Below are 72,089 nucleotides of genomic sequence, written 5' to 3' on the forward strand. Positions count from 1 at the left end.
CTCCTTACCTCCTCAGCCCCTGCTGCTGTGGCTTCTACGTCCCCTTCGCCAGATCCCCTGGATCCCGCTCCCGATTCTCCAACGGCCGCTGCCATTGTTCCTCCTGAAGAGCATATGGCGGGGGTGCCACAGGCGGGGGTAAGTTCTCTAACACTTCCCACTTACTCTCATTCAGTGGGGTTAAAGGATATAAGGGTACTGGGGTTGGAGCAGTTGCTGTCAGGTTCCCTACCCAACATGCAGCATACTCGCTCTCCTTTAAACCTGGATACTGTTTATTCTTTACATAATCATTTAAAATTTGACAAACCCAATCCTCGTCCGATCCAAATTTTGGCCAGATCACTGATGGCGGACGGGATGGGTTCTTTTACCCAAACAAAACAACAGTATTTTATCATTTCCTAAGCCCCGACTTTCGTAGGGACTCCAATTCCCCAATTTTCGTCCCAGCGGACTATTAAGGGGAATCTGTGGGGTTTCGTTTTCCCGTTCCTTTTTAGACCTGGAACCTCGGCCACCCATGGTTGGTCTTCAGGCTAACCTACACTCTGGTTACTCAATTAACCCCGGTTACCTGTCACAACCACCGAGTCGACAAGGCAGTGTACCCTTCCCTACTGTGAAAGCCCCAAAATACCAGAGAAGGTTCTTACCTTGATCCTGTGCACGGAGTTGTCCGACTCAAAGTAAAAAAATCACCTTTTTACTTTTCAAAGCTTCAACCTTTTTACTTTATTGCGAGCGCCACCTATTCGCATCGTTTGCTCAAACATCTGTGTGTGTCACAGTGTCCCAGAATCATTCAGAGCCTCCCGTGGGAGTTCTGTTTAGGATCCCGGACACGAGCCCCCAAATTTGTTATGAGTGAATTTCTGTCTAGGCTTTCTGAATCTCCGGAGAATAGTTCCTGACACTTGGCTAACTATTCTAATTCTCGGGATCTGATTCAGAACAACCGGGTCCTGCCTCCGAACTCTGCCAACCGCGGACTGTCCTTTAACCCTTGTATCAAGGGAGACTGTCCGCAAGGTTAAGTTCAAAAAGGCGAACTCCAAGTTGACTGCTATCAGCCCTTATCCCCACCGGCTATCACTTTTCCCGTGGCAAATCGAAATACTGCGAGACACACACAAACGGAGCAACAGATGTTTATTCAATCTTCGAAGATTGGGCGAGTTCCAAAAGGGACTTCGGAAGTCGCAACGGGAGATTTTACAGCACTAATACTTATACATTATTTTTCCATTCAAATACATTGGTGATAATTTCATTGGTTTAAACATCTCACGCTATGGATTTTTCTTACATTAAAAATCATTAATGACAATTCCATTGGTTAAAGCATTTCACGCTTTTCTCTGCCAATTTCTCTAATTAAAATGTTATATTATTTTATCTTCATGTTCTATTAGTTATAACATTTGTTGATTTTTGTGTATGTCATGAAAAGAGCTTTCATTGTATTTTGCCCTCTGTGTCTAATCGAAGCATTCCTTGGTTTCTTGCCCAAGGTTACCAAGATCCTGGCTTTACAGAGGTAATTTCTAGTTCATGCTTCATTATGGCCTAGTCAATCATTAGTTTCATAATTTAGATTCTATTCATTAAACCTCAGTTTTAGTACAGTGAGTGTGTGTGTAGGTGTGTGTAAGTGTGTGAGTGAGTGTGTGTGTTTATGTATGTGTGTGAAAGTGTGAGAGTGTGTGTGTGTAGGTGTGTGTGTAAGTGTGTGTGTGAGTGAGTGTATGTGTATGTGTGTAGGTGTGTGTATGTGTGTGAGTGAGTGTGTGTGTAGGTGTGTGTATGTGTGTGGGTTATGTGTGAGGTGTGTGTGTGTTGTGTGTGTGTGTGTGTGTGTGTGTGTGTGTGTGTGTGTAGGTGTGTGTGTGTGAATGCATGAAACTGCAGAAATTACATTAACCATATCATGGAGAAACTTGTCAAACGTCCTTACTGAAATTCGTACACACCACACCAATTGTTTTTACCATCAGCAAACGGTTTGGTCAAGTTCTCAAAGAACTCGAGAAGATTTTTGAGGCACGACTGAAAGGATAAAGACCTGTGTTGGCTATCTCGAAACAACTCATTCCTCTGTTGATTACTATAAGTTCTATCGCTTTTAACAATCTCCAAAACTTCACCTGCAAGCGATGTAATGCTCACTGGACTATAATTATCAGGGCGGTCTGTAATCTCATTCCTGAACAAATGAACAACATTAGCTATTCTCCATTCGTCTGGCACTACTTCTGGACACAATTATGACATAAGGATCAAAGGCAAAGGCTCCATAATCTTTGCGCTGTCTTCCCAAACCAACCCAGGGTTAATTCAGTTCGGCCGAGACTTATTTATTTTTTCACGTACCAGAATCGCTAACACTTCCACATTGTGAACCTCAATCCCATCCAGTCCAGTAGCCTGCTTTTCAGTATTCTCCTTGAAAGCACTGTCTTTTTCTAATGTCAATACTCATGAAAACTATTCATTTAGCACCCGCCTATCTCCTAGGACTCTATGCACAACTTCCCACTGCAATCTTTGAGTAGACCTACTCTTTCTCCATTCACATTTTTTTTCCTGATATACCTATTAGATGCTTTTGCGTTTTCCTTGACTCTATCTCACAACGACTTATCATGTCCCCTGCCGGCTCTGCTTAGTTCTTTCTTTTAGTCTTTCCTCGCTATCGTCTAACTCTCAAGCGCCCTAACTCAGTCTTCATGTCTCATCCGAACATAAACCCACTTCTTCCTTGAAACAAGTGATTCAACTTCTTTATAAAACCACGGCTACCTCGCTCGACCACTTCCTTCCTTCCACAAGAAGATCATACATATCAAGGACTCGCAGTAGCTGTTCCTTGAATTAGCTGCACGTTTCAATTGTGCCTTGTCTCCGCAGTGTCCTTCGCACACTCCATAAATCCTAAATCTTTCTCAGAGTATCATACTAGCCTCTCACCCAGCAACATTTCTTGTGCTGCGGTATATACTTGTAGATTTCCATCGCTAATGTTAACATAGCCGAATTGTTGTCACTATCACCAAAGTGCTCACCTATCTCCAAATCTAATACCTGGCCAGAATTAATACCCAGTACTAAATTCAATGTTACCTCGCCCCTCGTTCGCATATCTATATATTGCATCAGGAAACTAATCTGTGAGAAACAAAGTTCACGCACTGAAATAATTTCAGTCCGAGACAAGATCTGAATCAGTAGTGCTCTTTATTTCACACTTGCAAGTGGGTGCGATGTCCACAAGGCAGGGACAAAACACACTGAATTCAGCAAATACTCGATATTTATATAATTTGGTTCCTATATGTTTATTTTTCTTATTTCATTGTTTCCCCTCCGTTTTCATCCTCCACTTCCCTAAGACCGGTACCCATTACTCCTGTTTATCTTGTGTCTTATCTGGTCTTGTCTGTGAAAAAAATGCTCATTCCTGTTCTCCAGGCCATTTGACCTCATCCTGCCGTGGGCACATCCTTGCCTTTTCACAGCATCTTGTCACTAAGCCCTTTTAATTGTGGTTTGTTCCTGTGTTTCTGTAAAAGTGGGAAACTGATGTTTAGACCTACAGATTATACAGGCATATTGAATTTAACTGTCTGTCTTACAGTCCCATTTCTTTCTTGCATATGCTTTTAGCTAATAAGTGAGAATTGCAGAAGTAACATTAATTTACCATATACTACCATTTCCCCCTTTTTCTTCAATTACCATTTGTTATCTTCTGCATTTTTCTTTTAAGTATCGCCCCCGAAATTCGCAACCATCATTCCGGAAATTTCATCCACCTTGGTCTCACTCATCTCCTCAATATTTAGTTGATAAAGTTCTTCTGTCTGAGTTCCTTTTAAGGGCATCTGTTTCATTAAGGCTGTCTCAATCAGTCTTTGGGTGAGCCCACGTATACAGGGTATGATACAACAGCCAATGGCCACCAATACCCCAACTACTACTATCAGGGAAGTAAGAATGGAAACTACCACCCCCTTCCATCTTCCAAACCAGGATTCAAGCCATCCTGTGAGAGATGTGTCTACTCCTGAATTCTCAGCCAGTTTCTCTGCTAAGGTAGTCAATCCCCTTAAGGCCCGAGTAATTGAACCATCAGGTGCAGTGTTATCAGGAATCAAGGTACAAATGCTTCCTCCTAACATCACACACCCACCCTTTTCCTGCTAAAGTCATATCAAGGGCCATTCTGTTTTCCCATGCCATTCTATTTGTCGCATCAAGCTGTTCTGATATTACTTTAACCGCATCCCTTTTATAATTTATAAATCGCTGTTGATTATAGAAAATGTAATTTATCCAATCTACATTTTTATTAATTGTTACCCACCAAAAGAGAGCTGAATCATAGCCTGCTGCAATCTGGTTCCGAGCCTTGAACTCATCAGGTACCCGCCTAGGGACTCCTAACAAATCGAGGTAAATCCTGTCATCGAAAGAAGTGTCTAACAGTGCTGAGTAGTTCCCTTCTTTCTCCGTTTCGTTCACAGTTTTAATCTCTGTACACAATTTCAGCTCCCCCAAATCTCTAGCCCGACTTGTACCTCGTATACGCACACACAACGTCTGATTTCCAACTGCGGCAGAAAATGTGGGGGGAGCTTGTACATCTTTCTTCTCCAAGGGAGGGAACATCAGAGATAGGGAGGTACAATTCCTATCATTCCATGCAGTCTCATCCTGATACAGGGCTATCATACATTTCATATCCTGCCTGTCTCGCTTCCACCCGAGCGGAAAGGGAACCACCTGGGCCACTGACCTACCGGAGGCACATGCATAGCAATTGCTTTTGTTCAGACTTTTTACAGTATACTTTGCCCATTCAACGCAGGCATTTGCATGCCCGTGCCCAGTTTCTTTTTCGATAGTCTGTTTCAAGTCCTTTACCTCTATAATTTTTACTACGTTAGGATCAGTGGGAGGGGTGAAAGGTTGTGTCCCGTTATCCAGTAATTTTGCCCGTTTTCCCTGTCCTACGCTAATTCGAAAATAACAGTCCACGAAATTCTTCCAAAGTGCTTTCATTTCTATCCCAAATGTTTCATTTAATTGTATCTCATAGGTGCCCCCTCCCAAAATTGCTTCGTGCCATGTGGTTTTCTTTATTGTCAGGTATATTGGGTTACACTGTTTATCGGGACAATCGCGAGCTGGTCGGAAGGGGGTCCGGTGTACTGTGACGTGACTATCATACCAAGTACCATCCCCAAGGTCATCCCCACAGGACTTAAGATGTATCTCTGAACTGCGGTACTGTCTCTGATTATCTGCATCCCCACAATTCACTAAGCTGCATGCATCAGCGTCTATTACGTGTGGATTATCAGACTCAGGAACCATTAATAATACATATGAAAAGGATATTTGACAAAATCCCAATACTAAAAAGGCTAAGATCATATCTCTAAACATTCCCAGTACTTTAAACATCATACTGAAGCACAAAATGACTCAATATACAATCCTCCAGTAATAATCCCGCGCTCGCGTCGCCACTATAAAATCAGTTACTCAAAGTCTCTTTAGTCTGAGTTTCAGCGGGTCTTGCGTTGATTCGGCTGTCCAGACTTCGTATTCAACTGGAGATTCCACGGGCCCTTTTATCCGAGTGTAGTGAGCCCAGCCTTTCTCCACCATCCTTACTGCTGTTTCCGTAGTTAAAAGAGCCAGGTACGGCCCATCCCAGTCCGGCTGCAATTTAGTCTCTGTTCATGATTTTACTCAGACCCAATCTCCAGGCTGGATGGGATGAAAGGTGAATTCTAGGGGTGGAGTCTGTGCCAATATACCCTGTTTCCTGAGGAAAGACAAAGAGGAGGACAAGCCCAGTATATACTTCTTTAAGAACAAATCTTTAGTTTCGGGAATTGGCAATTCTCCATGCAATCCCAGATAAGGTAATCCAAATAAGATGCCATGGGAGTTAGTCCCAAATCTTTCCTAGGGGCTGTTCGTACTCGCAAAAGAGCTATAGGTGAACATTTGGTTAAAGTCTGGTTGAAGATTTGTAGCTCGGGTGTCCGTTGTTGTGGTTCTGTTCGCCGAGCTGGAAGCTTTTGCTGCAAACGTTTCGTTGCCTGGCTAGGGAACATCATCAGTGTTACTGGAGCCTCCTGTGAAGCGCTGCTTTGATGTTTCTTCCGGTATTTACGAAACGGAATTCAGATATACGAACAAATCAACGGAACACCCATGGGATCACCAATCTCGGGACTCATCGCAGAGGCAGTTATGCAAAGGTTAGAACATACAGCCCTACCACAAATCCAACCCAAACTCTGGATCAGATACGTCGATGAAACCTTTGTAATCATCAAAAACACAGAAATAGAAAAAACACACCGAATCATCAACGCCACACTCACAGGAATACGATTCACGAAAGAAGAGGAAAAGGATAGCCAACTCCCATTCCTAGACGTGTTAGTAGAGAGAACACCCAACGGAGAATTCACCACAAGGGTACACAGGAAATCAACACACACAGACCAAGTCCTAAACTATGAAAGTAACCACCCCAACACACACAAACGAAGCTGCATCAGGACACTATTCAAAAGAGCCACAACACACTGCAGTATACCAGAACTGCGGAAAGAGGAAGAGGAACACCTATACAAGGTATTCGCCAAAAACGGATACCCACGCAACTTTATCACCAGATGCCTAAGAGATAGACCAGGGAACGAGGACATGCCACAACCAAAAGGACTAGCCACACTACCATACATCAGGAGCGTCTCAGAACTGACAGCCAGACTACTGCGACCCTTAGGACTCATAACAGCACACAAGCCAACTTCCACACTCAGACAACAACTCACTAGAACAAAGGACCCAATAGCCAGCACGAGCCAAACTAACGTAGCCATACACTCAGACAACCAGGAACATGAATTTGACTGGGAAAACACTACCATCATAGGACAAGCCAGACAGAGAACAGCCAGGGAATTCCTAGAGGCATGGAATTCATCCAAAAACTCCATTAACAGACACATGGACCTGGACCCCATATACAAACCACTACAGCTGAAACTGACACCCGGAAGCGGCAAGAACATCGATCAACAGACACATCGACCTGGACCCCACATACAAACTACTACAGCTGAAACTGACACCCGGAAGCGGCAAGAACAAACCACTATAAATACCGAAAGAAATATCAAAGCAGCGCTTCACAGGAGGCTCCAATAGCACTGATGATGTTCCCTAGCCAGGGAACGAAACGTTTGCAGCAAAAACTTCCAGCTCGGCGAACAGAACATTTGGTACAAGGGGGTCTGGTTTCTATTATCAATTTACAGAGCTGTCGTTTGAGTGTTTCTAATATTGTTTTAGACACCCCACGTGCAGTGGCAGTGGCAAAGGGGTAAGCCTCAACCCAACCAGATAAATGATCTACTATGACCAATATATATTTTCGTCTCCCTACCCTGGGTAAATCAGTATAATCTACTTGTATACTCTGGAAGGGTCTCAATCCTGGGTCTCTTCCTTTTGGGGTCTGTTTTCTCAAGACTTTTTGATTTAACATTCTGCAGATTATACATCCCTCACATATTTGTTAAGCAATTATATATATTCCTTTACATCCATATTCCCTAAGAACTAAATCATACATTGCTTGTACTCCCCAATGACTGCCTTGGTGTAGGACAGCCATAATCTCTCGCATCATCATTTCGTTCAATATCTGTTCAAATAAATTCGGGGATTCTGTAAACCCCTGGGGGAGCACAGTCCACCAGTATTGCTGTTTCCGTCCTGTCTTGGGGTCATCCCATTCAAAGGCGAACAAATTCCTACTTTCCTCCGCCAAGGGACAAGCCCAAATGGCATCCTTTAAATCTATCACACTAAACCATTTGTGGTCATGAGGAATCTTACTCAATAACGTATAGGGGTTTGGCACCACTGAATGTCTGATCTGTACTATTCGATTTAATGTTCTCAAATCCTGCACCAATCGATAAGTTCCATCAGATTTTCGCACAGGTAGAATTGGGGTATTATAAGGAGACATACATGGCTCCAACAAGCCATCTCTAATCAATCCCTCAATTACTGGCTGCAGTCCTCGTTTACCCTCTATGGGAATGGGATATTGTCGCTCACAGACAACGTCCCCTTTCATTTTTAAATTTACTTCAAGGGGAGGGATCTGTAGTCCTACACGATTCTCTTCCCTAGCCCATACAATAGGGTCTATCTCCCTCTCCATATCCTCTGTCAACATTGCCATTTGTACAATTAATTCTTTTTCCTGAATTCCAATCTCCAGTCCTAAGAGGATAATTAAGTCTCTCACTAACAAGTTACTTCCTATATCGGGGATATACTTCCTTTGTGATCCTGTCCTTAGGACATTCTATCCTCATAGATTCAAATACTGGGACAGAAAATCCCCCACCCCCATCCCTTTCACCCCAGAAACAGTAATTGACCCTGTCGACATGTCTACTTTCTTTGGTTTAAAATTCAGCGATGACGGTGCTGCCCCCGTATCTACAAGGAAGACAACCTCTTCCCTGCAGCGTCCCTCCTTCAAGTTTATCAAGGCTTCGTAGTTGGTCCCCGAGGGCAGGAACCCCGACACCTGTATTCTTCATCAAAATTCATAAGCGGAATTGCCCGTTCCTCCCTTTGTAGATCAGGACACTCACGCCTAAAATGCCCTATCTTTCTACAATAATAGCATCCTTCCTGTGGAGACCTCCATCTCTGCCCCTGTCGCTCAAATTCTCTATCAAATGCTTTCCCTTGTCCTCTCCCTCTCCCCTTTCCTCTCTGCCCTACATGATGTCAACCGCTGCTCCAGATGCTCGCTATTGGTTCCATTCTGTTCTTAACTGCCACATCAACCATAGCTAAAATCATTTTCGCCTTCTGTTTCTGTCTCTCATCTTCTCTCTTTACAAACACTTTATGTGCTTCTCTTAACAATTCATCTAATGGTCTTTCGCTCCACCCTTCTACATTCTGTATCTTTCTCTGTATATCTGGCCATGACTTTGTCTCAAAATGTACTTTCAAAAGACCCTGTGCCACTGAGTCCTCAGGGTTCATTTCAGAATATTTCCGCATTGAGTCTCTCAATCTCTGCAAGAAAGTTGAAGGAGTCTCATCTTTTTCCTGTCTAATTTCAAAGGCTTTAGTCAGATTCTGCGACTTTGGAACTGTCTCTCTTATTCCTTTTCGAATCAGTTCTTTCAATTCCCTAATTTGTTCTCTATGCTCCGGTTTTTGATTTTCCCACTGGGGGTCTCTGAGGGGAAAATTCATCTCTCCCTGTCCAGCATCCCCATCTCCAATCGGGTGTGCCCTGTCCCATATTTTAATGGCTGCTCCCCGTATAAGTCCCCTTTCTTCCCCAGTAAATAGTATATTCAAAATAGACATTAACTCAGCTCACGTATACAGACTGGGCCCCAAAAATTGATCAACTTGTTCAGACAATCCTACCGGATCCTCAACCAGGACCATCATTTCTATTTTAAATGTTCTGACCTCCCCACCGGTGAGGATGGCACACATAAACCCAAACTCTTTATATCCAATTGGTACCTCCCGAAGGGGACAAGTCATTGCGTTCTTCCCCTTTTTCTTTTTTTAAAGAAATATTGCAATATTTCTAGCTCCCCATAATTTCAAACACCCATTCATCAATTCATGCTTGACTAACTTTAAAGCCTGTTCCTAACTTGGAAGCATATTTATATATTTACGTTCATTTATTCAGTATTTCATATTTAAAATGTAAAATACATAAAGTTCCCAAGTTTGAAATCCACTGTAATCACCCAGTTTTAGTCCCCTAATTTAAATCCAAACTTAGTTTTAAATAATCCTGACCAATCATTGCTCAATTACAATACTATAGGTCGTGAAATAATCAGAGCTACCTTAAAAGAATTTGTCTATTCAAGTTAAAAAAAAGCTTCTAATGCATGAACAATGGCCGAATCCAAGGTCACAGATATTAACCATAGAAGTTTTCGTTTTTACTACTATCTAATGTTGAACTGAAACTTCAACTGTCCACCATATATCGCTTTTATGTAAGGATAAAAGAGATTAGTTAGAAACTGACAGTAAGGCAGTCATGACCTGTAAAAAGAACAGGAGTTATCATTTATTTTCATAATCTTTATAGAATCCTTAACCATAAAATAAATAATATTAAGTTTCAATAATAAAAGAAATCAGATTCAAAACAGTCCTGAAACTCAAGCTCCAGGGAATAAAACTCAAACATTCAATCACCAACAAACAAATGTGCATTCAAACCAAATCACAAAGGGTTAAACTTTCTATCAGATGTAAAGCTCTTTTCATTCTCTCTCTCTCTAACACATTGACATTTAAGTTCAGATATTTACCAATCCAGTCTTCATCCGACCCGTATTTTGGCCAGAAGACGGCGGGACGAAGAATTGATCCCATACAAAGCAACAATACTTAATCATTTTCTTTCCGTGTACGAAAATGATTTTTCCAATTCCACAACATCCTGGCCAACGGACTTTCTGGAGGTATGTTGTAAGAGGCCCGGCCTCCATTTCCATTGCTTTGTTCTTCGTCTGTTTCCCTGGAGGCTTTTCCCTTAACCACGGCACAACTCATATTGAGTTCCTTCATTAGTCCCTTATTAACTACTAAAACTAAATCCCGGCCACCAAAGCAATATTTAAAAGTCAATTTTCTTTCCTTGGCCTGTGCACAGAGTTGCCTGGCCCCTTTCTGCCATACGTTCTTTCGACCGCGTGTCAATGCCTGATTCAGATTTCACTCTTGTGGGATTCGTACCCGTCGCCTAAGGGAGCGAACCAAACCGGGACACGAGACCGCTCCTCAATGGGGAACAGGACGTGTCTTCCCAGTGTCCAGGGCCAGACAATCCCCCCGACGATGGAAGAACATCCCGGACAGCCCCACGTTGGGCGCCAATTGTGAGAAACAAAGCACACTCACTGCAATAATTTCAGTCCGAGACAAGATCCGAATCAGTAGTGCTCTTTATTTCACACTTGCAAGTGGGTGTGATGTCCACAAGGCAGGGACAAACACACTGAATTCAACAAATAATCGATATTTATATAATTTGGTACCTACATGTTTTTGTCTTATGTCATTGTTTCCCCGCGCCCCCGCCCCCCCCCCCCCCAGTTTACATCCTCCACTTCCCTAAGACCGGTACCCATTACTTCTGTTTATCTTGTGTCTTATCCGGTCTTGTCTGTGAAAAAAAATGCTCATTCCTGTTCTCCAGGCCATTTGACCTCATCCTGCTATGGGCACATCCTTGCCTTTTCACAGCATCTTATCACTAAGCCCTTTCAATTGGGATTTGTTCCTGTGTTTCTGTAAAAGTGGGAAACAGATGCTTATTCCTATTGTTTATACAGGCATATTGAGTTTAACTGTTTGTCTTCGCAGCATCTTACCACGAAGCCTGTATTTCTACCATTGTCTTACAGTCCCATTTCTTTCTTGCTTACATTTTTAGCTAATACAAAAGAACAATTACGAATTTCCTCCACACTGATATGAGTTCATTCACCTTGGATCAGAAATTATAAGTGAGAATTGCAGAAGTAACATTAATTTACCATTTCCAACAGTCAGGATGTCAGGGTGACAACGAATGTGTGATAGTGAGAGGGTCTGTATAACAGTGACTATGAGGGTGTCAGTGTGACAAAGGTGGAGTAAGTGCAATGGTTTCAAGGCAAAGACGGTTGTGTGAGTGTGAGCATGTTAAAGGATGATAGTGTGTATCATGCTTTCCGGGTGATATTCAGAGAGTGACTGTGAGGATTTCAATATGACAGTGATTGGGTGAGTGTGTGTGAGCCAGGTTGACTGTTATAGAGCATATGGGAGGGGGGTCAGGTGACGTTGAAAGAGTGTGTGTGGAGGTGAGTGTGACCGAGGTGGAGTGACTGCGGGAGTCAGGGTGAAGGAGACAGATTGAGTGGGAGTTGTTCAGGGTGACAGTGACTGAGTGGCTATGAGGGGTGAGCGTGACAATGGGGGAGTGATTGTGGTGTCAGGGCAATGGAAATGTAGTGTGTGGGGGGGGTCAGGGTGTTAGGGACTGACAGACTCTGAGTGGGACAGGAAGATGGGAAGGGGTCAGGAGATGGGAGTGTGAGGGGAAAATTATGACAAAGAGAGAGAGTAAGTGTGAGAAGAGCAGTGTGACAGTGACAGAATGAGTTTGCAGGGAACAGAATGAGAATACGGAGTGAGTCTGAAGTCTCAGGCTGGCAGTGATACATTGAGTGTGAGGGAGTCCGGCCAATGGGGATGATTTGGATGTGACTGGAGTCAGCGAGACGATGATTGTGTAAGTGTGATCGGTGTTAGAGGGTGACAAAGATGGACATGTGTACGAGGAGGTCAAGTTGGCAGTGATCGAGTTAGTGTGGGGGCAGATGGACAGTGACAGAATGAGTGTGAGGGGCAGGGTGTCAGTGATGGAGTGAATGCTATGGGGTAGGGTGTCTGAGCATGTGTGAGTGCGTCAGTTTTATAGTGATGGAGTTAGAGTTAGGGGTTCAAAGTGGCAGCTGGCGAGTGAGTGCGCGTGGATCTAGATGAAAGCAACGGGGTAAGTGTCAGGGAATCTTCGCGACATTGAGGGAGTGAGTGTGACCCGGTCAGTGTGATGTTAATAGAGTATGGTCGAGGGGGTAAAGTTGACAATGATAAGGTGAGTGTCTAAGGTCAGTGTGACGGTGACGGAGTCAGCACAAGAGATATAGTTCTCTCCCCACCCACTTCAGCGTTCTGAAAGGACCCTTGCCTCCACAACTACCTCGTCAGGTCCACACCCCCACGAGCCAACACCCCACACCTGGTACCTTTCCCTGTCACCGCAGCAAATGCAAAACCAGCGCCGACACTACTCCACTCACCCCCGTCTAAGGCTCCAAGGGATACTTTTCTCATTCCTAGAAATGTACCTATACCTCAGCAATGTCACCTACAGCGTCCATTGCACCCATTTTGTTCTCCTCTACTTTGCAGAGACAGATCATTTCAAATAATGTCTGTGAGACACCTGCGCACACCAACCCCACTGCCCCGAGGCTGACACCTTCAACTCCCCCTCCCACTCCATCAAGGACATGCAGGTCCTGGTCTCCTCTGTTGCCAAACCGTTACCATGCGATGCTTGGAGGAGGAATGCCTCATATTCCGCCTTGGGACCCTTCAACCACACGGAATAAATGTGTATTCCACTATTTTCCAAATTTCCCCTTCCCTCACATTATCCCAGTCTGAAGCTTCCAAGCTGGCACCTCCCTCTGGACTCGTACACTCTCTGACATATCACTTCTCCCTCACGTTTATGCACTAATTGCTTTCTCAGCTGTATTTTCCCACACACCAGCCCCTCCTATTTATCTCTCAGACCTGACCCAGGAGCCTCATTCCTGATGAAGTATGTCGTCCTGAAATGTCGATTCTCCTGCTCCTGGTTGCTGCCTGAACTGCTGTGCTTCCCAACAACACACTCTCAGCTCATTTCTTCACTGTCTCATCGACCTCCTCGCATTTCATCTGTCAGTCAACCTGTCTCGCTGGGACTCACTCTGTCACTGTCATCCTGATGGCCATTGCATTTATACTGTCACCATCAATCTTTGTGTCTAATATTCACCCTGCCACCGGAGACAGTCACGCTCTCATTGTCACCCTCAGCCCATCTCACCAAGTTTCTGACCACCACCTTGACACCCCTCGCTCTCATTCCATTTCAGTCGCACTGTCCCCTCACACTCACGCCCTCACTGCTACCCTGACTCCGTCATACTTACTCTCTCACTCACATGCTGACCCCCTCACACTTACTCCGTCAGCCTCACCCTCTGCCAGTTACATTAAATCTATCACCGAAAATCTAATCGATCCACATGCACTCCATCACTGTCACTATGAACCCTTGCACCCTTTTAACATTATCCCCCTGACTCCCTCACACTCAGCCTGTCATCCTCACCCTGACCCACTCACACTCACTTCGTTATCGTCACACTGAACCCTTCACAATTTCTCTTTCATCGTCACCCTTTACCTCTCCCACGCCTCTTTCACTGCAGCACCGTCACCCTGACACACTTACACACACTCCGTCAGTTACACCCTGTTCCACTCACACTCAGTCTGTCACTCTCACCCTGACCCATTCGCACTCACTTCAAGATTGTTACCCTGACTTCATCACACTCATGCTGTTGCCGTCACCACGTACCTCTTGGACCCCTCTGTCACGATCACCTTGACACCTCTTATTAACGTCCATCTTTCGCCAGACCGACCCCACTCCCCCAAACTCGCTCCACTTCTCTCACTGTGTCCCACTCATGCTCACTCCGTCAGGCTCACATAAAAGCCCTCACACTCACTTCTTCACCAACAGCCTGACGCCCTCACAATCATTTCCTAACTGTCACCTTGAAATCTCACACTTACTCTCTCACCGTCAACCTGATCCGCCCATACTCACTCAGGCACAGTCATTCTGACACCTTCAGACTCACCCCATCACTGTCACCATTGCTGGTAACACTCTTTTCATCGCTACCACGCTGACCACATTACACACACACAATCACTGTCATCCGGAGCCCATAAAACTCACTCTATGTAGTCAAACTGCCCCCTCACAGTAACACCATTACTGTTGCCTTGAACCATTCACACGCACTTCGTCACCGATACTCAGATTCTCCAACACTCACTCAACCTTTTTCACCTTTACAAGCTCAGGTTCCTGAGGATGGGTTTTGCTGGAAACGTCGATTTTTCTGCTCCTTGGAAGCTGTCTGACCTGCCGTGCTTTTTCAGCACCACTCTAATCCGAGCTCAGCTTCACTCCATAACCATCACACTCATACAATCACATTCTGTCACCACCTCCCAGCCTGACCCTCTCCCACTCACTCGTTCAACATCACCCTGCCCCGCGCACACTAACTGCATCACAGCCACCATGGCCACCTTATAGAACTCTGTCACTGTCACCGAAACATGCTCACACTCACTCTGCCATTTTCACCATGGCACCCACGCACTCATTCCATCACCCTGAACTCCCACTCTCACTCTGTCATTGTGAACTCGACACGCTCAAATCTCTTCTTGTCACCTTTACACAGTCCACGACTCATTCGTAATCCCTCACCATAACACTGACCTCTCACTCTCACTTGTTCACCGTCCCACTGACCCCTTCACTCGCACTCGGTCACCATCATCCTGACCACCTCACACGCAATTCCATGGTTGTGACGTGACAGCCTCACACTCCCTCCATCACAGTCACACAGGCCCCACCTGTTAAGTCCTCATGATCACCATAACGCTCACAGCATGACTGTCAACTGATTCCCTCAAACTCAGTTCATGACCACCAGCCTGACCCCTGACAATCTCCCCATCACTGTCACACTAACCCTCCTTAAATGCAATCTGTTTCTATCTCACTGACCACTATTAAACTGACAGCGACCGATCAGACTATCCCCTCACATACACACACCATTCCTGGCTCTCTGAACCAACGTCGTATTTCCTCTACCAACATCTCGCTGGTCCCTTCACACTCACTCCATTACTGTCGCCATCACTGTGCCCCCACACGCTCAATTATCACTGGCTCCCTGAAGTCACTTTTTACTTTCTCCTTTACCGTTATGCTGCAACTTCATATTTAGTCAATCACGGTCAACATCTGCCTGACCGCTTCACACTCACCCTGGCATTGTCACACTAACCCCTCACACTCACTGCGTTAATATCACCCTTGATCACTGAACCTCGTGCCCCCACTATCACCCGGATATGCCCATACTCACTCTCATACGTTCAAAATGTTACCGTCGCCATGAAACTACTCACACTCTCCAAGTTACCGTCACCCTGACCCTCTTCATTCTCACCATATTATTGCCACCCTGACACATTTACACTCATTTCTCCTCCGTTACCGAGGGCACTTCAAATACAATCTCTCACTGTGACCCCGAGCCCCTCACACTCACTAGCCCTGTTCCTCTGACACCCACCAGAGTCATTCCATCATCGCCACCCTGACCCCACTCAGACTCATTCCATCAATATCAACCTGACCACTTCACACTCACTTTATCACCAATTACATGATTCCTTAAACTGGCTCACTCTTCATAATCAAGAACCCTTCGCACTCTCGCCCTCACCATCACCATGACACCCCCACACTTACTCTGACGCCGTCACCTTGCCGGCCGTCACACTCACTCCCCCACCATTACCCTGACCCCCTCACATGCATATCGTCATGGTGACCCTAACAGCCTCACATTCACTTCCTCAATGTAACCCTAAACGCGGACAGCCAGTGCCATTGTCACTCTGCACCCCTCACATTGATACCCATTCAGTCAAAAAAACACGATCACGTTCAATCTGTCACAGTGATCTAATCCCATCACTCATTCTCTCACCGTTCCCTTTACCATTCACACTCACTCCATCACCGTCAGCCTGTGCCTTCACATCCACTCCAACACGAGTAGTCTTAACCCCTCGCAATTACTCCCTCACTGTCTCTCCGACCGCCTCACACTCACTCCATCACCGAAACCATGAATGCCTGCCACTCACGCCAACACTGCTTTCCTGACCCCCTCAAACGCATGCGTTTCCTGTCATCTGACTCCTGTCACACTCAACGTCACCATTACACTGACATCCTCACGCTCAATCCCCCTGTAACCCACACCTCCTGAAACACACTCTCTCACTGTCATCCATGACCCGTTAGATGCCATCAGTCTGCATCACCCTGAACTAGTTAAAACAGTGACTGCAGATGCTGGAAACCAGATTCTGGATTCGTGGTGCTGGAAGAACACAGCAGTTCAAGCAGCATCTGAGTAGCATTAAAATCGACGTATCGGCCAATCGCCCTTCATCAGGAATACTTGGAAGAGAGCCTGAAGAGTGGAGAGATAAGGCTTATCTCTCCACCCTTCAGGCTCTCTGCTTGTATTCCTGATGAACGGCTTTTGCCGGAAACGTCGATTTCACTGCTCCTCGGATGCTGCCTCACCCAGAACTACACAAATTCAGTCTCGGCCGTATGTTTGAACTCCTCACTGTCACTCTGTCAGCGCCACACTGACCTTCTTTGTTATCTGTTCTGTCACCATCATTTTGGAACCCTCACAATCACTCCGTGAACATCACTCTGAGCCACTCACACTCACTCCTCCTCTGTCACCTTAAGTACCTCACATGAACTCTGTCACCATCACCTTCTGCGCCTCATACTCATCCCGGCTCTGTCAGTCTAATCTCACTGGATTCATCCCGTCACTGTCACCCTGACACCCCTCAGACTCACTCTGTTACCGACACCCTGATCCCCTCACACACACTCCCTCACTGCTACCCTGAACCTCTTCCTACTCTTTCCCTCACCATTTCCCTGAATACCTGACCCTAACTCTATCACTGTCGCCCTGAATCGTCTCAAACCTACGCCTTTACTGTCACTCTTGCTCCGTCACACTCGCCTACAACGATTGCACTGTCAACTTCACACTCACTCCTGTTATGTCAACAACTGTCCTCATACTCTCTCTGTCTCTGTCACCTATCTCTGCTTCGACTCGCTCTGTGACCATTAACCTGAAACACACAAATGCATGCACTTGCTGTCAACCTGATCCTCTCACATTCATTGTGTCAGAGTCACAATGACCCGACTTCTGATCTCCTCCATCATCGTCACCCTAATCCCCTTAAACTCGCTCCTCCCCATCACTCTGACGTTCTCCCAGTATCAATGGCTCATAAACTCCCTTCTTCGAGTGGCCCCTGCTGCTCTCTCATTCATTAGCTTTCTCCTTCCCACCATCCCAGTATCAAAGGCGCTCTAGCAACCTCCCCGCTGGACTCCATGCCAGTCTCCATTGCTCCATTCCTCCAGGTCTGTCTCGGGCGCTCCTTCCCGCACACCGGGACGCACGCGTTCCCTCCCTGCCAGCTTCACTCTGTTCATCACTCTCTCCGAGTCTCGTTTGCTCACTCCCTATAATTTTCCCTTGATCCTTCACGACCTCACATGTCTCACACAATACCTCCACCCAGGTCTTGCACACTCGTCAGCTCTCTCCTGGTCTTGCAAGATCTCTCCCACCTCCTTTCCGGGTGTCATTTCATCTTTCCCTGTCTTGCTCACATGCTCAATCTCGCTCCCCCTCCCGGCTTTGGTCAGTCACTCCCTCCCACATGGTCTCACTTGTTCACTTTGTCTCCCCTATCAGACTCAGTGACCACCCCTAATCCCAGTCTTGCATGCTCGCTTGCCCACTCACAGCCTCGCTCTCAGTCTCACTCTTTCCTTCCCTTCCTCGCATCTCACTCGCTTACCCCGTTCCTCCCTTTCAGCCCAAAATTCTCCCTCCCTCCCGATCTCGCTCAGTCCCTCCGTCCCTCTTTACTAGTCTCTCTCTCTCTCTCTCTGCCTTGCTCTGAATCTCACTCGCTCACTTGCACATTCACTCCCGGCCTCATCTGCTCCGCCCTCCCTTTGTCCCATCACGCTCAGTCTCCCAGTGCCTCCCTCCCCGTTTTGCTACCTCACCCCCTCCCAAATACGCTTGATCTATGCCTCCTTCTCTCCTGATTTCATGCACTCCAACGTCCTGGTCTCCCTTCTCGCTCCTCTCCCATATCCGTTGCACCCTCCATCCGTCTTCGTCTCTCGCTGGCTCCCTCACAGTCTCGCCGGGTCTCTCACTCCCAACTGTCCGATCTCGCTACCTCTCTCCCTGTCTCGCTCGCTCATTCACTTGCGCCTTTCCATCTGGTCTCAGTAACGTATTCCCCTCCTTCCATCACTGTCTGACTTGCTTCCTAGATATAGGTCTCACTTGCACACTCTCTCCCATTCTAGCTGGCCTGCTCTCTAAAATTCCCGTGTGCTCAATCCCTCCTGTTCTCACTCGATTGCTCCGTCTCTTCCTTCTTTTTGGAGTTGCTCTCCTAACCTTCGCTTCCAAGCAGAAGTGCGTACTGCAGATGCTGAGGATTAGAGTCAAGTTTCGAGACTGCTGGAAAAGCGCAGCAGGTCAGTCAGCATCAGATAAGCAGGAAAATTGATGTATCAGGCAAAAAAGACTTCATTATGAGCATTCGCTTCCACCTGGTATTGCTCACTAACTCGCTACGAATTTCACTCCTTCTGTCTCAGCACCACGTGATGGCTCCCTCCTTTCTTGTCTTGCTTGCTCTGTCCCTCCCGTTATCGCTTGCCTGTTCCCTACTGTTCTTTTCTCTCCTGCTCTTTTAGTGTCAGTCATTCCCTCATTCATTAATTTTCTCTCCCCCTTCCTCTCTCCCGGTCTTGGTCACTCCCACCCTCCTGGTCTTCATCACAAGGTCACTCACAATTTCCCTAGTGGTCTCTGTTGCTTGGTCACTTCTTCCTGGTCCATCTCGCTTGCTCTCTCCACCCTCCTAGACAGTCTTGCTCACTGCCATTTGGTCTCTCTCTCACACTGCCTCTCAGTCTGGCATGATTATAGTGTCATAGAGATGTACAGCATGGAAACAGACCGTTTGCCCCAACCCGTCCATGCCGACCAGATATCCCAATTCAATCTAGTCCCACCTGCCAGCACCGGGCCCACATCCGTCCAAACTGTCCCTATTCATAGACCCATCCAAATGCCTTTTGAACTTTGCAATAGTACCAGCCGCCAATACTTCATCTGGCAGCTCATTTCATTCACGTACCAGCCTCTGTGAGAAAGTTGTCCCTTAGGTCTCTTCTTTATCTTTCCCATCTCACCTTAAACTTATGCCCCCTCTAGTTATGAACTCCGCGATCCCAGTGAAAAGACTTTGTCTGTTCCCCCGATCCATGCACCTCATAATTGTGTAAACCTCTTTGAGGTCACCCTTAGCCTCCTATGCTCCACGGAAAACAGCCCCAGCATCTCTAGCCTCTCCCCTTAGCTCAAACCCTCCAACCATGGCAACCATCCTTGCAAATCTTTTCTGAACCCTTTCACAACATCTTTCCAATATGAAGGAGACCTGAATTGGATGCAAAGTTCCAACAGTGGCCTAACCAATGTCCTGTACAATGCGTGGCATGACCTCCCAAATCCGGTATTCAATACTCTGGCCAACAATAGACAGCATTACAAATGACTTCTTCACCATCATATTTACCTGTGAATCCAATATCACGGGATGTGACCCTGCACTCCAAGGTCTCTTTGTTCAGCAACACTTCTTAGGACCTTACCATTACGTGTGCAAATTCTTTCCCAAAATTGCTCGCAGCATCCTTCTCTCAGTCCTGGTCTCCTTACCACCCTCACTCCCCTACCTGATCTTGCTGTATCCCACCGTCCCGGTCTCTGCCGCTCACTCCTTTCCTAATGGATTTGCTCACTTGCTCCCACCCGCCCTACTGGTCTCGTTTGTTCTCTCCATACTATTATCGCTCACAAACTTCCTCCTGGACTGGCACACTTGCTCACTCGCTCCTTTGCTAATTTCTTGTCGCAGTAGTTTGATTGCTCCCTCCCGGTCTCGATCGACTCCTTCCTTCTACATCCTGTTCAATCCACCCTGGTTTCTCCCATTCGCTCCCTCACTGCTTCTCTCCTGGTGTCACTCGTTCGCTCACTCCCTCCTTGGCCTGTTCACTCGTGTTCTTACTCCCTTCGTCTCGCTCGCCCCCTCCCCCACAGCCAAAATAGCTTGATCTCTACGTCCCTCCATTTGATGCTTGCTGCCACCCTTGTGGTCTCGTTTGATATCTCCCTTCTGTCCTGTTCGCTGCCCTCTTGCTGGCTTTGCTCGCTCCCTCCCTCCCAGTCTCACTCGCTCAGTCCCACCGACTCACGTGGTCTTGGTGATTCACTCTCTCCTTCCCTCCCTGCCCCCTCGCTCGCACTTTACCTCCCGATCATGGTTGCACACTCCTTCATTCACCTCCGGTATCACTTGCTTGTTCTATCCCTGCCATTTTCAATTCCACAGTCGCTCACTGATCCGTCGTGATGTTGTTTCTCCCTCCCGGTCTTACCTCCTCCACTTCCAGTCTTGCTCGCTCCGTTAATCGCTTGTTTGTTGTCTCCAATTCTCTCAGTCACACTTGCTTTTTCCATTACATACCTGCTCGAATGCCATGTGTCTCGCTCGCGCACACTCCCTCTCAGTCTCGCTTGCGTGCTTGCTCGTTTTTCGTGCCAAAATCTGTAGCTCGCTTGCTCCATCCCTGCGCATTTTGCTTGCAACCTTCCTTCCTCAGTCCCGGTCTGTCTCGCTTCCTCGCACTCCCCCATCCTTCCCGTCTTGGTCGCCCTCTCTTTCTCTTCCTTCTGATCTCACTTTCCTATTCCCTCTCTTCCAGTGTCACTCACTAATTTGTTCACTTCTGTGCTTCCAGTCTCGCGCTCTCTCTATCTCCTGGGTTTGCTCGATGTCTTCTTCCCGATCTTGCTCACTCCATTCCTCACACCTGGACATGTTCAACCGTTAATCCCTTGATACTGACTCGCTCAGTCGTTTCCCCCTTCCTCCCTCTTGATCACGCTCTCGCCCTTCCCGTCTCTCTTGCAACCTTCCACGCAACTTTGCTCATTTTCTCATAGTTTCCCTCCCACCAATGATCTAACTCAGCCCCACCCACTCATTGCATCACCATCTCAGATACTCCCTTTCAGTCTCAGGCCCTCATACTGCCTCACTCAGTTCGCCTCACATCTTCAGAGTTCTCCACTCTCTATCACTTTCACGTCCTCAACCCGCCAAAGCACACTCAATTACTCAACACTCCTCAGCACATTCTTCCACAATCGCGCTAACAACCGCACACACTCTACCAACATCACCTTCAGTCCCCGCATACATCTACACTGTCAAGCTGACTCTACCACACACTCACCCGCATTGTCCCCTATCAACACGCTCGCTCAACCACACATACTCCCACCATCACAGTCAAGCCCCAGTATATACTGCCACCGTCACACAGACGAGACTGGACACACCCTAGCCAACACGTTCACTCCCCTCACACTAACACCCCGTCACGGTGCCAACCCCGAGGCCACACCCCATCGTCACGTTCAGTCCCCCACACTCTCCCCTGCACTCTCCATCACTGTCACGCTCAATCCCTCCCTGCTGGATTCGTTCTCTGGCACACTGCATCACCAAGTTCACTCCTAAACACATTTCAGCACACAGTCGCCCATTGTCATTCTCATTCCCACAAAAACTGCCCCACCTTTAAATTCACTCGCGCACATACTCCACCATCATCACGCTCAGTCGTCCAGTCACACATGCACGGTCATTCACCTCACTCGTGCAGTGCCCAACCGGCATTTTCACTGACCCACATCCTCCCCAAATGTCACACTCACTCGTCTGCCCACTCTGTCAATGTCATGCACACTCCTTTCCCATCACGCTCAGCCTCCTGCAAATCTACACCATCTTGTGCGCTCCACGACAAACTCGCTTGTACATTCTCTTATTATCACGCCCACTCGACTGCACACGTCCCCACCGTCATTCACAATCCTCCGCACAATCCACCATTCTCATTCCTTGCAATTTCCATGAAACGCACTCATGCACACTCATCACGGTCACACTCACTTTCCCGCACAATTCTTCCCCATCGTATTTACTCCCCCACTCTCAATTCAACCGTCACACTTGTCTCCCTTGCTCTCCTCACCGTCACGCTCACTGTCCTGCATAATCCCTAATGTCACACTCACACAGTCGCACTCTCTCTGCTATGAACTCTTGCCTGCGACACCTTTCATAGTTCATCCCTCTGTGCTCCCTGATTATAAGGCAGTGTATCCCACACAGTCTGGTCAATGTATAATAGCCTGTTTCCCATCCACACATTTTACACCTAGCCACAACCTATGGTGCCTTTGTCACGTTTACCACGAGTAGAAGTCAGTGTTCTCACAGCCACTGTGTCCCGGAGCAACGCTGTTTCTGCCAAACCCCCCATAACGTTCACCTACCAACGCCCTGATGCTCCACACCCCCCCCCCACCCCCAAACCATTTGCCTTAGAAACGGGTGGTGAGAGTGGATTCCTGAAAGACAGGTTTGGCGAGAGGGAGATTGGAAAGTAGAGAGTCCAAGACAGAGAGAAGATAATGAGCCGTGGGAAAGGGACGGACAGTGTAATAGAGTACGAGATTGGCGAGAGAGAGAGAGAGAGAGAGAGAGACAGAGACAGAGACAGTGTGTGATTGTAAGGGAGACGTAAAGGGAGAGGGATAAAGGGGGGAGACGTACTGTACTGAGGCCAGAAGTCGGTGACTTGGAGAGGAGAGCAAGGACAGAGTAATTTAACACAACTCCTGAGATCTTGACCATTTCCTTGAGACCCAGGACTTTAGGCAGAGTCTGTCTCACTCTGCTGCTTGCTACTTTTTAATTAACATTTTTACTATTTATAAATTGGAGTGATTGATACACACTGTTGAATAATGCCGATTCTCAGAGGCTCCTGAGTTTAATGATTTATCTTGAGGCAAGGAATAGGGAGAAAGAGGAGTTGAACACATGGCTACAGGGATGGAACAGGAGGGAGGATTTCGGATACCTGAGCAATTGGGACTCATTCTCGGGTATGTGGGATCTCTCCAAACAGGATGTTTGAATAAGATCTGTACCAATATTCATGGTGCCGTGGGGGTGTGAGTCGGGGTGGGGTGTGTCGGACAGGAATTTAGGACTGCTGTTCATGAGGTTTTAATATAACTGAACATGGTGAAAGGAGCCTAACTTTTAGGTCCAGTGTCCAGGATGTTAAGTGTATGAGTTGAAAAATAGTGTTTCAAGGACACAAGTGTGCACTACCAAGCAGGAAGGTCAACGAACTTGCAGCATAAATTTGTTCCGAAGCCTTCGATGTTGTGGCCATTTGGAAAACACGGATAAAGCAGGAACATGGACTGTTGTTAACTTGTACGGGATTTCTGTGTTGCAGTAAAAAGGGAGAAGTTGGTAAAAGAGTGGGAGGTGTGGCATTGCTGGTCAAGGACAGTATTATGGTGGCATAAAGTACGCTTGAGGTCTCGTCTACCGACATAGTATGGGCTGAGATTAGAACCTAGAACAATACAGCACAGAAGCGGCCCTATGGCTCTCGATGTTGTGCTCAACTGTGAACTAATCTAAGCCCATCACCCAACACTACACAATCACCGTCCATATGCTTATCTAAGAACTGCACAAATGTCCATATTCTCGTTGAATTAACTACATTGGAAGGAAGGACATTCCATGCCCTTATCACTCTCTGAGTGCAGAACTTGCCTCTAACATCTTTCTTAAATCAACACCCCTCAATTTGCCGCTATGCCCCCACTGACAAGCAGATGTCATCATCCTAGGATATAGACTTCAACTGTCCACACTATCTAATCCTCTGATCATCGTCTCTATTAATTCCCCTCTTCGCCTTCTTCGCTCCAATGAGAGCAGACTCAAGTTCCTCAGCCTTTCCTCATAATACTTTCACTTCAGACTAGGCAGCATATCGATAAATTTTCTCTGCACCTCTTCCAATGCTTACACATCCTTCCAGCAATGGGACAGCCAGAACTGCACACAATTTGCCAGGTGAGGCCGCACTAGCGTTTTGTACAGTTGCAACATGACATCACAGCTCTGGAAGTCAATGTCTCTATCAAGAAAACAAAATAGACTGTATGCCTTCTTGACAGCACTAGCAAACTGGGTGACAACATTCAGGGATTGATGTACATAGGCACCAAGTTCATTATGCACATCCGCACGACAAAGAATTGATGCAGTATTTTGCCTTCCTGTTATTCTTTCCAAGTGAATCACCTCGTATTTATCTGCATTCAAATCCACTTTCCATCTTTCCGCTCAATTATGCAGTTAATCAAAATCTCTCTGCAAACTGCAATATTCTTCCACATTGTCCTCCACTCTATCGACTTACTTATCATCTGCAAACTTACTAGCCCCTCCAGTTATGTTTGCGTCGAAGTCATTTATAAAAATGCCAAGCAAAAATAGTCCCAAAACAGATCCTGGTGGCTCACAACTAGAAACTCGACTCCAGGGTAAACGTTTTCTATCAACTATGTCGCTTTGTTGAAATGCACGTAGAGCATGTCAACGTCCCTACCCTGATCAACATGCTTGGTCACCTTCTCAAAAAAACTCAATGTGGTTTGTGGGACACGGCCTGCACTTGAAAAATCCATTTGTCTATTTCAAATCAAATTGTTGCTTGCTAGATGATTATAAATTCTATCTCTTATAATCGTTCCCAAAATGTTTCCCACGACAGACATTGGGCTCACTGGGTTATACTTACTGCCCTTCTTGAAAAAGGACATTACAATTGTAATCCTCCAGCTTTTTTCATCGATTAGATTACTTACAGTGTGGATACATGTCCTTCGGTCAAACAAGTTCACACCGACCCTGCGACGAGCAACCCACCCAACCCATTTCCTGCACCTAACACTATGGGCAATTTAGCATGGCCAATTCACCTAAACTGCACTTTTTTGTATTGGAACCGGAGGAAACCAACACAGACACATGGAGAATGTGAAATCTCCACAGAGACAGTTGCCTAGGCGGAATTGAATCCGAGACTCTGGCCCTGTAAGGCAGCAGTGCTAACCGTTGTGCCACAGTGTCGCCGATTGCATTAAACCTCTGGTATTAAACCTCTGGTATTAAACCTCGAGACAATGACGACTTAAAGATCATGGGGAATTGTGAAGCCCAATTGCTCGTCCATCTTTTCCCAAGATTCCCAGAGATTTATCAGTAAAATCCCACCCAATCCAGATGAAAAATATTCGTTTTATACCTCTCTGATCTCCACAGGGTCCACACACACTTTCCCAATTTTAACTTTGACAGGCCCCATTCCTACACTCGTCATCCTTTTATTCCTCACATACCTATAGAAAGCTTCAGGTTTCTCTCCTATTATATGCGCGGAAGCCTGCATATCTCCACTGCTCGCTCTTCCTAACTCTCCCTTTAAATCATTTCTCGGTCCTTTGTCACTCTCCATTGCCTCATCTGAACCATCTCTACTCATCGTCACAAAAGCCTCCCCCCTTCTGAATAACATGATGTATTATTCCCTGTTACTCAGCAATCAGAGCAGATATTTTAATTTCATATGTCTGTTGTAGAGGAAATGGACGGGGACGTTCTGCTCGGTCCCTGCCAATCTCACTCGCATGGTGTCTCATAGTCTCAGTCGCTCCCTCCCTTCTGATCTTACTCGCTTTCTCCCTGTCACTCGATCCTTGTCTCGCTTACTAACTCCCAGTTTGGCTCATTATCTGCCTTTTGATCACGATTGCTTGGTCCTTCTCGGTCTCACCTGCATGAGCCCTCATCGTCTAGCTCACTCCCTATATTCCTGTCTCACTCGCTCCCGTCCTCCCTGCGCCGTTCTGGTCTCACTCTCTCCATCTTTCCTGGTGTTGCTCCCTCCCTCCCACCCACTGTCGTTCACTTGCCAACTCTCTCCCTTCCCGTGTCACTTGCACCCTCCATCCTGAACTTGCTTTCGCCACCACCCTCGTCTCCTTCGCTCGGTCCTTCTGAGAATCACTCACTCGCACGCTCCCTCCCTCACAGTCTCACTCCCTCACTATCTCCATCCCTCCTTCCCTCCCAGTAGCAATCAAACTCTCGCTCACTCTCTCCCGATCCCAGTCACTTAATTGCTCGCTCCCTCCTTGCCTCACTCTTGGTCTTGAAAGCTCACTCCCTCACAGTGTTGCTTCCTGCCTCACTCATTTGCTCACTCCGTTATTCTCGCTCACTCCCACCGTTCCGGGCTCGCCCTCTCACTTCCTCCCGGTTTCGCTTACTTACTCACTCCCTCTCGCCAGAAATCCCTTTCTAACTTGCATAAGTCCACCCTCCTTCCCACTCTCGATCACTGCCGCCGTTGTGTTTGCACAGTTCAATTCCTCCCCTTTCGCTCATGCCCTCACACTTTCTCTCCCACTCACGCTTTACCACTCAGCAGTTTTCTGTCATACTCACTCCCTCTCAGTCGAAGATCTCACACTGACTTTGTCAGTATGACTTATTCCTTCCCAATTCCCCATGCTCCTTTGCCTTCACACCTTAAAACCCCCAAATCACTCTCACTCTCCAGCACACTATCCCGCACACTCTCGTACACGTTTCCGCGTCATCACATTCACTGCCCCGGATACTGATCCCTGTCAAGCACACACTCCCGTACAGACCGTCTCCATCACATTCAATGCCCAATTCTGTCCCAGACAATTTAGCTCACTCACCAGCACAATCGCCTACTGTCACCTTCATTCCCGTATACTCCTGTATTTTTTCTGTCAATCGCCCCCAAATCCATCACCGACATGCTACTCACTCACACACTTTCACGTTCTCCGTCACACCGCTGCCACCATCTTCCATTTCACATTCTCTCCCCCTTACATTCTCCGGCACACTCCCCAGTCTCACGCTCTCTCCCCCACAAATTCTCCCACTCTGACGTTCTCTCCCCGCACTCTCCCACACCATCACACTCACACCACCCCCACATAAATCGACTGTCGTACACACAGACATCTGCACACTCCCCTGTCGTCAGTCTTACTGCTGCACACACGCCCCGTCTCGCCCACTCTCCAAAGCACTCGCCCATCATCACACCCATTCCCTGAACACTCACCCACCTTCATGTTGGTTCTTTCACACACTTACCCACTGTCGTGCTCGCGCTCCCACACTCTCCCCATCATCATGTTCACTTTCCAGTACATGCCTCCACCATCACGCTCACTCTCTTGCACACTTGCCCTACGTCACACTCAGTGTTTCAAACACTCACCCACTTATCCACAAAAATTCCCATCCATAACTACTGGTCTGTAAACTCTCCCCTCTAGTCCACAAGAAATGGACTTTGATCCCATCCCGTATCTGTTCCCTGTGTAATAGCCTCGTGACCCAGCCCCTCTCTTTCACACTGACCACAACTTATGTGCCTCCCCTCCCCTTCTCTGATGTGAGGGACTTACAGCTGTGTTTGTCTCCCTCCAGCTCAGGTTCTTCAACACAGACAAAATAAAATTACTCTGATGCTTGGGATTCTTTAATAACATGTTTTACTTTGTACAAATAGAAACGATAAATACAATCAGTAGGCTGGTGCCTTTTCTCACTGGCTCCTGAACTGAGAGTGACATTGAAATACGTGCCAGCAACTCACTGTGCGATAACTTTGAACAAACAGGCACTACACTCAATCTTTTACCAGAGTGACAGGCCGCTTCATTGCTGAGCATGTGGACTGATATGAGAAAATCCCGGATGAATTGATTAATTAATGAATTTAATTGATTGATTAATTTGGGTGAAGGAATATGTCAGCACATTCCTCATCTGCTGTCTGAATTTTTTCTGGGCTCCGGCATAAATCGCGGTGTTTGTGCAGCAACTGAGAACCTGCATCATGAAGCCCAATTCCTGCACGAAGTAATCTAGAAACATAGACTCATACCCAAACAAATACATTCGGTACCATATACAGTATACCATTAGCGGTGACCATAACAGGATGAAATTGGCCGAGATCAAAAAGAGTAGTATGGTGGATTTTTTTCGATTTGTCATTTCTGTGTCACATTGAGGATCCCCATTGGCGTGAGCTCGGAGTCTCCTTCGCGCTCTACTGGTCACTAAAATATTGAACAGTAGAATCAGGAGAAATGGAAGTACCGGGGTTAGAATGTTATGGAGGAACTCGATTATGACCCAGACACGGGAGGAATGAGCTCCGAATGCTACCTCACAAAAACAGGGGGCGTTGAGGAGCCGATACCGAGATCTCAGCATAAAATACCAGAAAATGTTTTTTAAGCAGCTCAACACAGTCACTGTGCCCAGAACTACTGCTGCTGTTTTTTTCACTGCAATATTTACTTTTCAGCTTCTGGCAACAAATGGCCACAAATCGATCAAAGGTGAAAGTGACGGTGAACCAGACAGAACAGTCAGTGGCTGCATAAAGCAGGAGAGCGTGGATATTGCACACGGGGACAGACAGCAGCATATAAAACTGTTCATAATAAACAATGGGAATGTGTCTTAATATTAGGTCGGGGATAATGACCAGTAGATCCGCCGCTGTCATGCCCGCCAGGTAACGTCTGACACATGGAGACAATCCACAATCTTTATAAAGCAGGACATAGATCGTCACTACGTTAACTGTGAGGAAGGAAAATGAACAAATTAGACATCAACTGGAATGAAAGCGATCACTTTGATTGAAGACAGAGTGAGGTTTTCAAATGTTTCACTGTAATCAAGGGATTACTGAAATAATTACAGTAGAATCATTTTAAAAATTGGAAATGTGAACACGCAGGCACATATTTACAAGAACAGATGTTTTCCAGAACATTACCACAACAGACATACATCATTACTTTGCAGTCACTAATAAAGAAGGTGAAAACAATGGCGTCCTGAAGGATTATGTCCCAGTTCTTTGAAAACAAGAATGGAAATTTCTGACATATATTCTAAGTTATGTTCGATTATCTTTCGTGACGAAAGGTAAGCACACGGAAAAACGTATTCACTTATTTAATTGCCTGAGAGGTAGCTGAAACACTGTCTCTTCTCCTTGGAATGGAATCTTTCTGGATCTTATGTTTTCTTCAATTTACTGTCAATCGCTGAGAGATCTCCTCCACCTCATTTACACTTATGTATAAAACTCATAGCTATTAAATGGGCTGGATATTTGGTTCGTAATATCAATCACCACGTGTCTCTCTATTGATATGAAATCATATTCATTTCCGTCAAATTATGCAATGAAATGCTGTCTGTTTTGAGAAATTCAACATGCGTCCAGCTCGAGTGGCTTTAAGTCAACTTTTGGCCTCATTATTCCCTGCCCATTGACACGTTTATTCCTCCTATTTGCCAGTCAGGAAACAGTCAGACACCATCATACTCACAGAACCAGGCAGGATGGGTAATGTTTCACGAAGCCCCATCTCCATCCTGGGTATGTGTTTACCCACCGGCAGGACAGACCCGCCAGTGGTGGCAGCACGTTAGGGTACAGCCAGAGAAGGAGCTTCCCTCAAATTCCCAACATTGATTCCAGAACCCGGGAAGTCTCATGTTAAAAGGTTAAATTTGGTCATGCACTTCGCCTGATGATGGGCATTTTGTGCCCGCCACTCCGTCCATCGGTGATAACTCAATTAGCACTCTGAAAACAAATGGGAGGAGGCACTGAGTGTGACTGGGATGCAAAACGTACTCTGGCCGTGGGACTTCAATGTGCATCACCAAAAGTGTCTCCACGAATCCACCACTGACAGGGCAGAGCGAGGCCTCAAATACTCAGCAGCCAGACTGTTGGAATTGATGGGAGAACCAACAGAAGGGAAATATTCTCACAAACCTACTTCTGACAGACGGATCTTCTCCGAACAGTATCTTTGGAAGAAGCCTGCACACAGTTCTGGTGAAGAGAACGTCTCAGCCTCATATTGAAGATACCGCCCACACTGTTATGTGGCACTACCTCCTGTGAATTAGGACGTACTTCTAAAAGACAGAGCAAATGAAACTGGGCATCTGGAAGGCACAGTGGTCTGTCAGCAGCTGCAGCATCAAAGGCATTTCATCCACCATAAAGTCAGAAGCAAACTGTTCACTCATGATTTCATAAGTTTCAACATCATTAAAAATTACTGACTCGGACTATTCTGCCAATCAACAGTTTTAAGCAGAAAGAGAAGTGACGCCATTCAGACATTCGAGCCTGTTCTTCGGTAACTAGAGCATATATTCTAAATGCTCATGCTTTTCACACAGGAAATGGAAAGGAGTATTCAGTCGTTTTAAGCTGCTACATCTGAATACGGGGAGGATTGTATACTGAGCCCGTGGCAGGGATAAATTAGGGTTAAAATACTTTTCGTCTGTTTAACGGAAATTAAGTACAACAGCTACACAGTGACCAGTGTTGTATCCACAATTATTCGCAAACTCTGTCAATAGGATAAATAAATGAATCAAATGTTTCCAGCTAAATTTGACAATGATTCAAAATTAGGCAGGAAATCACGTTGTCAAGGAGAGGTAGAGAATTTGTATATTGATAACAATGAACATAAATTTTGCTGATGGACCATAAGGTGTGTAACTCTGAACCTGCGCATTATTCAGGATGAATAATAAGTTATTCATTGTGCATGTGGAGTAAGATTACAAGACTTAGTGATACAGTGTGCACTGCAGGGTTGAATCTGACACGATCGACATCGGAAGTGTTGGTCACTCTCCCTGCTGGTCTACTTCCTGATATTGAAAATCTGTCGCTGGAAACGCGCAGCAGATCAGGCAGCATCCAAGGAACAGAAAATTCGACGTTTCGGGCATAAGCCCTTGCTCTGCTTGATCTAACCCAGCAATCTGCCCAGCGTGGAACGCGATGCTGACCCAACCAATACTTTGATCGAAAAACGCGGACTAGATACCTGTCCACTATGGAGAACAATGGACACCACAGCAGTGCATTGATTTTTAAACATGAACTGGACATCTGTCCAGCTGTGGACACAGGCCTGTGCAGATCACAGGAGAACAACCTTCTCCAGACCGCTCTGAGTGATGTACATTACAACAGTTTGAGATGTGTGTTATTACACATTCTCCTACTTTCAGTCTTTTGACAATAATTTTCTAAATTAGACTCAGAATAGATTTTAAAGACCTGAAACAAACAAGAAGGCAGCATATGGACCAGCACTGGGCATGTTGATCTTCTTCTGTTATTGTCTCGGGCAAAGCATTGCACGGAATCGGACAAAACTGTTCTGAGTGTCCAGAGTAATTCGTTGAAGAAGGAAACAGTCGTAAAATGTTGTCAAGATGCCGGCAAGAGACCGAGTTTTCCAGCCGGAGCTCATCTGCTTTACGAATTGTTTCTCTGTTTCTGTTTCTTTTATTATTTCAGAAGCGTTTTACTTCCCAACCATTTAACATTTTGAAGTTATTTGTATGGGAATGGAGGAGGGAAGACCCAGCCTCGACACTGGCAAAAGGCGATGGGTCCCATACGGGAGTCCCGAACCGGAGGCTGGCTTGGTGAGGCGAGTCCTGTAGGGGATTGCCAGATCAAAACCTGACGCAAGATGCGACTGCTCAAAATCTGAAGCCCGGTATGGTCTGAAAACTTGATCCAGTGTGATCTGACAACTCTACCCGGTGCGATCCAGAGACCTGTCCAATTGCAGACTGGACTTTCAGACCGATGCAATCTGGAGACTTGCCTGGCGCAGTCTGGAGACAAGATGCAGTGTGGTCTATCAACTCGGCATGGTATGGTCTGAAGACTCAGTCAGGTGCACATCAGAGGATCTACCTGTGTGGTCGTGAGCTTGGGCCTGTTGTGTTCTGCGGTCTTGGTCCGTCGAGGACTGGACTCTTGGTCCAGCGCAATCTCGAGACACTGTCAAGGCTGGTCTGCATACTCGGCTGGGAGCAGGAGGAGCCTCGATCAGTGCAGTATACAGACTGGGCCTGGGAAAATCTGGAGTTTCATTCTGGTTCATTCTAGAAAATCAGGTCATTCTGATGCGTTTGGTGTGGTCTGGGGACTCAGTCTGGCGAAGTTTGGAGACTCATCCCAGTGGTTCTGGAGACTCGGCCATGTGCAATCTGGAGACTGTGCGCCGTGCAGCCCAGTGACTCGTCCTGGTTCGGGCTGCAGATAGGTCTGGTGAAGTCAACAGTCTAGTCCCAGTGTGGTCTGGAAACTTGCCACAGTGCAGTCCGAAGACACGTCCCAATGCAGTCTGGAGACTGTATTTGGTGCAGTCCGGAAAGTCATCTTGGTTTGGTTAGGAGACTTGGATCAGTGTGGTCTGGAGACTCTGCCTCATGCGATGTGAAAACACGGTACTGGCACAGACTGGAGTTAAAGGATATCAAATGGAGTCCAAATTTTTGCCCTTGTTATTCTGTCGCTGTACTTTAACGGCTTATCGTTTCGATTGTGTACCAAATAAGTTTTTGGCGTGGTTTAGTTGGCATTCGTGTTTTACATTTGGTGTTATTACTACTTTATTGTTCCTCCTTTGTTGGGTGCTAAATGTCTCTGAATCCATGGCTTTCGATAATATCTGCCGTTCTACCTGCAACGTTCAGCTAACTTCCTTTATTAAGCACTATTCAGATGTTTAAAGCCGGGTGCCTGTTTTATACTAACTGAAAAGTGAACGTAAAGGTTATAAAGAAGGGAGAGCTTACCTTAATAATTCTCACTGGGCAAAAGAATGTAGCACGTATACAAAATCCATTATCATGGAATTAAGAACAGGAGATTTGCAGAATCAAAGCAGAATCCATCAGATTCAGTATGTGTTTTGTGAAGTTTAAATCGAGTTCGAGTGTCTTTGCTCGTGGCTTTTGACGATGTGACAAGCAAAGTAGATAATGGAGATCCAAGAGATTTGATATATTTGGATTTGTGGATGGCACTTTGAGAGTTGACAGACAGAAGATTAACCCTAAAAATAGAGCACATGCGGTTAGAGGCAAAACATTAGCATGGATCGAGGATTGTCAAAGGGGCAAAATGCAACGAGATGGAATATATGTGCTATTTATGTTTGGCAATTTCTATGATGCCATGGAGTTCCGACCTCAGGCCCCAAATATCTGTGATCTTACTTGGACAACAGGGAAATTAAATTCTGCAACTACATTTTTAAATGAAACTTAAAAAGGTGGACATGTAAATTGCAATGACTGAATAAAAAAACTCAAAATGAATACAGATAGATTAGGTTAATTGTCCAAACATTGGCAGATGAATTTTAACATGTCAAAGTATGGAGTTATTCATTTAGTTCAGAAGAATAGAAAGGCAACTTATTATTTAAATGATGAGAGACAAATTATACTTAGTTGCAAAGAGATCTGCACATCCTTGAACATATCACAGAAAACTCGTTGCAGATTCAGCAGGTGATCAGACAGCCTATTACAATTTCAATTGTCATTTCTAAAAATAGACTACAAAATTAGGGAAGAGTTGCTCCAAATATTAATTAATTAATTAATTATCGAGATTACAACTGGAGTATTGTGTACCCTGTTGGTGCTTTAGCCGCAAGTGAGATGTAGTTGCATGGGAGCTAGTTCCAAACAGGTTCAGTGGACTGATTACAGCTGCGTGGAGCTGACCTTATGAACATAGATCGAACAGCTAAGGCCTACACCGTCTGAAGTCTCAAAGAATAAGAAATTTTTTGAAGAGAGTTATATGCTAAAGCTGATATAAATTGTACATGTGGGGTGGGTTTTCCTCAGGTGGGCCAATCGAGAACAAGAGATAACAGTTTTAGTATAACTCGGAGCAGAAATTAAAGAAGGGTGACGCAAACGTCCTTCTCTCAAAGGTCTGTGAATGTGGGTATTTCAAAATGGAGTGGATGCTGGGACATCGAATTAATGAGGGGTTATGGACAACGGGCAGGAAAGTGGAACTGAGGCCGAGATGACGTCAGGCATGATTGCATTAAATGATGGAACTTTCCTGATGGAGGGAATTGCCGACTGATGCTACCCGTTCATATCTAGCCCTTCAAAATGCGGCACTGCAGTGGGAGAGGACTGGTAATCACAGGAAGCATTCCGACTTGATCAATTTAAAAGAACGAAACCATTCGAGTCACAAAGTGACCAGTGCTGGGTTCTCTGCATGGTTAGTCAATGGTCACAAGACCCAAAACGTCAACTCTGATTCTTCTTCCGAAGAGTTACCAGAGCTGATGAGCATTTCCTGCACATTCTGATTTTGTTGTTGTTGTTGTTCTGTACCGTAACTACATTTGATGATGAGTTAGATAACCAGGAAAGTAACTTAAAAAGAAAAGTTGGAGAGTCTGCAAATGGATACAGACAAGTAAAGTCAAAGTTTGATACCTTGACAGTTGGGGTTTGAAATGTGATATGAGCTGTCTTTTTTTTTCGGAAGAACGTCTGACAGTGTATTACAAAAATGGAGACGGGTTACACAGCTTTATGATACAGAGTTCAGTCTAGCATATTCAGACATCAGAAACTGTTGCTCCATCCCCCGATGGTCTACTCCCTGATGTTCCCAATGGCCCCACTGATCTCAGTACACATAGCATATTTTGACGTGATTGGTTGATGGTGGAAATTGGTGTGTTGGACGGTTTAATGAATTCTGTATCGAGGGGATGATGTTTATCTGATATTTGACCTTTCTTTGCACATGGAGACCTGAAAACTATGGGAATGTTTTTGAATTAAGAGGGCACTGAATGCCCAATAACGCAATGTCACATGTTTGGTCAAACTGCAACATTAATTGAATGAGAGTTCATTTCGTCCCTCTAACACTCCCCATTCACATTGCGATCCAGCAGAGCAAGAACAACGTCGATTTCCCATCATCCTGCGGGAAAAAAGACATATTCCGCGGCATTTCCTTGCTGAGGGGGAATTATTGTATCCATCATAGATATTCTCTGTCACCGAATGTTAATGTTGATGCAGTCATACTGGGAAATGATTGTTATGTCAATCACCCCTGCCTGCAATGTTCTGGATCATACAAGCTGAATAAAGCTATGACCTGAACAGTCACTAGTAGCACCGACCTTTCGCTGATATGACGTTCCACATCGTGTTTAAGGCAGTGACACCTCTCTATGAACATCTCCTCGTTCAATTTGGATCGGCTCATACTTTGCTACTGGGCTAAGTGAGGCTTTGGAAGCTGTTCTTGGAAATCCCAGTATGGATACGGCAGATTCCTTTCCTGCACACTCTCAGTCATTGGTTCCAGACGTTCCCATCTTTTCTTACCTTGTTATTCATGTTGCAGACACAAATGTTGTGAGGACAGTGCCCATTTTCTATCCAGACTTTGGTCACCAAATTCTCAGGTCTCCGAGAATGTCTGAGACATCTAACAGCACATCGCCCAGCAAACCATCCCCAGCACCTCCAGGAAATTTTCTATATCAGGAGTCCGTCAGAAGCACCTCAGGAACAACAATACTCAAGGGGCTTCATCGTGTTACTGGTGGTATGATCAGCGAAGAGAGGTAACGCACGCTTTCAGTGAATAGACACAGACCATATTTAACCGATGTACCCGAAAGATGCTAAAACCTCGCTGTCAAACATATAGCACCACAAGGGACATCGGGAAGTGAACAACAGCTCGACACACATTATCTAGTTGTTTCTGTGCTTCACAATGCCAGCAATCGAAACACTAAGGACACAAAATCAAGGCCAGGGAAAGATACGGAGAGATAGAGAAATTCACATTAAATGTTGTCGTAGACAATTAATTAACTGAGAACGTATTGTGAAAATATAGGGTAGAAGACGGGGGACGCATTACTGGATGAGTGAGAACTTGGAGGATCCAATCAGGGAAATGAGATCGTTAAATAAAGACATTGCTAGATCAGCTGAAATAGTTTATTACATCAAATTCTGAATATCCCTGACGTAACGATCCCAGACAACATAAACTGTGACAAGCTGCCAGTTCAGCTTTGGAAATTGTACAGACTATGCTCGCGAATTCCTTAATAGATTGGACGATCTGACAAGTATATGGAACTTTGCAAACCTTTGCTAGTTTATTAGTTCTATACATCCATTCGATAACTGTCCAGCAGGGAAATTTGCAGCCAATGCTATATGTTAGAGTAATGGAGAATAATGTTTCCGCTTTAGTGGGTATTGCACGGTGTTACTTTCCCTACCTCTATGCCCACAGGTCGAGATTCGAACCCACAGAAGTGTTTCATTGTATGTCTGACCATGTTGTTTAAAATGAATTTATGTTTACGATTTGATGTAGAATGAAGAGGTGTCAGTACTGAATTTCAGAAATTAGGCGCAGAAGTACTGAAAATACAGCCATTCTTATTGAATGGAGGCAAAATTGGACTTTTAGATGTTTTTCAAAACAAGTGGTGCATGACAGCGTGAATATTAATATGTATTCTCCAGGGTAGGGACGACCAACACGAGAGAACATAGCTTTAACGTTAGCGGGAGGGGAAATATTTGTAAGCATCTTAAAGGCAACGCTTTCACATTGAGTGCGATGCGTATATGGAATGAGCTGTCAGTAGAAGTGGTGGACATTGTAAGTATGTAAATGGCACCTGCACGTGTGTATGTGAGGAAGGTTTTAGTATGATGTGGGCTAAATCCTGGCAAATAAAACGAAATTAACATTGTACATTTGGTTGGCACAGATGCTTGGACAAAAGGGTCTGTTTCAGCCGTGTGGATCTTTATGGTTTGCTGATCCAATTATCAATATCTTCTTGTAACATGATATGAGCTGCTTCACTGGCCACGATATAACTACACTTGTTGTCATTGTAAACGTTCTGAACATGCCTTCTGTAATTTTCATCTAAGTCATTGATATGAATGACAAACAAAAGTGGACCAAGCACCAATCTTCGTAAAAATAACGCTGGTCACAGGCCTCCAGTCCAAAGCCAATACTCCTCGACCCTCTCTGCCTCCTGCCATTGAGAAGAATTACACACACACACACACACACACACACACACACACACACACACACACACACACACACACACAGTTTCGAGAACACAGGCATAGTTCGGTCTTTAAGCCAGCTCGATAATTTTGATTGACAACAGGATCAAGGGATATGTTTGAATGCCTGAATGGTCTCTGCCTCTTCCCAATTGTTATTATTTCTCAAAGGAAGTGTGACTTGCTGTAAATGCACTTTAATATTAAGAGATCCCACATTCAGGGTTGAGATGAGACTTTTCCTTTCCAATTCGTGTTTGGCTGTCTGTGGTGTTTTCAACCAAAGGAACAGTGAGGACTGGGTCATTGACGATACTCAGTGCTGACCTCGACAGATGTTTAATGGACGGGAGATTCAATATTTATTGGTAATAGAGAGGACAGGGATGTTCATCGATAAACAGACCAGCCATGATCTTTCTAAACTGAGCAAAAGTCTAGAGGACCCGATGTCCAAATGTATCTTTTTATCCCATTTGTTGTTCTCTCACTCAACCTCTCAAGGCTGTTACAGATGACAAGGCCCATCCTATTTAACCACTGAGGATCGCTTCAATGAGAAAGGAGCGATCATTTACCCCTCTTAGTAGTTACACAGGAATAGAGTGAAGTATTCTGTTAAGCGTCATAGAGATATATAGTAAGGAATCCGTTGCTTTGATCGAGTCTATACAAGCCATCCGAGTATAATAAACAAATCTCGTCCAACATTTGCTCCATAACCCTCTACACTCTTCATTTTCATAGACCCATTCAGATGCCTTTCGAATGTTGTAATTACACTCATCTCCACTACTTCTCTGGAGCTCATACCAACCTCGGAATGAAAATGTTGCGCTTTGTTCGCTTTTCAATTTTTCCCTCTCAATATCAACCGGTGCCCTTTAATTTGGGACTCCCTCATGCTGTGAAAAAAGTCCTTACCTATTTACCCAGTCCATGTAACTCACGATTTTATAAACACCTTTAACGTCTCCCCTCAAAGACGATTGTTATTTTAATATGCAGTGAATGCGGCAATTTGTTCACACAGAGCACCCACAGCCAGAAGAGGAATTAATAATAAAGATTACCTGTATTGGTGTGTTGTTTAAGGGCAACATGTTAACGATGCTAATAGGAAATATCCACATCCGCTCGATACATGTCCAGGTAAACGTGAGCATCTGATTGTGCAAGCATTTTATGTTTATTCCCGCACGTAAACGACAGCATGTTTACATGTGGAGCATTGCACTCAAATCGTAGTCTATGCTCGTCTTTTGAACTTTCAGGAGTCCGCATTATTGACAGTATGACCTTTACTGAACGATCTGATAAATGATGCCCGAATATTGCAGAGCTCAGAAACACTTCGACAATTAGCTATACAGCACAGGAGGAAGCCGTGCAACATTTCTTGGCTATTACATAGGCACAGGTGAACCAAATTAGCTAACATGAAATGTAGAGTAGAGATAATTAGTACTTTCTATGTTTGACAGCTGGAAATAGTGGAACTCCTCCGTGATCACTGTGATAAACAATTTACAGTTCAGATGCATGATTTGGAAGAAGTGGCTGCATGGAGTGGCATTCATTTTGCTAATATACCATCTAATACGTTATCAAGTGTAGCACGCATCCACAATGGGATACAGACAGTGGACGATGGTGAGCAAGACTTCTGCAAATGGCAAACAAAAGCACAATGTGGATGATGGGAACTTAACATTTTGGGGAAAAGATAAAACAACATTAAATTATTTAATTGGATGTATAATGTAGGAGTTCATTTTTCAGAGGAATAGGGTGCTCTGTTAAATGCATATTATCAAGTTAGTCTGAAAACGCAGCAAGTGATTTGGAAGGTAAATGGAATAATGCTGTTTCTTGCAAAGGCGTGTCAGATATTATCTTGGAGATGTTTCCATATATCTATACAGGGCATTGCTGAGACCCTATCTGGTGTATGATGTGCAGTTTTACTTCCCTTAACTGAAAAAAGCGCAATTTTTTTCAAAACCTTTCTTGGGACGTTGTGGAAGATTAGCATGGTAGGCCTGAGATTGACAGATGTTTTCAATGATGATGTAAGATCCTGAGGAGAGTGAATACTTGATGGATAGTTCCTCTTGAATGGGCGTGTTAAGCTGGGGAAGTAATTTAATAATCAGAAGCATTCCTTGTTAACACCGATATTGTGAAGACAGTAAACGTTTTACTATTTTCAAATTCCACGGGTACATACAAAAATATTTTCAATTCAATTAGGACATTTGTGGCTCAGGAAATAGATCTGTGTACGATAGCAGCAATGATACACCGAGGTGGAACAAAGAATTTAATTGAGTCGTACAGTTCAGACAATGTTCACATGACCTCACATAATCCATTTGGGATCGGAGAGCATTTTTGTGTGATTGAACACAGACAGGGAACATATACAACCTTCCTGAAAAGTAATGGCCCATTGATGACTCTGTCGTTGTGTTCCTCCTCTCAACAATGTGGTCGAGCTGAAAACTCCTTAGTCATCTTTGCTACTCATGGAGAACTCATGATGAGGATTCCTTAGAATCTCTCCACAGGCTGAAGCAAAAGGAATTCAACTGCATCCAACTGTTCCAGTTAGAAATTATATTACCAGCAATAATTATCAGCAGATTAGCTTCAGTGACTAAGTAATATTTGGGGCAATGCCTCATATTCTCTTTTGTCATGAATCAACTGATGTTTGGCCAAAGTTCTTTCAAGGTAACAGTTTGCAGAGATTTTGTTTTTCAGATTATCATCAAAAGTGTGATTGTATGTATGTGTGTGAGCACGCATGTGTGTGTGTATGCGACTGCGTTTTAAGAAGGGAAAATATCAATGTACATGTTTAAAATGTCCACAGTCGGTGTCATTCACCTTACTATCGTTTTTTGAGTGTCTTTGTTTGGATCATATGATTGTTAATTTTAGCACACTAAAGAAATCTGCCTGACCTGTGCCTGACACTGATGCTGATCCAATGAGATACTAATATCATTCGCCATATTGACCAGGAAACATGTGCAATTTGCTGTGGCCAGAGTAGGAGTGGGATTAGGAAAGAAAACAGTGGTCCAAAAATTCCAGGGAACTATAGACCAATGAACTGGACCTCAGTGCTGGGTTGGTTCTGGGAATGCATTCTGAGGGACAGGATTCACGTGAATTTGGAAAAGTAAGGATTTTTTAGTGATTGTGAATACGGTCCTGTGCATTGAAAATGTGCCTCGCGAACTGCATGGAATTTTCTGAAAATTGTTGTAAAGAAGTTCATGAAGGCAGTGTGGTAGGCATTGTCTATGTGGACGGCCGCAAGGTGTTCATCAACGTTCTGCATTTCTGACAAATTAGCAAAGTTAGGTCACATTGGATCTATACAATTGATTACAAAATTGGCTTCAAGGACGAAAACATCAGATAAGACCACAACACATAGCGTAGTGGACAGCCACGAAGTTTAGATTACAGTACAACAGAATCTCAATCAGATGGACCAAAATGCAGATGAAGTTTAATTTCGGTGAATGTCTTGTGCTACATTTTGTTAATATAAATCAGGGCAGGATTTATACAACAAATCCGAGGGCCCTTTGTAGTGTTTTTGAACAGAGACGCAGATACCTCCGTGAAAGTGGAGTCAGAGATAGACAAGATAGTGGAAAACATTTTTGGCACACTTGCCTTTTTTTCAATCCTTTTAGTATAACAGTTGGGAGGTCATCTAGTAGCTGTGCAAGACATTGTTGAGGCTACTTTGTGACAACTACGCACAAATCTATTTGCTCTGGTAAAGGAAGAATGTTGTTTATGTTGAGAGGATTCAGAGAAAAGGTTTCCAAAAATGTTTTCAGGGTTGGGCGTGTTTATGCGAAAAGGAGATGCAGAATAATCCGGGACATTGTTTTTTTCCGTGCAGCACCAAAGGTTCACAGATGAATTATAGAGATTTGAAAAAAAAACTTCCCTGGCTTGGAGCGGCTGTATATCTGAATCATTTCCCCAGTGTGATCCAAAACTAGTTGAAACAGGTTTACGTTGAGCACGGGAGATTTTACAGGAAATCAGGTCAACCTTTTCATGCAAAGTTGGTTTCCTGTATAGAATGAGCTGTTATTAAAAACACTATTGGCTTGTACAATTACGTATTTAAAAGGCATCTAGAAGTTCATATGAACAGAATGAGTTCAGAAGGATATGGGCCAAATGTTGGCAAATGGGACGGCATCAGACAGATGACTGTTCGACATAGGCAAGTGAGATGAAAGGGACTATTTCATGCTGAATGAATCATTTGATCTTATAAGAGAGGTGAGGAGAAAATCTAATAGGATTTCCCTACCCGAGAAGATTTTTTTTGCGTCTCTCTATTTGCAATCATTAAAAGTTAAGTTAGTTAATCATTTGATCGAGAATTGAGTATCAGATAATGAAATACAGACAGAAGCATGGAGCTACGATCGCAAACAGATCAGCCACGATTTTTCTGCGTGGTAGATAATGCTCAAAATGTCTCATGGCTCACTCGTGCTGCTGAGTCCTATGTCCCTCAATTCCAGTTAGCCCCTCAAACCTGGTAGACAGGAGCAGTTAGAGTCCACTAACCATTTTACCCTGGCGTATTGAAACAGGAGACCATTCAAACCCTCAAGACTATCCCACATCGTTTTGAGAGATTTGATAAGGGTAAAATGAAATCCCAAGTCCCCACTGTGAAACTTGCACTTAATTTATTGGTCATGCTGTAAACACAGATTCTGTATGAGGTTAGTCCCCAAGCCTCACCCAGAGATGGCTCACAAATGACTGATATCTCCATGACTTCAACATTCCCGAACAGACTTCCAGGAACATGATATGCACTGACTTTCGAAAAGCAGAACGCGAAAGCATCCCAAACTGGAGCGGGTCGTTCAGCAGCCCAATTCCACCCTGAGCCTGTCGTGTCCTTCAGTAAGATCATTGTTGATCGGCTCCAGCTCTCAAATCCTTTCTAAATGACCAAATTGTTATAGAGCTCACTCTCTGATGGCTCAAAAATCTATTTCACTCATTTATGAGTAATTTCAGTCATCCTTCTACCTCACTCTGCAATAAATAAAACCTGGCATTCACTACCCCGTGCTTGAGGAAAACATACCCTTCTCCTACACTATGGCAGACTGATATAAAAAAAAGAGGTAAACACAAGCGCTCAGTTGACTGGCCCTGATTTCAAGAAAGTATTTAATAGAGGGCAGCATCAAGCATCCCAAACTAAAATTGAATTAAAATAATTAGAGTAAACTGTTCACTGTTTAGTGTCAAGTAAGGCAGAGAAGAAAATAGTTGTGGTTTGTGGCCGTAAATCTGCTCAGTCACCGGTCATCTCTTATGGAGATCTTAAATGCAGCATCCACGGCACAAGCATTTTCCACTACGCAATCAATGTCTTTCCTCCACCATCAGATCAGAAGTGCCAATGTTCACTGAGTATTATACAATGTTCAAAACTATTTTTCAGCACTCAGGTCTTGAAGCTGTCTGTGTCCATGCGCAGTAAGACTTGGGCAACATTGCAGCTTGTGCTGTTTCAGTGTCGGTGATATTCATGTAACAACAGGGCTAGACACTGTTCATTTCGGCAGTAAAGGAAGAGCGCCGTCAGCACCTCAAACTGGCTTCACAGGAACATTAGGAGGTCATTCAGCCCATTTAAACGATTGGAGAAGAACAGGGATAACCCATTCAGTCCCTCCTGCGTATTACATGGACGAGAGTGAGTGGAATGTTCTGGTCGGCAGCGGTAGTCTAGATTCAATCATTTTCATACTCTAAAGGCAAATGTAAAGCTAACTGGTCGAGATGCAATGTGACTGGTCACACTGCTCGATGTAAACCAAAACACAGTTATCCTAAACACTATTTTTAAGTTACGATCTAAGCAAGAGGAATTCAGAATAACTTAACACTACTGGAATACTTCGCTGAATAATAATACCAGAAAACATTACGAACTAACTGTAACAAAAGGCTCTTGCAAACAAGGCAAAGTTCAGACGAAGATTCTCACACGCAGTACTCCAATCAGGGAGCAAAATTGCATCTAGAGGAAATTCAGAGAAAGTCGCAGAAAGCAGAAATTACGTGAAACTGATAAATGTATTGAGACCCCAATACCTTCTGATGTTACTGAGAAACCAAAAGCCCAGAAATCCTAATTTGTGAGCATAGGCCACACCCTATTAGTCGGCATTAAAATAAACCTAAGCCCTCCCAAGCTGTTCACTCAAGAGGTCCTGAGTATCTATTTTAGTACCTCTCGTTCAATCTTCTTCTGAAAAGAAACCAGGAGAACATAACCTATTAAGCATACAGCATTTTCACAATATTCATGACGTCGAGACGGGGCAAACCAATCAGGACTTCGGCCTTGTCCAATTGGAGAAGGAGGGAACCATTCAGCCCGTCATATCAATTGCGCGGGAACAGGAGGCCGTTCAGGACATCAAGTCCTGAAGAATTCGGGAATTGACGCTCCGTCATGGCAATTAAATGGAGCAGAAACTGCGCAGATAGGCTGTTCCACGTTGCTCCTCGTGCCTCCATTGCTCTCAGTATGGACTTGGCACTTCAACGTTGTTTTGTAAGTGTATAGGAAAGGCAAATGTTTCGCCGGTAGTCTCTCGGAGGTAACTCCGAGAAGACAGATTGGTGTTCTTCATGGAGGTCAGACGCCGGAGGTAATGTGTGAATGTTTCAGAAGGATGGTATTGCACCTACAAACGGAATGACATAGAACATGACGTTCACTTCAGCATCCCACACCGGATGCATATTAATGTGAAGTGAGATCGTTGAGACATAAAAAATGTGAGGAATCGCGTATTAGATTGATAAAAGGAATAGCTAAGTTGTAGTAATCGTGATCTTGTGCATGTTGATCTTGTCTAGTGCACGGCTTGTGCAATGTAACCCCTGTATCTTACGTTGTTCAAATATTCTTTTTCACCCTATGATATGTATGCTCTTGTTTATGACGATTGCCTGAACAACACAGAAAGAAAGCTCACGTCACAATAAAACACATTAATCAAGTCTGAGAAAAGTATGGAATTTCTCCCAATATCAATGCCTCTTTTGGAAGTACCAACACTCAAGTTTTAACACAACCATCTCTTCTTCTCTCAAATCTCTACAGATTAAACATTTCCTCTCTCCTCATGGTACCATGACCTGCGTCACTGACAAGGTCTTCACTTCTTACAAAAGCGATCAAATCTGCACCGAGTGTCCAACTACTTTTTGAGAAACGCACAAGTTCCACGAATATGGTTTTCCTTCTGTATCTGAATCATCTTAAAATGAAGGATAACATGACATATACTGTTCTCATCGCCTACGCAGGGTTTGACCATGAGTAGTCAGCATGGTTTTGTGAGTGTGCGTTCATGATTCACGAATTTGCTCGAGGACTTTGATGACGTGACCAAGATGGTTGAAGAGGGCAGAGCGGTAGACATCGTCAGTTAGGCCTTGAATACAGTTCCATATGGTAATACTGCTCTGGAAGGTTTGGTCGCATGGAAATCGGGATGAGCTGATTAATTGGATAAACAGTTACCGTAAGGGTAGTGGACAAAAGATAATACTGGAAGGGTCCTTGTAGGAGTGGGCAAAAAGTGAGGACTGCAGGTGCTGGAGGTCAGAGTCGAGAGTGTGGTACAAGTCAGGATAAAGTGAGGACTGTAGATGCTGGACTACAAGAGTTGTAAAATGTGGTGCTGTAGAAACACAGTATGCCAGGCAGCATCCGAGGAGCAGTAGAATTTTCGGGTATAAGCCCTTCTTCGGAAAGAAGGATGCACAAAGAAACATTTGGAGATGCCGGTGTTGGACTGGTGTGTACAAAGTTAAAAATCACACAACACCAAGTTACAGTCCAACAGGTTTAATTGGATGCACACTAGCTTTCGGAGCGACGCTCCTTCATCAGGTGACTATCACATGATGAAGGAGAATCCCTTCGAAAGCTAGTGTGCTTCCAATTACACCTGCTAAACTGCAACCTGGTGTTGTGTGATTTTTAATGATGTGGGTGGAAATACACATTGCGTACATAGTAAGTTTGCAGATGACACTAAAATAGAGGGTAATGTGGACAGTGCAGAAGCTTGGTCAGGTGGGAAAGTGGACCAAGAAATGGCAAATGGAGTTTAATATAGATTTGTGTGAGGTCTTGAAGTTTGGGAGGTCAAATTAAAAGAGAAGTTTCACGACTAATGAATAGGGCGTTAAAGAGTGTCGTAGAACAGAGGGATGTTGGAGTTCAGTTGTGCAATGTTCTGAACTTGGAGTCACAGGTCTACACAGACGTGTAAAATGCATTTGGCATTCTGGCTTTCATCTATCACGGCATTGACGACAGAAATTTGGAAGTTATGATGCAGTTCTACATGATTTTTGTGAGGCTGCACTTAAAGAGTTGTGTTCAGCTTTGTTCGCATTATTGCAGGAAGAATCGCAAAAAAAAACTGGAAAGAAGGCAGAAGAAATTTATAATTTATAATTGCCTGGACTCAAAGGCATGAGTGAAAGGGAGAGATTGGAAAAATAATTCGGATATTTTGTCTTCTTTAGACTGAAGGAGTCGGAAAAGAATTCGCATAGAAGTTTATAAAATAACGAGATACATGGACAGGGTGAATGCACTCAATCATGTTTCAGGGTTTGGGAATCGACGATCAGAGGGCAACCGTTCCTGTGTAGATGCGAAAGAGTAAAGCAATGTGGCTGAAGCAATGTGGCTGGTACGAATTGGAATTTGCTGCCTAAGGAAATGATTGAGGTGGGTACATTAACAACAATGAAACATGCTTGGGCACATACTTGCATTGGAAAGGTCTACAAGGAAGTGGGATAGTCAAAGATGGACATTTGACACATGGAAGTCGAAAATCACAGTGAATTAAAAGAAACACAGTGAACAGCTCGACTCACCTCATAATCTGTTAAAATATGACGGACAGAGAACTCTTAAACTGCACTATTTAAAGAAAAATAATAATTTATTTTCTGGTCACTAACAGTGAACACTAAGCAGCAACTCGTCGGAAATCCAAACACCGATCCCCACCCCACACCCCATCCCCGACCCCGGGTTAACCCCTTGCTATCTGACTCCAACATGTAAAAAAAACATTGTGCCAATAACAAACGTAATAAAAAAATACGTTAACCTTTAACAAGACCACCCAGTCTCGGTTTTCTCCATAGCCTTCAACCTTCTGGTTTGAGTCGCTTTGTGGAGACTTCTTTCTTTTTGTTTTCGCTGTGAGTAATTCTTACATGAATTTTTAAATTTGATGAAAATGTTTTCTAATTTACTTCGGAGCAAAGTGTTAGTTGAGGAGTTATTTGTTCGGCTCAAAATCGTCAGAAAATTCACACAGCAATAGATTAGAGTTCAAGAGTTTTATTTGGACGTGATAGGTATCGAAGCGCTACGTCTTCATCAGGTGGCTATTGAGCAGAATCTTAACACAGACTTTTAAGCAAAAGGATGGTAGAGTCATGGAATGAAATATTAAGCAAATTTAAATTGAGTCTTTAATAGTTTAGAATGATTTCGATGTGCTTGTGTTTGACTGGGGCTATGAAGATCATAAATCACACAACACCACATTATAGTGCAACAGGTTTACATGGACGCATGAGCTTACAGAGCGTTGCTAGTTCATCAGGTCTCAACCACGTTATGAAGGAACAGCGCCAGAAAATCTATTGCTTCCAAATAAACCTGTTGGAGGACTTTAAAATCATCATGTCAGCTTTGGTATCTTCATAGGTAAAATCCCAGAAACTTTCAAACGTTACAACCTCAAGATATCTTTTTACAAGTAAAGTCGTCTCTACACAGGTAATGCTTTGAATGTATGACGTTAAAGTATGTTTGTGTCCCAGTGTTAGGTCACACTGATTATATTTAGAAAATGGGATTTCCAGAATCTTCCGTGTGTTTTGGCAGCATTTGAGCAAATACAGTGTAAGTCGGCAAACACAAATTCATCCGACAAACTTGTGTGTGTATGTTTGTGTGTGAGAGAGTAAGAGATCGTGTCTGTGAGCGTGCGTGTGGTGTGTACACGCGTGCGCTCACGCACACACACAGGTGAGACGGAATGAATGTGCACATGTGTGAGTCAAATGGTGTTTAGGTCTGGGAGAGGCTAGGTGTCTGTGAGCATATGAGAGAGAGAGATTATGTTGGAGAGTGGGTCTGAGTTTGGATCTGGTTCATTCGGAGTCTGTGCTTGTGTGCCTGTGTGTGAACAGTGTATAGTGCAGCTGAGGTGCCTTTCGTGTGACGATCCCGATTGAGGCTGTCCCCATGGATTGCAATCTTCAATGTCAGTCTCTGCTCGGCCATATGCGTTGTTGCCTGTCACGAAGTCCGACCTGGAGAATGGTCACCCGAAGGTCAGAGGGTGAATGTCCCAGAGCACTGAAGTGCTTCAGACTGGGAGGCATCAGTCCTGTCGGACATTTTCACTTGAAGGGACGGAAACTGGCTTGATCATTCCAAATGTTGAATGGAGCTGCTGACAATAGTTATCTGTTGCAGAATCTGGCTGCTGGCAGATTTGTAAACAACATGACGATCAATGCAGAACCACAGACCAGTTGCGCAATAAGGCCCTGAGAGCTCATTCCGATCTTGCAGCACACTCTCAAAGAACATGGATTTCTAAAAAAAACTAGATAAGCTGCCATAGAATCATAGGGTCCGACAGCATGGAGAAAAGCTATTCGGACCAAACTGATCAATGCTTCCCCACATTTCTAATGCTAACCCTATTTTCTTGCACTTCGCCCCGAACCTTTTCATTCTTTCTATACACGTACTCGCCCAAATGAGGAAATATGCATCGCTGGAAATCCCATGCTACTTTTCATTCTAATAATGTTCTATTTTTGAAATTATCAGTGTTTGGACATAACCCATAAGTTCCACAGTAATTGAACTCTTTTGTAGCGTTACGGATTAAACACTTTTTTTTCAGACTCTCCCCACGGTACCGTCATCTCAGCGATTGGTCTGGTGAAAAGTCTTTGCAGGGTTTCGTTGTGGCAATGAGGTCATTCCTTAGAAAGGTGACAATGTCTGTACTCAGTGCGTTAAGTAATGGCTCAACAATATTCTACGACTGCAGGAAGGTGTCTTCACTCCTGTACTTCCAGCATTTTGCAGTGAAGTACAAAATAACATTTTCTGTGCCGATTATTTGTTTTCCCCTTATAAATTCTGTTAGTGACTCATGCCCAAGGTCAATCAGCTCAGTTTCATCAAGAGTACTTCCCATCTTCTCACCTTCTAATAGATGCAAAATGGAAGGACGGTATTGTTTCCAAATCATTTCTCTTCATTGCAGCAGCTGTGCATCAAACACAGTAACCCAAACAGCAACACCAAAATTGCCAGTGGAGCTGGCTTGAGGTATCGAAGTGGTAATGGACAAGCAGTATTATTTCACACTACTCAGCCAGCGAGGCAGGCAGTGACCCAGACACAGGATTGCAATCCCACCACGCAAATGTTTGAATTTGAGTTCAGTAAATATCAGGAATGAAGAAGCAAATAAAATTATAAAATCATTGTCGATTTTCACAATAGCGTGGAGAAAGTGAGGACTGCAGATGGTTGACATCAGAGTTGAGAGTATGGTGCTAAAAAAAAAATCACAGCAGGTCAAGCAGCATCCGTGGATTAGGAGAATAGACTTTACGGCAGAAATTATTAACAAGGAATGAGGAAATACATTGAAAAACCTGCCTGGCACTTTGATGTTCTTCAGGGAAGGACATCTATCATCTTCAAGTGTTCGTGTTTACAGGTGATTTGAGACCTTCAACAATGTGGTCTACTTACAATTGCGCTTTGAAATGGCTACGTCAGCCATTCGGTTATATCGCTCAAACCAAAGGCTCCAAGAAATGAAACTTGGCATGGAACAAGCACTGGCTGCTTCCAACTCGCGAACTGCAATGTTTATTGAAGTCAGCTCACCAACACCATCTCAAGGACAATTTGAAAATCGAATTAAATGTTAGCCCAGCATCCCATAAATGAATAAAATAAGATGATCACACTCAAGGAAGAGAGACAATGTAACATTAGTCACTTGAAACAGGGCATTTGTTGTATACCCTTCATGGCCATAGTAGGAGAATGTGAGGTCTGCAGATGCTGGAGATCAGAGCTGAAAATGTGTTGCTGGAAATGCGCAGCAGGTCAGGCAGCATCCAAGGAACAGGAAATTCGACGTTTCGGGCATAAGCCCTTCTTCAGGGAAGGCTTATTCCCAAAACGTCGAATTTCCAGTTCCTTGGATGCTGCCTGACCTGCTGCGCATTTCCAGCAACTCATTTTCAGTTCATGGACATCGTATTCAAGAATATGGGATCAGGCGAAAAGAAAACAAGATTAAGCTCGTAATTTATTTACATTCGAGCTGATCATCAACAATGCCTTGTTTGCTTCGTTTTTTCTATCCTCTCTTTATACGTCTCTTCAACTCGCTCCTAATTCCCTTCGTAACAACCATCCCTGTCGCCAACATCAATTGCATTATTTCCCAGCTGCGTTCAGTTCTGATGTCTCGTCAGTAGATTCGAAATCCCAACTCTGTTTTTCTCTAGACCCGAGGCTGCCAAATCTGCTCAGTTTTCTGAAACGTTCTCGTTCTTTTTTATTCAGAAATGCAGCATCATATTTTGTTTTATTTAAATTTTAATTTTGTTATCACTTGGGATTTTTGCATCTTTCGCTTGGGCTGCATTTGATAACCTCAATCAAAGCCCGTTACTGTGAGGTGATTCATTAAAGTAACACAGGACAATCCATATTGTCATGTGTCTGATTTCACTCTTTGTCTAGGCCGTGTAATAGTGTTCGACTTATTTACCAAACGACAACAATGAAATAGTTAAGCTTAGAGACAAAATACTGATGGTGTCATAATTGCCATTACTGAAATTCAATATATTTTCCAACTTTTGTCATGTTTAAGTTCTGACATCATCTGTGGTAAGATTTTAAATAGAGTTTTCCGTGTAATAACCTGTACGCCTGTATTACATATCCAGCGACATTACTATTCTGGCACAGTGACTCTATCATGAAGTTGCTTGAGAGGCAAGAACAACTTTGTGATCGAAATATTTGTAAGTCGTAGAATGCTTAGAATTGAGGTGGAATCGTAACAGTGTGTCGACGATGGATTATTTGACAACAGCGCTGATGCACAGATAGGTTATGGGAATATTATACAGCTGATAGTAGATACGTTTGGTGATGGAGAGAATACCGAGACATAAATCAATTCAGGGTAAATAGGGACCTCGGGATTGTGAACAATCTTGTTCTTAGATGTGTGTGAAGTGGGGAGGAGGATATTCATTTTTAAGTAATGAATGCAGTTTGTAATTGAAACTGAGTGTAATATTTTGTGTCTTTGCCAAGAATAGATAACAGAAATAACAATGATTTTCAACATGGCTCATGGAATCAGTAAATGGATACAGACAGAGAGACTTACCAGGAAAACTAACAATAGCGAGGAAGGGATAGTAACCCGTCTGAGTAATCAGCAATACACCTTCTATCCGATCTGGCAATGTTGACCAAGGCGAGTAAAGATAATGAAGACCCCAGGATAAACTTCTATTCATTGTTGTAGCATTCTTATCAACTGATATCAGATTCTGGTCCATTCTTGTAACATTCCCGTCTAATTATCCAACAATCTGATCTCGTTTTCGCTGTCTCTGTATCTGTTGATCCCAGTTCATTTCGAAGTTGAGGCGTCTGCTGCTCGAATTAAATAAGCACCGAAAGAAGCCCAATAACAATAAGAAGAGAGAAATCCCCCAGGGACACATTTAGGATCCATGGAGACGGACAACGATCACAGTCGCTGAACAGACAATTTCAAATGACGCCTTTCAAAATGTCACTTTTCATCACAAAAATAACTGTTCTGAATTGGTCTCATCTCCTATTGCCAATTGCTGTTGAGATTTAACTTGTGAGGAAGAATGTTGGATGTTTTCTTAATGTAGGCTAGATGAGTCTGCTGTGTTGTTCATGTATAATGCTGTAACGAAAGGAACCCATACCATTCCCCAAGAAACACAATCACTATCTTATTACTTGGCTGATTTTTCCTCTCCTATATCAGGCGACAATCAACAGATTATCAGTGGGTATTTTTGCTCTGACAATGCACAGGAACCATGGATTTTATGGCCATTCCTCTCGTTGTACTAATGAGGCAATTCTGTATGTTCAGCACACAACTAACTCCAACAATTTTCATTTGAACTCATAGATATCACAACAGATTTTATTGGCTTTAAAGCAGTCAGACGTACATGTTTGACTTCAGTACAAAGACAAAATGCATGGATTTTGGACACACATGGCCTGTGCCCAGCAATATTTCACAGAGACTAGTTCTGGGTTCTCATTACTCGTTATATATAGAAATGATTTGGATGAGAAATTGGACGCAATTGTTCGTAAGTTTGCAAACTTTACTAATATTTGTGGCACAGTGGACAATGAAGAACGATGTTGAAAATGTGTTGCTGGTTAAAGCACAGCAGGTCAGGCAGCATCCAAGGAATAGGAAATTCAACGTTTCGGGCATAAGCCCTTCATCAGGAATGAGGAGAGGGTGCCAGGCAGGCTAAGATAAAAGGTAGGGAGGAGGGACTTGGGGGAGGGGCGATGGAGATGTGATAGGTGGAAGGAAGTCAAGGTGAGGGTGATAGGCCGGAGTGGGGTGGGGGCGGAGAGGTTAGGAAGAAGATTGCAGGTTAGGAGGGCGGTGCTGAGTTGAGGGAACCGACTGAGACAAGGTGGGGGGAGGGGAAATGAGGAAACTGGAGAAATCTGAGTTCATCCCTTGTGGTTGGAGGGTTCCCAGGTGGAAGATGAGGCGCTCTTCCTCCAACCGTCGCGTTGTTATGTTTTGCCGGTGGAGGAGTCCAAGGACCTTCATGTCCTCGGTGGAGTGGGAGGGAGAGTTAAAGTGCTGAGCCACGGGGTGGTTGGGTTGGTTGCTCCGGGCGTCCCTGAGGTGTTCTCTGAAGCGTTCCGCAAGTAAGCGGCCCGTCTCCCCAATGTAGAGGAGGCCACATCGGGTGCAGCGGATGCAATAGATGATGTGTGTGGAGGTACAGGTGAACTTGTGGTGGATATGGAAGGATCCCTTGGGGCCTTGGAGGGAAGTGAGGGAGGAGGTTTGGGCGCAGGTTTTACATTTCCTGCGGTTGCATGGGAAGGTGCCGGGAGTGGAGGTTGGGTTGGTGGGGGGTGTGGACCTGACGTGGGAGTCACGAAGGGAGTGGTCTTTGCGGAACGCTGATAGGGGAGGGGAGGGAAATATATCCATGGTGGTGGGGTCCGTTTGGAGGTGGCGGAAATGACGGCGGACGATACGTTGTATACGGAGGTTGGTGGGGTGGTAGGTGAGAACCACTGGGGTTCTGTCTTGGTGGCGGTTGGAGGAGCGGGGCTGAAGGGCGGAGGATCGGGAAGTGGAGGAGATGCGGTGGAGGGCATCGTCGATCACGTTTGGGGGGAATCTGCGGTCCTTGAAGAAGGAGGCCATCTGGGCTGTGCGGTGTTGGAACTGGTCCTCCTGGGAGCAGATGCGGCGGAGACGAAGGAATTGGGAATATGGGATGGAGATTTTACAGGGGGCAGGGTGGGAGGAGGTGCAGTCCAGATAGCTGTGGGAGTCAGTCGGTTTATAGGAGATGTCTGTGTTGAGTCGGTCGCCTGAGAGAGAAATGGAAAGGTCTAGGAAGGGGAGGGAGGAGTCTGAGACAGTCCAGGTGAATTTGAGGTCGGGATAGAAGGTGTCAGTAAAGTTGATGAACTGTTCGACCTCCTCGTGGGAGCACGAGGCAGCGCCGATACAGTCATCAATGTAGCGGAGGAAAAGGTGGTGGGTGGTGCCAGTGTAGTTGCGGAAGATGGACTGTTCCACATATCCTATGAAGAGACAGGCATAGCTGGGGCCCATGCGGGTGCCCATGGCAACTCCTTTAGTTTGGAGGAAGTGGGAGGATTGAAAAGAGAAGTTATTCAGGGTGAAGACCAGTTCAATCAGTCGAAGGAGAGTGTCAGTGGAAGGGTACTGGTTGGTTCAGTCAGTCGAAGGAAGGTGTCAGTGGAAGGGTACTGGTTGGTTCAGTCAGTCGAAGGAGGGTGTCAGTGGAAGTGCACTGGTTGGTTCAGTCAGTCGAAGGAGGGTGTCAGTGGAAGGGTACTGGTTGGTTCAGTCAGACGAAGGAGGGTGTCAGTGGAAAGGTTCCTTGTTGGTTCAGTCATTCGAAGGAGGGTGTCAGTGGAAGGGTACTAGTTGGTTCAGTCAGTCGAAGGAGGGTGTCAGTGGAAGGGTACTCGTTAGTTCAGTCAGTCGAAGGAGGGTGTCAGTGGAAGGGTACTGGTTGGTTCAGTCAGTCGAAGGAGGGTGTCAGTGGAAGGGTACTGGTTGGTTCAGTCAGTCGAAGGAGGGTGAAGAACGATGTCTAATATTACAAAAGAATCATGATCAATCGGGCCATTGTTCTTCCAAATTTGTATGAATGGGATGTATAGAAATGGCATGTTTGCCCCTGTCTGATGTACAAGGAATGAGATGATTTTGTTCCCCATCTTCTGGTGGACAACAGAGAGATGTCCTCCCTGATGTTTAAAGGTTCTATACTCTCCACAGTTACCATCTTGGTTTTCATGTATTCACCATCTCGTCAAATTCCATCTTTGAAGTCTCGATATAAAAAAATCTGCTCGGTCCAGTTATGCACCTTGCTGTTTATATTCTCAAAGAAATACAGCAGGACAACCTGCCCATTATGAACCCATGCTGACCTTGACGAAATTATCTTTGTTTTTCCAAGTTTTCCGTTATTTCTTAACTTACGATTGACTGAAGCAACTTCCCTACAATAAAGTTCAAACTCACTGGTCTCCAGTTCGACACTTTTTGCCTATCTCCAGTTTTGAGTAAGAGTGTCACGTTGCTATTTATTTCTAAAAGTGAGCACTTTTGCGCAACCTAATGATCATTTTTCTTTGTTTACCCTAATTAATGCGTCCAATATCTCTGCTGTCAACTTTTTATTACTATGGTGAAGGGCGTCAGGCCCCACAGCCTTATCTGCATTTCATTACATCAAACACACTTACAACCTTCTTCATCGTTAACGTAGTTCCACCAAGATCTTTCGCAGTTGCTATAAACTTTGGGGAGAAATTATTTTCCACGACAAAAATTTGGAAATATTGTTTATGCCTCTGACATCTCTGAGTTACCAATTTATTACTTCGCCATTTTCTTCCTAAGAAAGGTCACCTTTTACTTTGATCATTCTTTTTCCTTTTCAAACATTCGCAAACATATTTGGTATCAATGCTTATGTTTTCTACTCGTTTTGTTTCGTTCATATTTTGATTATCCTTTTAACAACTGTTTGCCAACATGTGAAAGGCTGCTTTTTAATCATTCAGAGTATGAGGGAAATGGGAGACAGCAGTCATTTCCCATATCGAGTTGCCAGTTAACAGTCAACGATATTGTTGTGGGTCTTTAGTCACATAGATAACAAACCAGGTCCGAATGGCGTTTTCGTCCCTGAAAACAAACATTCGTGAACCTGATTCCCCGCCCCCCAACAATAAGCAGCTGTCATCATTAGACAGCTAAATCCTGATACATATTTCATTTAAATTCCAAAGTCTGCCGTGACAGCATTGGAAACTGAGTCCACGGAAGCTAATCTGGATCTCTGGATTAGTTGTTGGCAAAAATATAACCGGCTCATCGCCTTCATGTTATCAAATACTTCCATGTAAAAACGTGCATGACTTTTTACCTATTTACAGTTCCTCTTCCACTCAGGATTATGGTTTAATTGAGTTGTTTCTATTATCTTGCGAAGTATTTCCCACTGCTCGTCTACTGTCCTGAGGCCATTAATGATTCTGCCAAGACCACTCAGGCCAACCTATTCCATAGGTCTATATATTCATCATTGCCAAAAACTAAGTCTCCGGTATGTGACGCAGAGTTCACACTTTCAACGTGTATTTGAAACTCCAGCTTTTTGTGGTTTCAAGAGCATCCTGAATTCCAAGGTGATTTGTCACTTCGATTTCATTTCATAATAACGAATCGAAAAAGAAAAGCTCGTTCTCTGAGTGGTTCCTTGAAATATTGTTCCAGGAAACAATCTCTCAAAGATTCTATGAATCATACTTAGAGGGCACGTTTGACAATTTGATTAATCGAGTGACCATACATGTTCAAATTAACCTGAATTACTTTTGTGCCCGTCTCACAAGCCTTCGCCATTCTCTGATTGATGCTATTCCCAACGGTGAAACAATGTTGGCAAGGTGGTGAATTGTCGCTGGAACGTACGCCTACGGAAGGGTTTCTTTCCATATATTTTATTTTGACCCAAACTGATTCATCATTTTGGTCCCTCGTACCAATATCAATTTTAGTACAGCCTTGATATCATCCTTACCAATGCAGCAACTTCGTCCCCATATCCTTCTTGTCTGAATAGTGAGTACCCTTGGATGTATAGTTCCCTAGTCGTGGCATACCTGTAATCGCCGTTCAGTAATCACTACCAGGCCATTTTTTCTGACTCTGATTTTGCTGTTAGTTCAAGCAATTTATTCCAAATACGACATACATTCATTCACAGGTTATTTAACTAAATTCTATTCATTTTTCTTTCTCTTTTAATACATTTTGTGCAAGACACTTTGCACACACTACTTCATATTTATTGATACCCGATATCACTGAATCTCTTATTTACCGCAACCTTCAAAACACACTTTGAAATCTTTAAGATTCCTTCCCTCATGGTCGTTAGACTGATTCGGCCTGTTTAATCTATTAATCGCTGCTTTCTGCAAAGTCGTTGACCTGCTCCTTTGGTTCACAACCACAGCTTTGGTTCTTATCAGTTTCAATCAACGCGAGTTGCAATATAAATTTTCCCTCTCGGCTTGTTGATGCACCTCTAATTTCTTAGCAACGCCCACTTTTGGTGCACGGACCACATGCTTGGGAGAGATGTCAATGATCCAAATATCAGAAATGCTCTTCCCATTTTTGGCCTAGTATTAAACTGTAATATCTGCCTCTTCCTTGTCACACTTCCACGTAGCACGGTGAGTAATCTAAAGATTACAACCCCGAGGATCCTACGATTCACTCAGTCCTGGTCCCTGAACATTCCTTGCATAACCTTGTCAACTTGCCGAGCTACATCATTGGTACTGGTGTGTAACACGACAGCTCTCTGGTCACCCTCCCCATTTAGTATGCCCTGAGCATGTGGGCAGATATCCTTGACGCTGCTGCTCAGGATATTTCTTATCATGAAATCATAGAATCATTAATCTCTGCAGTGTGGAAACAGGCCATTCGGACGAAAGAGTTACAAATCGATCCTCCAAAGAGTAACCCACCAAAACGCATTCCCCTGCCCTACTACATCGCATTTACTCCTTGATAATGCAGCTAAACTACACTTCCCTGAGCACTCTGAGAAAAGAGTAACCCACCCAGACCCAATCCCCACCCAATGTTCATTCTACGTTCAACTACCAGAACTAATGGGCATTTCCAGGAACGTCTCGTTTTGTCACCAATGCTAATTGCATATTGATCAAAACTTGTGCAACTCAGACTCGAAAAAAAGGTTGAATTTTAAATCTCAAAAATCTTAAATGTTTGGTTATTCTATTATTATAGTAAATAAACGTTAAGTGAATTTTGTTCTCTTCAAGTACGCCATATATTCACTTTCCCATTCCATAAATAAAAGAGATTTATGGATCTATTTGATGTCAGACATTTATTTTCTCAATCACATGGGATTGTAATTAAATCGCATTCTTCTACATGAGTCCAGATACAGAGGACTGTTCACAACACATCCAGGTACACAACATAAGAAACAAACACATACAACGAAAACCGCATGTTTTCACACAAACACACACACACGCACGCACAATCATTCTGTCGAAGAATACAAGTAACATTGTGGTCATTAGAATATAAACTGGAGAGAAAGATTTAAATAAAGGAAGGATGAAATTAAATAGGCTTATTTGTCATCGAACACAAAATAATTCAAAATTATTGAAAAGTATGCAGCGCAGACAAACAAAAAGATATTTTGTGTCCAACCCCTCTGTTAAATTAAAAAAAAACCAAGAGAACCTCGCTTTACATTGTAAACTGCCAAACGTGAAATGGAGTGAAAGAGCACTCTGAATTTCCAATATTTAAAGCAAAATAGCAATTTAGTTCACCAACAGAATACGAAACAAAACTATAACAAGCTGAACACAAAGCAATTAAAATGCTGTTCCAATCGCACAATTCTCAAACATTACATTAGCTTAATCTCAAATTTACACCATCTCTGAATTCTCCGCTGCCTTCCATCTTCCATTCGCTCATTTCAGTGGAAATTATTTGCACTTGTCAGCATGTTTCTCTATCCTTGATAGAGAAAGCCTTCCAATTATTTTGAGAAACAGATGTTCGATACGCAGTTGCACTGCTGTTCGATGGCAGAGGTCTAAACTATTTGAAAATGCCCGCTTTTTTGTAACCCCAACATTGTGCCGTGTCACTGATTCGGAGTTGTCAAAAGAATAAATTCCAACTCTATTGGATGTTAGTTTCCTGGGCATAAGTTAAACTAATTGGTTTAATTCGGATTGTTATCAAAATTGCAACAGAAATTCGCGAATCCATTTAACAGACAATTGTTTCATGTATCTATTGTGCAACAGGTCATCTCTTAGCCTTTCCATTCGGGGAGCCGAGCCTTCAACATTCAGAAAACTCTTTAAATTTTAAAGTGACCATACAGGCTTTTGACTTCGAAATGCCTCCCACCTGAAGAAGGATCGTATGAAACATAATAACTGCTTATCGGTGGAGGAGATTATTTTCTGTTTTTTTTCTTACAAGTAGTTAATTGGCTGTTCAGTCCCACCATCATCTTCTTGCATCAATACTTCTCTCACCCGTACATCACTAATGTCGCTATTTCTGCCAACATTACCCTTCACCCTCACACAGGAACACGTAGACCTTGAACTCCAGCTTTCTCACGTTTAAAGGCCTCCCATTTGACGAAGGTATCTTTGCCTGCAAGCAAGCAACCGAAATCCAGTCATGCAAGCTTCTGTTAAATGCCATCAAGTTTCGCCTTTCCCTAATTTATACGTCAAAAGTGTGAACCAGTTTGTCCCACTCCATAACTATTACCATTGTTGAGGTCAGCGTTTCAGTTTCACCCAACATTGTTTCAGTGTGTTTTCTTCATTAATGGGATGTCACAGGAAGTAAACAGTGCTCGACCATCAAACGAAAACATGAATTCATTGTCGTCCATTTTAAAAGTTTTTGACAATCTTCAGGAATTTCTGGGCTGAGTGTATGGCGTGGGTTGATCGGTTGACGAGATGTTTCCAACTCCGTTGTAGATAGGTTGTCTCTATTTGTCAATGGTACATCCAGACAATACAAAATATACAACACAAAACATTACAGCGCAATGCAGGCCCATCTGCCTTCGATTTTGAGCCTAACTTTCGCCCACCTATAACTCTTGCGCTCTGGTATATACCTATGCATTTCCATCACTAAAGTGAAGTAACCCAATTGCGATCCCTATGACCAAAGCCATCACTTAATTCCACATATAAAACCTGGCCTGGTTTATTATCTGGTGCCAAATCCAATGTAGCCTTGCGTCTTGTTGGTCAATCCGTATACTGCATCAGACAACTCTCCTGCACATCCTGACCAACCTGACTCATCTAAAGTACTCGAGCTGGAGCGTTTCCAGTCGACATTTGGAAAGTTAACGCCACCATAACTTTTATCTTTTTACTTATCCAGTATCATCTTTGCAATCCTATCACCTACCTCTGCAAATTTTCTTGGCCTATGGAAAACTTCCAAGAATCTGACTTAAACGTTCATGTTTATAACTTCAAAATGTTCTACCGCAGTGGACGAGTCCTTTCCAAACGTCCTTTCTGCCACCGGTCATATTGGCCTTGACTAACAGTGTCACACGTTCCCTCTTTTAACACCTTCACTGTACTTTCTGAAACATTGACACGCCAGAAACTGCAACAACCATTTATCTTTCTGCTCAATTAATATCTCTGAAATGCTACAACATCGAAGACCCAGTTACCAATCCGTGATGCAAGATCACCCACCTTACTATGGATGCAGCTGGTGTCGAAGTAGACACATTTCAAATCACCTTCCTGTCTGTCGGTAAAATCTTGCGACCTTGCAATCTCATATAATACCTCATTTCTCTGAACCCCTTGCACACTGGAACTATAATTCAGGTTCCCATCGCCCTGCTGACGTAGTTTCAACCCTCCTGAAGAGCATTAGCAAACTTCTCCCATGAGATATTGATAGCCCTGTAACTCAGGCGTGGACGAACTGTCTGTAGAGGTCCCGCCTACTCCTGAATAATCCCTAATTATCGAGGTATCCGAATCTCTCCCTCCTGTACCACCGCTGTCGCCATGTGATCAACTCCCCTCTCTCCTTGTTCCTCGTCTTGCTGGAACGAGGCGCGGGTAATGAACCAAAGATAACAACTCTGTCTGTTCCATCTCAAAGGTTCCACCCTTGCTCCCTGAAGTTCTGCCTTCAATCCCCATCCCTTTTCCGACCTAGGTCGTTGATGCCTATAAAAAGTATAACTTGGGGATGCATGTGAGTGCACTTCCCGCAGATGAAGTCAGAGGGGACACTATTGGCGTACTTTAACTCCCACAATCTGCAGGAGGAGCATTCTACTGCCCTAACCTTCAGTTATACTGTTCTGAATTCCGGTTAAGTATCCCGAAAACATGGTTTTAGACAACAGAAATCCTGGAATCTGGGAGGGAAGATACCAAACTCAAGTGTCTCTCGATCCCACAAATCACCTATCTGTCCACCTGACTATGGAGTTCCAAGTGACTGATGCTCTGACGCCCTCGCAATACACGTCTGAGCTACAGGGGATAGACATTTTGCCAGAGACCTGCATCCCATGGCTTACCCAAGGTAAGTCATTCCACTCCTCGACAGTAAGCAAAACGGTATACTTCATAACGAGTGACACGGCGACAGTGGATCCCTGCACTATCTGCATGTTCCCCTTCCATCACTTAACTGTAACCCGTTTACCTTTTTCCTGTACCTGAGGTGTGATTACCTCTCTGCAACTCCACGCAATTAGCCTCACAGCCTCCGAAAAATCCAAAGTTCAGGCCGCAACGTCAGCTCTAGTTCCCTAACGCAGTTTCAGAAGAGCTGCAATTGCGTGCACTTCCCGCAGGTAAAGTCAATGGGCAGAGTAGTGGCGATCGTTAACTCTCACAATCTGCAGGAGGAGCATTGAACTGTCCTAACCTTCATTCCTACTGTTCTGAAATCCCGAAGAGAATGTTGAAAAATAAACGGAGTAAGCTTCCCAATTCGACGCATAGAACATTTTTTCTTGCTGAGAGAAGTAAGGTGGGATGGAGACCCGACCGAAGTAGTGTTTTGGGTGAAGCAACTGGCCAAACATATTACCTCACTGACACGGCAGTCTCATGTCTATCCCTGCTCAGCGTGCACTCCTCCTATACATTAGGTAAGTTTTTAAATGCTAAATGTACCTTCACGCTAGTCCCCTGTTCCTTGTTGTCACTCTGCTGCTGTAAAAATTGAAGTCCTTGACGCTCAAGGTAAATTTTGAAAAGGTTTATTTTACCTTCTCGGCAGGCACCGGTCATTGCTGTCGCTGTTTCTGCAGTAAACACGTGTGATCACCCATCTCAGTTCTCAAAGTGGAAGCAGTCTTGCACAGAGTGCAATGCACAGCTCACCCCCAATGCAACCAACGCTGTGAATCAGATACTTGGACGACGCATTTGCCATCATCAAACGCACCAAGTTCTATACCATCTCATCAACATCATAACTACCGGTATTTAATTCACAACAGAAGAGTAAAACAACAATCAATTGCCATTTCTTGACGTCTTGGCAGAACGAGAGACCAATGGTGAATTCCTGACAAGCCTATACAGGAAGGTTACCTAAATAGACCAATACATTATTCACAAAAGCAATCACCCCAACGGCCACAAACAGACCTGTGTCAGTCGACACCTTAAACGAGGTATCGCATACTGTAACACACCAGAACTACTCGAAAATGAGGAAGAACACCGTGGCATGATCTTCAGAAGCAACAGGTACTCGAACAACTTCATCCAGCGATGTCTATGACAAGCGGACACTGCACATTAACATTGAAGAAATGACAAACAGACTCTTACGATCACTGTGAATCATTATATCACATCAAACCACGGCCACAATAAGTCAACTATCTATTAGGACGAAAGGCTCCATAATACGACATGCAGGAAAATTGTTGCATACAGATTCCCTTTGTCACAATGACAATAAACACCACATTGGACACACTGGCAGAAATCTGCAATGCAGATACCAGCTGGCAACAAACTGGCACGAACAACTCTGTCTCATCAATATGTACTCAAACACGAATTACCATCAATTAGTCCGAGAAAACGTAGACCTCCGAGGACAGGCTAACCAGAGAAATGCACAGGATTCCAAGTGTGCTGGTTTTGACCCCGGAAAGCCATCTACAAATAAACTCTATATACAAATCACTGCAGTGAAAAAACGGAAAAAATGAAATCCACCTGAACAGTCCAGATCATACAAATACTATAACTTCACGGAACATCTTACTTAAATAGTAACGAAACATCAGCACGATAACCCATCACTTTGGTGAGCAAACGAAAATCTGTACCCGTAATCCATTTCTGAACTGAGAGCCAGACGACTGCGACCACTAGGACTCGTAACAGCCCACAAAACAACAGCCACTCTCAGACAACAATTCACTAGGATGAAAGACCCGATACCCAGCATGAACAAAACCAATGTAGTGTACAAAGTCCCATGCAAGGAATGCACAAAACACGACTTAGGACAAACAGGAAGACAGCTAACGATCCGCATCAATGGACACCAACTAGCCACGAAACGATATGACCAGCTGTCCTTCGTAGCCACACACTCAGATGACAAGCAATATGAGTTCGACTGGGACAACACTAGGACAAGCCAAACAGAGAACAGCCAGGGAATTCCAAGAGGCATGGCACTCATCCACAGATTTAATCAATAAGCACATCGGCCTGGACCCAATATACCAGCCACTGCAGCGGACAGCTGGAATTGACAACCGGAAGCGGCAGATACAAATCACTATAAATGCCGGAGGAAACATCACAAAAGCGCTTTACAGGAGGCTCCCAAGCACTGAGGATGTCACCGAGACAGAGGACGAAATGTCTGCAACATAAATTAAGTCTAATCTTCTTTGTGTTCTCAGCATGACCTTTTCTCTCGTGTATCCCATCTTAACTTATCAATGTAAGCGCATGCCATGCAGATATTCACTCGTCAATTAAGTTATTTTTCTTTAATTTCCGACAAAAAATAACACATCCATTGGCCATATGCCTGGCAGGAGGCTGCTAAATAAAGTACGAACCTATGACGTTCAGGTGAATGTACGGACATCGCCAGATGTTTGATTGGCAGAAATCAAAGAGTATGAATAAAGAGGTCTTTTTCAAGGAAGGCCGACGGTGGAATTCATCAATTCTAAATAATGGAAACATTACACCGATCTAGAGAAATCATCTGATGGTATGATGCTAAGTTTGCCGATTTCCCAAATATAGGTAAAAGAGCAGGTAGCATTGAGGAAAACGGGAGGCTGCAAAAGGGCTTCCTCCAACAAGGAGAGAAGGTAAAGAATTCACAGATGGAATGAAACATGCTAAGGTGTGAGTTAGCAACTTGATGGGAATAATGGCAGCGTAGACTGTTTCCGAATGGAGAAAGGATTCAATAATGTGAATTTGACGGGATTTAGCCATCCTCATTCACGGCTCCCTTACAGTTATAAGTTGACAGTTATGGAGGTAAGTGCGATGTTTGCATTCACTTCAAGAAGGCAAAAACACAAGAGCGGTATGTGTGATGGTGATGTTATCGGGTCTTAGTATGCAGTTGGAATAATGCGAGCAGTTCTGGGCCCTTTGGTTAAGGAAGAATGTGCTGGTCTTGGACCAGCACCACTTCCCTTTACTCCGTTACACTGATGATTGCATCGGCGCAACCTCGTGCTCACGCAAGGATGTTGAGCCGTTCATTAACTTCAGCAACACATTCTACTCCGACCTTAAGTTCACCTGGACCATCACTGACACCTCCCTATCCTTTCTGGACATCTCAATGGCCATTAATGACGACCGACTTGAGACTGACATTTTTTGCAAGCCCACCAAACCCCACATCTACCTGGATTACATGTCTTTCCACCCGACCTCCTGAAAAAATGCCATCCCATATTCCCACTTCCCTCGCCTCAGCCCTATCTGTTCTCAGGAGGACCAGTTCTACCACAGAACACAGCAGACGGCATCCTCCTTTCGAGATAGGAATTTCTCTTCCCACGTGGTTGAAGATTCCTGCCAATGCATTTCATCCACATCCCGCACCTCCGCCCTAAAACTCTAACCCTGCAACCGTAGCAAGAACAGAACCCCCCGGTCCTCCCTTTTCACCCGACCAACCATCGCATGAACTATATCAACCGACATTTCCGCCACCTCCAAACGGACCCCACCACCAGGAATATAATTCCCTCCCCACCGATTTCCGTTTTCTGCAAGGACCGTTCCCTCTGTGATTACCTGGACAAGTGCACGCTCCCCCAATAACCCACCCTCCTATCCTGTCAACTTCCCCTGTCTCCACAGGAATTGCAAAACCTGCAGCATCACATCCACCCTTACCCTCATCCATGGTCCCAAAGGAGCCAACCACAACCATCACAGTTTCACCTGCACACCCACCAATGTCAAATATTGTGTCGGTTGCTCCCAATACGATCTCCTCTACATTGGGGTCAGTGGACACATCGACGCAGAGCGCTTCAGGGAATATCTCCTGGATACCCGCACCAATTAACCCCACCGCCCTGTGGCTCAACATTTCATCTCCCCCTCGCAATCTGCCGATGACATGCAGGTCCTGTGCCTCCTCCACCGCTGCTCTCTCACCATCCGACTCCTAGAGAATGAACGCCTCATCTTCCGCCTCAGAACACCTCAACCACAGGGCATCAATACGGACTTCACCAGTTTCCTCATCCCCTCACCCACGACTTTACCTCAGTTCCAATCTTCCAGCTCAACACTGTCCTCATGACCTGTCCTACGTGTGAATCTCCCTTCCCACCTCTCCGCTTCACCCTGCCCTCTAATCTATCAAGTCCATCCCCACTCCCATCCACCTATTATACACTTTGCTAACTTCCCCACCCTCCTCTCTGACCTATCATCGTCATCCCCACTCCCATTCACCTCCTGTACTCTTTGCTACTTCTCCGCAGCCCCACCCGCCAGACCCATTTATCTCTCCGCTCTGGAGGCTTCCTGCCTCTATTCCTGATAAAAGGTTTTTGTCCAAAACGTCGATTTTCCTACTCCTAGTATGCTGCCTGACCTGTTGGGCTTTTTCAGTGCCACTCTGGTGTTGGAGACGGTTCAGGAGAGATTTGGAAGAATGATGAAGGTCTTGGAACTGAGCGGGAATTGACCACTTTGTTTCTGTACTTTGTGAAGTTTAGTAGAATGGGGCAGGGGTGGATCTGTTTGAAATATACAGAAAGCTGAGATGCCTGCATACACTGAATGTGGAGAAGATATTTCCACGAGAAGGAGGGACGTGGATGCGAGGGCAGAGTCTCAGAGTGAAGGGACGATGCTACGGAACTGAGATAGGAATAAATTTCTTCAGCAAGAAATTGATAAATCTGCGGGACTCATTGTTTCAGAAGGCTATGTTACTGAATGTACTTCAGACTGAGATAAATAGATAGATAGATTGTTGTTTCAGAAGAGGGAGGTAGTGAGATTGTGTGCGAGAGACAGTTAGATTTTTGTATGAGTGAGAGAGAGGTCGACAGACTGTAAGAGAGAGCGAGGTTGTGTATGAGAGAGTTACAGAAACTTGTGCGTGAGAGAGAGCTTGAACTCGAGGATGAGAGACCAAATGAGATTGTGTATGAGGGAGGAAGTGAGGTTCTGCGTGAGAGATTGAAAATGGGCACGAGAGAGTTAAAGTGAGATTGGGTATGGGATAGACAGCAAGAATGAGTACGAGAAACAGTAATACTGTACATAAGAGACATGTGGCAAGATTGTGCATGAAAGAGGTAGAATGAGATTTGCAGAGTGATATAATGAGAGAGTGAGTGAAAGAGGGTGACAGTGAGAATGTGTTCAAAAGAGAGCAAATGTGAATGTGCATGAGAGAAAGTGATATTCTACATTCGCGAGAGCATTAGAGTTAACAAGATCGGGAGATAAATCTTGGGTCGGAGAGAGAGATATTGTTCACAACAGAGAAATTGATAGAGAGATTGTGTATGGCAGAGATTCTGCCCAGACATGGGCATGTTTCTTTAGCATGCATCACTTTTGAATCAGGTGCTGTATTTAGGAGTAGAACATGACACGTAGGAATAGAGCAACTATTCAATTGGATTTTAACGATGAGTCATCTGACAGTGAATCCGAACAGTACAGGGAGAATCTTTCAGAGAAGTTGGTACTTAACTTCTCATCGAACTCAGTTCTTGTTGAGGTTAGATCACAGAACATAGAACATTAGAGCGCAGTGCAGGCTTTTCCGCCCTCGATGTTGCGCCGACTTCTCATGCCAATCTGAAGCCCATCTAACCCAAATTATTCCATGTACATCCATATCTTTTTCCAATGACTACTCAAATGTACTTAACGTTGGCGAATCTACTACCGTTGCAGGCAAAGCATTCCATACCCTTATTATTCTCTGAGTAAAGAAACTACCCCTGATATCTGTCCTGTATCTATCACCCCTCAATATAAAGCTATTCCCCGTCGTGGTCGCCGTTACCATTCTTGGAAAAAGCCTCTCCCTGTCCACCCTATCTAACCCTCTGATTGTCTTATATGCCACTATAAAGTCACCTCTCAATCTTCTTCTCTCCAACGAAAACAGCCTCAAGTCACTCAGACTTTTCTTGTAAGACCTTCACTCCATACCAGGCAACACCTTAGTAATTCTCCTCTGCACCCTTTCCGAAACTTCTATGTCGTTCTTATAATGCATTGACCAGAACTGTACACAATACTCCAAGTGCGGCCGCACTCGAGTTTCATGGTTCCGGAACTCAATCCGTCTATTAATAAAAGCTGAAACACTGTATGCCTTCTTCACAACCCTGTCAACCTGGGTGGCAACATTCAATGATCTGTGTACCTGGACACCGAGATCTCTCTGCTTGTCTACACTACCAAGAATCTTACTTTTTGCCCAGTACTGTTCATTCCGGTTACTTCAACCAAAGTGAATCACCTCGCACTTATCCGCATTGAACTCCATTTGTCACCTCTCAGCCGAGCTCTGCAGCTTATTTACGTCTCTCTGTAACCTATTACATCCTTCGCCACTATCCACAACTCCACAGACATTAGTGTCGCCTGCAAATTTATTTACCCACCCTTCTACGCCCTCATCCACGTCGTTTATAAAAATGACGAACAGCAGTGGACCCAACACCGACCCTTGCTGTACATCACTGGTAACTGGACTCCAGGATGAAAATTTCCCATCAACCACCACCCTCTTTCTTCTTTCAGCAATCCAAATAATGATCCAAACTGCTATATCTCCCACAGTTCTATTCCTCCACATTTTGTACAATAGCCTACTGATGTTGTTCATCAACGATATGTTGACCCTATTGAGAGATCAGGACTGTGTGTGTGTGTGTGTGTGTGTATTCATATATGTGGCTGCTCGCACGCACATGTACGCAAATATGTGTGCATCGAGGCATACAACACGGCCAGTTAACACTGAGATAACACTCTATCTGTGTTCGGAATTGCCCATGCATCAAATAAGTGACTCTGACAACATCAAGACATCTCCTTAAACTGTCCCTATCCTGTGGATGTTTGATGTGGATATTGTAGAGAAAACGTTTCTTCGCATCAAACAATATAAAGCAAGCATAAGTTGCAAATTTTCACAGAATTTGAGAATGGAATAATTGGGAAGTTAGGTGTAGAAGAGTTTAGGAGGATGTAGGCACATGTTGTTTGTATTCAGTCTGTATTTGAAAGTGGTCCACATGGGTCCTGTTGTTATCTGAATAAAAACAAAATCGCATGCATTTCCTTAATCTTGGTGTGTAATTATTATGAAGCACAACATGCTAGCAAAAAAAGGAATGGTGATGAAAGCTTCATTTTTTGTCATAATGAACAAGTGGTCACTCAATGTGATAGGGAGAGAGTTCTGGCCTATAATTAACCCAAATCTCACTCTCACTCTGCAAAGTCCACAAAGACAATAAGGATTTGACATTGAGAAAACAAATGTCTTCAGTGCATCTCAAACACGGGGATGGAAGAGCTTTGGAATGATGTTCTGTGTAAATGAGAAAACGGGGAAGGAAATTTCAGATTCCAAGTGAGAGAGAAGTTGACACAGATACAGAGACAGAGATATACAGAAACTGGATAGTACCGCCCTCGAGCTGCTTCAGAGCTAATACTGAGACATGCATGAGCTGTAAAGCAGCAGATGGTTGCATATCTTACTCTGGTTACCTGCAGTGGACTGTACATTTCCAGAGGCTGACATTGAGACACTCGAGCTGTTCAGCAGAAAATGAGAGTAAATTCTCCACACTGTAAGTAATCTTATCTAATCTAATCTTGACTGTTACCTGCAGCATTCTGGATCACGGCGGTTCATAAGGTATCTCGGCTCGGCGTGTGATTGAATCTTATGTGGTCACAGAGGACAATGGAAAGGTGGCGGTTTCAGATATGTTGACAGTATCTGCAACAATGGCGCCGAGAATAGAGTGCAGAGCGAGATAAGTGGAGTACTCATTAAAGACTATTGAACTCTTAACTTATTCCTTCATTTTCCAAGTTTAAACTCTGATAGACTTTAACATAAACTGCTAATAATTGCCTTGTTTTCCGTCTATTTTATGAAGTAAAGGTTAACTTTTAAATCCTCGCTTCCCTTACTACTTTGTATCTGAGGTCTTTTTTGTACCTCGTTATCTTGGTCGCTGCGTTGGTGGCAAATGTGGCAACATTATGCAATGTTCACTGACCCCATGTATTCCGCACTTGACTATACATGACAATTTAAAAAATGATATCTAAGACAATAAAATCTAAAAAAAAGTAAAACTTCAAACAACTGACTGATGAAGGGATGGTACAGTTTGAAGGCAGATAGAGAGGTGAGTCCCGGAATGTATTTACACACAATGAGGCAAAATTATAAAACACAGACTTTGTTGATCCAACAGCCAATGTATCTTCTGGAGCCCAGGAATTTATGGGGGAATGCGAATGGAATGAACGAATGATAAACACATTGACCTGGATCCCATTTACCAACCCCTGAGAAAAAGAACAACAAATGACTTCACCATACGAAATGACATTCCCACAAGAAATGTCATCACCAACCCAAGGAAACCAAAACATATAAACAGAAAGCAGGAAACACCAGCAGTGCTCCATCTGGAAGTTCACTGAAGATGTTACCTCGTATGGTGACAAAACATCTGAAAATAAACTTTTCCAGCTCAGTGAGCAAACCTACATTCTTTCCCAAATGGTGTTCCGAATCCGAACTGCTCACACAAGCAGTTCGTGCTGGACTGCGATGATTGGTCAGCTGAATTTGGCTGATTTGCCTGTGCTTCCGCTGGTGGGATTGTTTGGAAAGCAAAATGTATGAAATGTCGCCTTAAGTGGCTTTGTGTTTTGTGTTTTCGCGGCTTATTCACATAGCTCTAATGAAGAGAGTGGGTTGTTGAACAGTTTTTTTCGCATTGCGTAATTTTACGTGGGTAAACGGTTGTTTTGACATCCATGCTTTCTTAATATTTGTGTCAAAATGGAAACATCTTTTTCATCGAATATTTCCCCTCAGGTAAGGACCTTTCACAAAAATAAGTAGTCATTTAGTCTGCATCGAGTTCACTCCCGTCAAGGTCGTTCAGTAAGAACAAATCTAATTCTCAGGCTGGACCAACTAAACGCTTCCTCTCAGTGTTTATGTTCAGTGAGCTTTGCACAAGATAAGCATCATTTTGTGTCTTCCGAATCACTTCCTGTATCTGCATGTAAACATTCAGTTTGTGATAGATGTAACAGAAGAGTTGACTTTTTTCTGTCTTATTGACTTCTGAAATCTCTCTCCATGTTAATATTTACATTAAAAAAAAATTCCTCACACGATAGTCAACTTCGTATATCCTGTGTTATGTCTATCTTTCTAATGAATATTTGTTTACTCACGTCCCCAGCCCTTTTCCCATTGTAGACTCTCGAAAATCACTTGCCAACTTCTGGAATGACCACCTTGATGTACGAGATTTGTGAGCTCTCACAAATTAACTCCACTCGACCAAATAATGCACAGAAATTCTATCTAGTTGAAGTTACTACATTGATTTCTCTGGAAATCCACCACTTAGAGCTTTTCTACCCAAACATTTACACTTTTATCCGGACATTTTAATGCCTTCCAGCTACACAGGAAACCTTATTGCCTTATTGTTGTTTTAAAAATTTTAACGACCGCATTCTCTGCCGTGTAATCTACTCAAAGGATTGAATGACATAAAATTGCTTCTGCTTGTTACTTTAGAGAAACTAGTATTCATTCAAGGGTAACAATCCTAAGTGCTTGAACAGTCGAAACCTCAGCCACAATAATAGCATCGAAGGGTTGATTTAGAAAACAACACAAGAGTAAAAAGAAATAGTTAGCCACTGGCTTCCTCGATTCTGCTGTACTCAGGAGAGAGCTCACATCTAATTTATTGTACGTGAACACGTCTTTCTTTTCCGTTATTAACAAACATTGACTCATTTGTCCATCAATAACTGTCATACTTGAACATTTTTAATAAGCCAGATTGTCTTTTTCTTTGGGAATAAGCTTGCTACGGGCAGCGCAATCCTAAGGAGAAAAGAATATCCTTATTTTTAAAGTGAGATAATTTATACCAAATTAGAAGCTGTATGTCACAAGAACAAACATTGGAACAGGTGCCAGTCATTCAACTCAAAACTGCTCGATACAAACCTAAACTGACATGAATCAAAATCGTCCATTGTTCCCTGGACGGAACGGTTTCAGGTACAAATGTAATTTTAAACATTGAATACCTCATTGTCTTCCACTGAAATCTGTACTACCTGAATTTAAAACGGTACAACATAGTTCTGACACCCTTACATGGGGACACATGACCCTGGTACCTACCTGGGAAAACATATCAGCATTATTTGCGTCTTAATAAGAACACTGATCATTCATATTAAAACCAGTGGGTCTCAGTCGAAATGGCAACATTCCCACAGATAATAAACACTTCATCACTCGAAGCAGATATGTGAACTGTTTCTAAAAATGACTTCGGACTCCGTTACGAGCATTCTGATGAAATCACACTGCTGCTGCTCATTTTTTAAAGCTTCCTACGTTCCATTTATTTTGTCACAACTCGCTCCTTATTCCTCAGGTGTCCTTCACTGTTCCTGTTTTCGATTATGTGTTACTATTCCAAGAATGTTTGCCTGAAAAGTTGATGATTGAGGAATGTTATCATATTAGCCGTGTGGCTTCACTGCACGGTTTTCAGATTGGTAACACAATGCCATATGCAGATTCTCTCTCCCCTTTAATCAATGGGATTTTGCTGCGTAAACAAGTCCAACTCAATGTCGTTGGATTTTATTATATTCTGATGCACCAGGAGTCATAAACATCTCCAGCCCAGCTCATTGCTTCAAACGACTGAATGGAATTCAACAGATAAAACGTTCTATTCGTAACCCCAGTCTGTTATATTTTCCTTATACTTGCATGCTTTCCAAGAAACATCTTAGTTCTCCAGATTGTGTACTCTGAAAATTTCTGAAGGAAATTGACGATGCTGCATCATTCACATTGCTATTTCCACCAATGCTTTCTTCAGTATCCACA

This window comes from Hemiscyllium ocellatum, unplaced genomic scaffold, assembly GCF_020745735.1.
Source record: "Hemiscyllium ocellatum isolate sHemOce1 unplaced genomic scaffold, sHemOce1.pat.X.cur. R4, whole genome shotgun sequence".
Taxonomy (NCBI): Eukaryota; Metazoa; Chordata; class Chondrichthyes; order Orectolobiformes; family Hemiscylliidae; genus Hemiscyllium; species Hemiscyllium ocellatum.